This window comes from Rhinichthys klamathensis, unplaced genomic scaffold (assembly GCF_029890125.1).
Source record: "Rhinichthys klamathensis goyatoka isolate OS25496 unplaced genomic scaffold, OSU_Roscu_1.1 h1tg000011l_1, whole genome shotgun sequence".
NCBI lineage: Eukaryota > Metazoa > Chordata > Actinopteri > Cypriniformes > Leuciscidae > Rhinichthys > Rhinichthys klamathensis.
Window position 1 is genome coordinate 4179539 of NW_026606564.1, and position 72089 is coordinate 4251627.

General features: G+C 40.1%; 1 protein-coding gene and 1 pseudogene across 1 annotated transcript; one reads left to right on the plus strand and one right to left on the minus strand.

The window, feature by feature from the left end:
* The first annotated feature begins 4521 nt into the window (after positions 1–4521).
* Positions 4522–7098, plus strand: LOC130101534 (uncharacterized protein K02A2.6-like; annotated as a pseudogene).
* Positions 7099–20033: 12935 nt separating this feature from the next.
* Positions 20034–49643, minus strand: LOC130097444 (epidermal growth factor receptor-like). Its single transcript, XM_056264293.1, has 15 exons — positions 49467–49643; positions 34682–34833; positions 34280–34460; positions 33404–33538; positions 33237–33305; positions 30655–30773; positions 29328–29469; positions 28868–28981; positions 27852–27978; positions 27350–27423; positions 27155–27245; positions 24304–24503; positions 23199–23331; positions 20430–20520; positions 20034–20208 (listed from the first exon to the last, which is right to left on the minus strand). Exons 1-15 carry the CDS (start codon positions 49543–49545, stop codon positions 20047–20049), a joined length of 1869 nt encoding a protein of 622 aa, XP_056120268.1. The 5' UTR covers positions 49546–49643; the 3' UTR covers positions 20034–20046.
* Between the last annotated feature and the right edge of the window lie 22446 nt (positions 49644–72089).

Consider the following 72089-nt stretch of genomic DNA (forward strand, 5'->3'; position numbering starts at 1 on the left):
GTGTAGGGACGCTTGTACTTAGGGAAACCTTAAAAAGTAAGTAAAAACACACATAAACTATATATTGTCCAATCGTGTGTTTATTGTCTTCACGTTTCATCAATCAAAACATTTCTGCTTTTTATTCAGCTGCTGCTACAGCAAAGGAATCGCTGGATGATTTCCTGGAACATCATAAGTTATTACTTCTACGAATCTGTTTTGGACTTTCTGTGAGAGAGTGCACTCCGGCTTCGAGTACGAATGAAGAGCTCCATAACGTTCAGATCGCATCGTTTTGCATAAGATTAAAGCAACAGCTCACGCATAGACTATCGTGTCTCTTTGAATTTAAATCTAGATTTATTCACATTGGCCTTTATGTGAAAACAGTTGACCGAAAAAAGTGTAGGGGACATGTCCCATCCCATGGAGTTTACCCTGGGTATCACCAGCCGGATCTCCTTGTCGAGTCCGATCCAAAACCCCTCAATGAGCGTGATGCCATTGCAGACGGTGCCGATAAACTCCTCCACATGCTCCTCTGGTCCTTCCTCCTTGGAAAATACAAATCATGACCCCCATGGGACTGTTAAACCTCCCCATCCGAGGTATGTTGATGTACGCAATCTCTATAATAACTTGTTTGGGGTCTGGTATTCTGTAACCTTTAGGTCCAGATGATGAAGAAAAAGGTTCCAATGCAAAAGTATTTATTAAATAAAACAAACTCAAGTAATCCAACGGTAAGAAACAGGCAATGTACAGCACGTGACAACGACAATACCGGACCACTGAAGTGAGCACAAAAAAGGGAACTTAAATAGGTACACAGTGATGATCAGACAATGACAAACAGCTGTGATGATTAATAAGTGTCCATGACAACTAAAGACTGGCGGGAAACTAGGAACAAAGAAAATACAGGAAACAGCTGGCAACTGACGAAAACTAAAAGTCCATGAAGGTGAAACTAAACATATACAGTTTGTAAAAAAGTATATGTTCTACAGTCGTAATCGAAATTATTCAACCCCCATTGCAAATCAGGTTTATTGGCAAAATGTACAGACTTTTCAGCTTTTTGCAATGAACAAATCAAACAAAATAATTGAAAAAGCTCAACAAAACAAATGCTTCAAGTGGTTTCCCCAAATTCAACTGAAAATGCAATTTGTAATGACTTCTGCCGTCTCAAAATTATTCAACCCCCTCAGATTCAACCCCCTTCAGATAAAACATCAGCTTTATTTGTGTGTACAGTATGACACTCTCAACCTTCTATATATTAGTATTTACTTCAACTTGTGGAAAAGCTTGCGATGAACTTTGATTCATCGTGTGGTTTTCTCTACCCTCTTTGTTATTATGGAGGTTGTCAGTATATGTTAAAAGCACTTATTGCACGGCTCTGTGGAATACTTAATTCTATTTGGTCAATCGTGCCATCCAGCGGTAAATCAATAACAACCGGTAAAAACACAAGCTCATCCGGGATACTGTCACTGAAGTCTGCGCTTTACACATGCTAGGAATGTTTTTTTCTTGTGGAAGTTTTCCAATTGGTGAGATAAAAAAATATTAAAACTCAAATCAATGTTTTGTGTACAGTTATTTAATTATGTCACCCGGTATCACGGACTCGCTCTCTTGTTTCATACAAACGCAGCTGCTGCCATTTTGCGACGATTGTCTTGTATGCTGTAATGCTATACAGCCGCTCTGGAGTAAACCGCGATGTCATTGTCCAGCTCAGTTCAGTTCTTGTGTAATAGTGTCAATACAGGCAGATCAATGTTATTGTTGACTATTAAATTGAATGTTACATTTAATGTCCCCAACTAAGCAAGCCAAGCCAATGGCAACACAGGTGGAAAAAGGCGATATGGACAAAACCTGTAACAAATAACTGATCCGGCTCAACAGGGACCCGGTCCACAATGGCCCGTCTGCCACGCAAACAACACAATCACTGTTCTAAAAGCAACCCAGACTTCAGAGCGCTTTTTATTCAATCTGTCTCACAAAGCCGTAGGGAGCGAGTGAAGGCTTTTAGCTCTTAGAAAAATGTCCAACATCAGTACATCTCTTTCCTACCCGCAGGTAACATAAGACCAAGTGTCAGCAAAGTTTTTGCAGTGTGTCCCATGAATCATTCATGGTGTCCCATGAGTTCAGAAAGGTTAAGATTGTTGCCCTCTATCAGGTCGTGTGCTTTCAGACAGGTTGCTGTGTAAGCTGTCAGTAACTCCACAATAATCGTTCTCACACGTTCATTTCATCTGAATGATGGACTTACTTAAGGAAGACCAGGGGTGACTGTAACAGAGGACAGTTGCACAAGGGATGACCCTTTTTCTGAGAAGACATTTTGTATAAAACATTGTTCAATACTTTGCTTCTGCTGTCTAAAATGAATATGCTTTCGAATTTAAAGTTACTGTCGGATCCAGTAGCCTCAGCATTGAATCCTCTTTTATTTTCAGTCTCTCTAAAAAGCGAATGTCGAACTTAAAGTTGTTTAAAAAAAAAACAAAGCAAACAAATGAACAGAGTCTTACTGACACAATCTGGTTTTAACGAACTTTCTTAAAAATAAAGTTCATCCATACTTTCTTAATATTAGGATCAGAAGGAAGGCAAAGGCAAAGACTTGGCACTTTAAGACCACGTGTAATCCTCAGAGGCATCTCTATTGTTGTGTCTGGAGTAATCCTGTGTTTGCACATCTCTCTCGTATTTACTCACCTCCTGCTACATGCGTGAATCAGTGGGTGGGGCTAAAGAGGCAATGATGTAGAAGTGGGCGTTGATCTTCTGCAGAGGCGGTCTTTCGTTGCACTATGACGTCACACTGAGACAAAATCCAAAATTAGTTGTTTTCAATAAAAGCTGTTTTTAGGCTCACAAGGAAGTTTTGAGTTCTGAAACAGGATATTTTTTAATGACCTCTTATATGTCAAAAGATCAAGGAAAATTTGATTTCTCAGTTCATCACCTCTTTAATCTGTCAAGGGCAACTGTAACACCAGTTGTGAAAATAAAATTAGGTAACACTTTATTTTACAGTGTCTTTGCTACACACTTTACTTGTAGTTACTATAGTAATTGCTATTAATTGTGCTTAATTACATGCAACTAACCTAAACCACACCGTAACCTTAACCCTATAGTAAGTGCCTCAACCAAATCCTAATCCTACCCTAACTCTATAGTAAGTGCATGTAGTTAATTATTAATATTACTCAGTACTTAAATGTATAATTACATTGTAACATGGACACCGTAAATTTTAAGGTGTCATTGTTATAATGTAATTATACATTTAAGTACTGAGGAACAACATGTACTTACTGTTATGATAATGAGTTATGGTACCTTTAAGGAAGGTTCTAGTTTATGTTATGCTGTCACTTTAAGAGAGTCTCTTGTGTATTGCGGGAAGTGAGAAGTGACTGTATGCGGTCGCGTGTGTTATGCCAACGAGAATACAGAGTAAAGTCACAGTTCTGTTTAAGCACGGTCTGGCCTCCATTTATTACATATTTGGCGACGAGAATAAACATCGCACTTCTGCTAACGAATCGTAGGGGTTGGCACGAGTGAGGAAGCCCTGCTGGAACGGATTATATTGACAAAATGGCGATGTTCGGGACAGTGGGGGAATTTGTAGAAGAAAATGGTGACTGGCTCGAGTATACAGAGCGTCTGGAGCATTTCTTCGCCGCGAACGAGATCACGGAGGAAGATAAGAAACGCTCTATCTTGTTAAGTGTGTGCGGAGCAAAGACGTATAAGCTCATGAGGAACTTGGCAACACCGCGAAAACCGGGAGAGTTGGCTTACAAAGATTTGATTGACCTGGTCCAGAATCACCACAGCCCTAGACCTTCAGTGATTGTGCAACGTTTTAAGTTCCACAGCCATTTTCGTAAGACTGGAGAATCTATTTCAAAGTTTGTGGCTGAGCTGCGTCAGCTGTCTGAACATTGTGAGTTTGGTGCTGTACTGGAGGATATGCTGCGTGATCGCCTTGTGTGCGGAATTAATGATGACGTGATTCAGCGCAGGCTGCTGGGGGAAGCGACACTTTCGTTTGCAAAAGCAATGGAAATCGCACAAGGTATGGAGTCGGCAGCACTACATGCGAAAGATATTCAGAAGGCAAGTGGCAGTGCTCAGAGTGATATTTTTCAGGTGTCTAAGGCTGTCAAAGTGAAATCAGTGGAATGTTACAGATGTGGGGGAGCTCACTTTGCAAATGTTTGTAAATTCAAAGACACTGTGTGCCATAATTGTGGCAAGAAGGGTCATTTGGCAAAGAAATGCAGAGGTAACAAATCTACAGGGAAAAACTCAAAGGGTGGATGGAAACCTCACTTAAAGACACATCACATAGTGGAGACTGAACAAGAGGAGACATGTTCCTATTCAATGTTTAACTTGAGTGAAACGAGCCTGCTGGGGCGTGATTGGCTCAGTAAAATTCAGTTAAACTGGGGAGAGATAAGACTCATAAAAGGGCTTTGTGCTGGGGATGTGGTTGCGAGGTATCCAGATGTGTTTAAGGATGAGCTGGGCACCCTAAGGGGTACCACGGTGAAACTTTTCGTGGAGCCCAATGCTACACCTCACTTCTTTAAACCCCGGTCTGTCCCATATGCAATGAAGCATAAAGTGGAAAAAGAGCTTGAGAGGCTTCAGCAGCTCGGTATCATTGAGCCAATTAAATTTTCAAACTGGGCAGCCCCAATCGTTCCCGTGCTAAAAGGGGATGGTACAGTCCGCATTTGTGGAGACTATAAGCTGACAATCAATCAAGCAGCGAAGTTGGAGACATACCCTATTCCAAGAGTGGAAGATTTGTTCTCAATGCTGGCGGGAGGAAAAACCTTCACTAAGCTTGACATGAGTCATGCCTATCAACAGTTGTTGCTGGATGAGGAGTCAAAACAATACGTCACGATCAACACTCACAAAAGGCTGTTCAAATATAAAAGACTGGTGTTTGGAGTGGCGTCTAGCCCGGCCATTTTTCAAAGAACAATGGAAAACCTGTTGCAAGGAATTCCAAACGTGGCAGTATACCTCGATGACATTCTGGTCACTGGGAAGACAGAAGAGGAGCATCTCAGTAACCTCGAACAGGTGCTCAAGAGGATGTCGGAGGCAGGGCTGCGGCTAAAACAATGCAAATGTACATTCCAGGCAGAGAGTGTAACCTACCTGGGTCATCAAATATCAGCCCATGGCCTCTTTCCAGTGGCAGAAAAAGTCAGGGCCATCAAGGAGGCCCGCAAGCCGGGAAATGTGTCGGAGCTTAAGTCATTCCTGGGGATGGTAACTTATTACGGGAAGTTCTTGCCGGAGCTATCAACTGTGCTGGCCCCGTTGTACAGGCTGTTACATCATGATTGCCAGTGGAAGTGGGGAGGGGAGCAGGAGGCTGCTTTCACCAAAGTCAAAAATCTGCTGCAGTCAGCCAGTGTATTAGTCCATTTTGACCCTGAGAAGGAGCTTACAGTGTCGTGTGATGCCTCTCCATATGGCATTGGGGCCGTTCTGTCGCACATAATGGAGGAGGGCTCAGAGAAACCCATTGCATTTGCATCCAGGACGCTTACAAAAGCAGAGAAGGGTTATTCTCAACTAGACAAAGAGGGCTTGGCAGTGGTATTTGCTGTGAAGCGTTTTCACCAATATCTCTATGGCCGTTCCTTCACAGTTTTCACGGACCATAAGCCGTTGATGAGCCTGTTCAGTGAGCATAAGAGTGTTCCTTCCATGGCATCAGCTCGTATCCAGAGGTGGGCACTGACATTGTCTGCCTATCAATATCGTATAGTGTACAGAGCGGGAAAGGAGAATGCCAATGCGGATGCATTGAGCCGATTGCCACTTCCAGACACCCCTGTGTCCACTCCTCTGCCTCCTGAAACTGTTTTCCTGCTGGAAAAGTTGAGTGACTCACCAGTGAGCGCGAAGCAGATCAAAGCTTGGACAGAAAGGGACAAGCTCTTGTCAAAAGTCAAAAGATTCGTGCTACAGGGTTGGCCATCCATTGATGCAGATGCGGAGTTGAAACCTTTTGAGAAAAGGAAAAATGAGCTCTCAGTTCAGGATGGTTGCATCTTATGGGGTTCAAGAGTGGTGGTGCCTCTGCCAGGGCGAGCCAGAGTCTTACAGGAGGTGCACATAGCCCATCCTGGGGTTTCACGCATGAAGAGTTTAGCGAGGGCCTATGTCTAGTGGCCAAATATGGATCAGGATATCGAAAACAAGGTCCAACACTGCAGGGAGTGCCAGGAAAACCAGAAAATGCCCCCACCCGTTTCTCTTCAGCCCTGGGAGTGGCCTAACAGGCCTTGGTCCAGGCTGCACTTGGATTTTGCGGGTCCTTTCATGGGGCGTATGTTTTTGGTCATGGTGGATGCTCGCACAAAATGGCTGGAAGCACACATTTTGAAAAACATTACAGCTGGCGTGACAATTGACGCACTGCGCCAAGTGTTTTCAATACACGGACTGCCGGATGTGGTGGTAACTGATAATGGACCGACCTTTACAGGAGAGCTGTTTCAAGAATTTGTCAAGAGGAATGGAATTAGACATATTCGTACAGCACCTTTCCATCCGGCATCGAACGGGCTGGCCGAGAGAGCGGTGCAGACGTTGAAAACCGGTTTAAAGAAGATGTCAGGGGAAAATGTTGAAACTAACCTCTCTCGTTTTCTGTTCCAATATCGGATTACACCGCAGACTACTACAGGCCTGGCGCCTGCAGAGATGTTGCTGGGTCGGAAACCGAAATCTCACCTGGATTTGCTGCATCCTGATGTTGGGGAGAAAGTGAGAATCCAGCAAGAAAAGCAGAAAGCGCGGCATGACAAGCATGCAAGAGAACGGTGCTTCGGGGAAGTTGAGACCGTCTTTGTCAGGAATTTTGCCAGAGGTCAGCGCTGGTTGCCGGGAGCCGTTTTGGAAAAAAGTGGTCATCGCTCATGTGTAGTGAGGCTGTCAGATGGACGTGATGTCCGTCGCCATCAGGATCATGTGAGGAGCCGTCATGTGGAGGAGCAGCAGGAGTGTGAGGATCAAGTGGAAAGGGCTGAAAAATGAGAGAACTCTGACATAACAGCTGTCTCGGTGCCACAGGGGGCACTGGTGCCTCCAGGAAGTGTACCAACCGTCCCTGAGGAAACTTCAGAGACTTTAAGGAGATCAGGACGCCAAAAGAAAGCACCTAATAGGCTTAATCTTTAGGTTATAGTAGGGTTAATTGTTAAATAGTTTGTATGGGGATACTGAAGAAGAAAAAAAGAAAAAGAGACGTTCTGATTGGGCTGTTAAGGGTTGGTAACGTTGATTCTTAGGGGGGAGAGATGTTATGATAATGAGTTATGGTACCTTTAAGGAAGGTTCTAGTTTATGTTATGCTGTCACTTTAAGAGAGTCTCTTGTGTATTGCGGGAAGTGAGAAGTGACTGTATGCGGTCGCGTGTGTTATGCCAACGAGAATACAGAGTAAAGTCACAGTTCTGTTTAAGCACGGTCTGGCCTCCATTTATTACACTTACTATTCACCTTATTTTTCACACAAGAGCGGGCGCCGCCACTTTATAAATATAATGTGTTAGATTTCCGGTAAGCCACATCTGCTAATCGTAGTTGTATTGTGAACCCGTAGTTTTGCGTCGACTGTGTAGATTTGACTGGCTAGCTACTTTTTAATGTGGACTACAGACAGACCGGCGTCCTTTGCACAGTTAGGGTGTGCTATAACAGCTTGTTCAAGTGTAAAAAATACATGCAAGATATTTGTTTTGACCATAATCCACGCACCAGAACTGAATGTGGACGTGGGGCACCCTATGATCTGCCCTGCAAGAAGCTCGTCATCTTTGGTCAAAAGCATTATTGTAATGTGTGAACACGCTGGAAATGCGAGTTGGCAGACCCACGGAAGATCATCCCTTTAATATTTGGTCACTTCTTTTCGACAGAAATGTTACAGCCTCTGTAATTTCTTGAACAATAACATGTGGAAATCAAAACACGCACACTCATGAGGGTTTAAACTTTTATTTTTAAATTATGCATAATTGACTGTTATTTTTACTATGGTAAGTACATGTAACATATGTAACAAGGACACTGGAAAATAAAGTGTTACTGTAACACCTTAAAATTGTAACTAGACTTAAACACAAACTAGACTTTAATGATGAACACAGAAATAACACAACACCCGATAGAGTACAAAACGTACTCGGTTACTAACGTAACCTCGGTTCTCTCTAGAGAGGGAACGAGTACTGCATAATATCTTACGCTATGGGGAAAACCTCTTTTCCACGAGATATTGAAGCCAAAAATTATCCTTAATTTTGATTTAATGTAAAACGCTGTGCAGCAGCATGCAGACATAGGCAAGACGGCTCGCGCGCCTATTGGCTGCCCTGCGGCAACAGCAGCAGCCTATCGAGAGAGGCCCTGCGGGACGTGATAACCAATGGGGGCGCTTCACGCCCATTTCGTCATGTCCCGCCAGAATAGGCGTGGCCTTGGCCTATAAATACACTCGACAGGCTGATACAAACTGGTTTTCATCGCTGAAGCGAACCAGCGCTGTTGTATGCACGGCAAGATACGCAGTACTCGTTCCCTCTCTAGAGAGAACCGAGGGTACGTTAGTAACCGAGTACGTTCTCTTACGAGAGTATCTCTCGTACTGCGTAATATCTTACGCTATGGGGAACACAATGCAACACGCCGTGCGTACTGGGATCCGACACCAAAGTCCCAAGGGCAGTAGCCCGGGGCTCATATAGTGCATAATCACCGTAGACTCACAGAGAGTCGGAGAAGAGAGGCTACAAGCATCATTCCCCATGAAATAGCATTCCACAGGAGCTAGTTATGTTAACAGGGTTTCACGCAGACAGGGTGAATGTGTTCAGCCTGAACTGGGTATAAGTACGGGTTATTCAACACCCATGGAACTGTTCTATCGATCAGTGAGCGATGCCCAAGCAAAACTCAGCATTCTGCGCCGGCGCAACGGGGCAGATAGTACTGAATTCTAGACCGACAGCAGCTTGGCCTGTAAGGCGGGAACCTCTAGGTTATAAAACCTTATAAATGTAGACGGCGAAGCCCAGCCTGCCGCCATACAGATATCTTGCAAGGAAATCCCGCTAGACCACGCCCACGACGAGGCCACGCCTCTCGTGGAGTGCGCTCTGACACCCAAAGGACACTGCAGGCCCTTAGAAGTGTAAGCCAGCGCTATGGCATCAACTATCCATCTGGATAGGCTCTGTTTTGATGCGGCCAGTCCCTTGGAGAGCCCGCCAAACAAAACAAAGAGCTGCTCGGTCTGTCTGAAGACAGACGAGCGGGACACATAAGCTCTCAACGCCCTGACGGGGCAGAGGAGATTAGCATCCTCCTCCTCATTATTCACCGGGAGGGCGCACAGGAAAATAACCTGGGCCCTGAACGGTGTGCTGAGGGATTTTGGCACGTACCCGTGCCTTGGTTTGAGTATGACTTTAGAGTCATTAGGCCCAAACTCCATACATGACGCGCTTACTGAAAGCGCTTGTAAGTCCCCTACGCGCTTCACTGAAGCAAGAGCCACAAGAAATACCGTTTTGAAAGACAGGTGTTTCATGTCTGACAAATGGATCGGCTCGAATGGGGCACCTTTCATGGCTTCCAGAACTGTAGAAAGGTCCCACACAGGGACTGAGGGGGGTCTGGGAGGATTCAGCCTCCGAGCTCCCCTGAGGAATTGTACGACCAGGTCGTTTTTCCCCAGTGACTGGCCAGACGTTGGTTTTGCAAACGCTGCTATGGCCGCCACGTATACTTTGAGCGTGGACGGGGTTCTACCCTTATCCAGCAGCTCCTGAAGGAAGGAGAGCACTTCCGTAACCCTGCAGTCTACGGGTGAAAAGCCCTGAGCTTGACACCAGGTAGAGAACACCGACCATTTCGAGGTGTAGAGCCGTCTAGTAGACGGGGCTTTAGCCTGCGTGATCGTGTTTTGTACTCCCTCCGGGAGGTTAGCGGGTACCCGTTGACGGCCCATGCGTGTAGGGACCATAAATCCGGGCGAGGATGCCAAATTGAGCCCTTTGGCTGAGAGAGGAGGTCTCTCCTCACCGGTATAGGCCATGGGGCAGTGCTGGTCAGCTGCATCAGGACTGGGAACCAAATCTGGTTCGTCCAGAGCAGAGCCACGAGCATCACTGGGCATCCGTTTTCCCTGATTCGTCCCAGCACTTGAGGCAGGAGCGAGACGGGGGAAAAGCATAGAGGGGGCAGCGGGGCCATACGTGGGCCAGCGCATCCCTGCTCTTGGAGAAAAAGTCCGGACAGTGAGCGTTTTCCTGGGACGCGAACAGGTCCACCTGCGCTCTGCCGAATGTCTCCCACAGCAGTTGGATCGTCTGCGGGTGCAGCGACCATTCCACTGCTGGGACATTGTCTCTGGACAGTCTGTCTGGTCCCAGATTCAGGTGACCAGGCACATGTTTCGAGACCTGACGCCACCCTGGCAATTTATGTATGCCACCACTGACATGTTGTCCGACCGGACTAGGACGTGGTGGCCTTTTATCTGGGGACAAAAACGCCGTAGCGCGTTGTTGACTGCCAGCATTTCCAGACAGTTTATGTGTAGAAGCTTTTCCCGTTCCGACCACTGGCCAAAGAACGGTCTGCCCTCGAGCAGCGCTCCCCATCCCGAGGTGGAGGCGTCCATAGACACCACCGTCACACTCGAGGGAGTCCCCAGACTCACGCCTGACTGATACCAATCGGCTATTTTCCACGGTTCCAGAGCCGAAACGCATTTCATGTCGGCCCTGAGGCGAAACAGACCAGGGGTCCACGCCCGGGGTGGAACTCGCGCTTTCAGCCATAACTGCAGTGGGCGCATGGGAAGCAGGCCCAGCTGAAGTATGGAAGATGCTGAGGCCATGAGACCCAGCATTTTCTGAAACCTTTTGAGCGGGACTATAGAGCCGCGCTGAATGTCCAGTCCGTGCTCCGGTGACAGACGTGCTGTCATAGACAGCGAGTCCAGCACTGTTCCCAGAAAATAAATTTTCTGGCTGGGAAACAGCGAACTCTTCGCCCAATTGACTGTAAGACCCAGCCGCTCGAGATGCTCGAGTAATGTGGTCCTGTGTTCTATGAGCTCTGAGTGTGATCGAGCTAGAATCAGCCAATCGTCCAAGTAGTTCAAAACTCGCATGCGCTGAAGTCTCAGGGGTGCGAGAGCCGCGTCCATGCACTTCGTAAATGTACGGGGTGCTAGGGACAGGCCGAACGGTAGGACTGTGTATTGATATGCCTGGCCCTCGAGGGCGAATCCCAAGAATCGCCTGTGACGTGACGCAATCTGTATTTGGAAATAGGTGTCTTTCAGATCTATTGACATGAACCAGTCTCCCTGGCGAACTTGCGCGAGGATTTTCCTGGTTGTCAGCATTTTGAACTGGCGCTTTGAAAGTGCTCTGTTCAATTGCCGCAGATCTAGAATGGGTCTGAGACCCCCGTCTTTTTTGGGTACCAGAAAATATCTGCTGTATAGCCCCCCTTCGCTCTGAGCCTGAGATTAAAGGTTCTACGGCCCCTTTGCTCAGCAGTTTCGCTATTTCGGCTCGAAGTAGATGAGATACTTCTTTGTTTACCGTGGTTTCGACACGCGCCGTGTAACGGCGGGGATGTTGAGCGAACTGTAGCGAATAGCCTCTCTTTATAGTGTTCAACACCCATTCTGATACCCCGGGAAGCTTTGCCCACGGATTTGCGTGAATAGCTAGAGGTAGAATGCGATCTGGGCTCTGGCCGCGGCACACCGGCGGCTGCAGAGCTTCGGTGTGCTGAGACATAAACACTGTGTTTAAAGTGTGCGAGGCGGAGGGCGTGTGCGATCACGGCGGGCAGCCTGGTCGCGCTCGGTTTCTCTATGACAGATTGTGGAGAGAGAGCGAGCGGGACAAAACCCGTGGGTTTTAGCGTGTCTGTGAGAGAATGTGGGCGCGGGACAGCGGGCACATTTACTGCACTGAAAACACCGTTGGCTTGCGCTGACTGAATGTGTGTTGGTTTCGTTTTTACAGAAACCGTGGGACACGCATTGTGTAGTGTTTGTGGGCACTGTGTCGTGGGGGCATTCACTACGTTTGCACAATCGACATGAGTCGATTTTATTTGTGCTAGCCCTGAACTGTGGCGGGCTGTGTCTGTGTGTGGGAATGGGCACTGAGACTTGGGCATTCTTACAACACTCATAACACCATCGGCTTTGGCCAGGACACCAGAAAATACACTCTTTATTGGATTTATCTGGGTAGCCGTGAAAACGGCTTTTGTGTGCAGGCAAGCGGGCAAATGAACCGGCTTGTTGACTGCTAAATACGCTGGAAAAGTCACATTGCATGGAACTGGACGAGAGAAGGGTTTCGGTGAAAATCCGGCCGCAGCGAGATTTGAACACCGTCGCTTTCCTAGGATAGCTAGGAAGGCTTTGAGACCTCGGGCTTGATCTCGATCCTCGGCCGGGGCCCGCGCTGAGGGGGGCGGCGTCCAGCAGAGCGAGAGCGCGGTCTCTGTTCTCGGGCCTGGCGGCGCTGAGAAGCGGCGGCGGGTGGTGCGGGCTGTGGCTGTGAGCTCCGGGCAGACGGCTGTTTCGAGCGACCTGCTGCGGAGCTAGAGCGCTTCGGGAGGGAGTGCTTCATAGCCTGCGATGTCTTTTGAACCTCCTGGAATCTGTCCGCGAAACCTTTGACGGCAGATCCGAAGAGGCCCGCTGACGAAATGGGCGCGTCGAGAAACACAGAGCGCTCCGAGTCCGTCATCTCAGACAGCGTTAACCACAAATGTCTCTCAGCCACGATGAGAGAGGCCATGTTCCGCCCAACGGCCTGTGCAGCAGATTTGGCGGCGCGTAGAGCCAGGTCTGTAGCGCTCCTTAAATCCGCAACGCTGATCGATCCCGCGCCTTCCTCGTCCATTTTTCGGAGAAGGTCGGCCTGGAAGATCTGCAGGATGGCCATTGTGTGTAGCGCCGACACCGTCTGTGCTTGCCGTCCAGCAGAGGGCGGGCAGAGATGTGTTGCTACCGCTGCTTCCACAGGAGGAAGAGAAAGGTATCCTCTATCTTTCGCACCATCCACAGTGGAGAATGCAGCAGAGACAGAGGTACGCATCCTGGCCGAGAAGGGGGCGTTCCAGGACCTCGCGACTTCTTCGTGAAGCTCAGGAAGAAAAGGCGCGAGTCTGGACTGTGATGGGGCGTGGTCCTTCTTGAGGAAGCATCCATCCAGTCGGTTGTGCGGGGGCTGCGCGGGCGCCTCCCAGTTGAGGCCGAGGTTTTCGACGGCTTGAGAGAGCAACTCAATGCCAGCCCTTCTTCCAGAAGGCTCGTGAACAGCGGAGGGCGATGGTTCCACAGAGCTCGTCCAATCCTCACTGTCCGACGCCAGGATAGAACAGGCCTCGGCTATTTCGTCTATCTCAATGGCGGAAGCAGTGGCAGACGGCGGCCGCTGTCCGTCGGTGAGCGACTCGAGCGATGCCGGCGAAGCTGGCGGGCGAACCGGCGAGCTTTGGCGGGCAGGAGAAGGCTCGGGAGCGCGCTGAGCACGGCGCTTTTTACGGCGCGGCGTAACAGCGGGCTGAAGTGCAGGCTCTGAGAAGGATGCCAGGCGAGTCCTCAGAGTCACCATAGGCAGCAGCTCACAGTGAGGGCATCCGCCGTCGACGAGAGCGAGAGCCGAATGATCCTCACCCAGGCAGGAAACGCAGATGACATGGCGGTCCCCGTCGCACGAGCCGCAGGAGTTTAGCATCTTTAAAAAGACGCTAGCTCTTTTAGAATTAATAGAGAGAGTGTGAGTCGCAGCGGCGAACACACACTAGCAGTGAAAAAGGATATCAACGCCGGAAAGCGTAGCAGGTACGGCGGCTGAAGGCGGCGAGGTGAAGGCCAGTGGCTTCAGACTCGAAGGCACGTCCCGCTGTAGGCTTGCACTCAGGCGCATGTGACGTGAACAGTCTCTCGCTGGGCAGACGGGCATTTCCTCCTCCTTCGTCCGTGACGGCGAGAAGTAGGTCCTGAGCTGTCCCTACAGATGGACGAAAATTGGGTTGACCCAAATGTGGCGATGGTGTAGTCCGGGCAATCCAAGTAATCGTCGTCCATATAATTATCATCAAGATTCACCCAGTCAAACTCCTCGTCCTCCATGCTGCTGAGTCCACAAGTGGTCGGATCTTTCTGTCACGATACGATTTACAAAAAGTGGAGAAGAGGACTCAAGTGCAGTAAAAGGATATTTTTTAACAAATGAAAACAAAAACACAAAGCAAAAACCCACAAGGGGGAAAACATAATCAATGAAACATAAAACAGAACTGAACTAGAATGACAAACACTGACCAAGAACACGAAGACCATCACAAGGAACAGGGGTAACATAAGACAAAGATCTGACCAAGACAGCAAACAAGAAGAGACTTAAATAGGGAACAAATCAAGAGGGAACAGGTGGAAGAACTCAAACACTAATCAGGTAACGAGGGGGAGGGATCAAACAATGACGAGAGCACATGGCTCAACATAACAAACATCCATGTGCAACACAAGACCGGACAGACATGTGACATACTGTATGTATGAATGTCTTTACAAAACAAAAAATGTAATTATCAAAAGTTTGGGATCTGCAAAATTTTATTGTAAGGAATTAAATAATTAAATATGTTGAGCCAGTATGAAACTTTTATTCAGCAACAAAATATTTCTATTTTAAATAAATGCTGTTCTCATAAACTTTCATGAACTTTCTATTCATCAAAGAATCCTGAACAAAATGCACAGTTTCCACAAAAAAAACATTAAGCAGTGCAACTGTATTCAAAAATGATAATGATAATAAATGTTTCGTGACTCGTGAGCATCAAATCAACATATCAGAATGATTTCTGAAGGATCCTGTGATACTGAAGACTGGAGAAATGATGCTGAAAATTCAGCTTTGACATCATTGCAATAAATAATTTACAGGTTAAATAAGTTTTACCTAGTAATAATATTTTTGATCAAATAAATACAGCCTTGCTGAGCATAAGAGACTTCTTTTATAAATTATTTTTTATCAAGCCCAAATCTTTGAACGATAGTGTAAACACACAGACACTGCAATGGTTTATCGTTTTTATGTCTTTTATTTAGTTTTAATTACATATTTTTAAATGAGATTAAAATACAGACTAATGTGTTTGTCAAAGTAGAAAAAAAGAGGAAAAAAAACAGACAAACGATCTTTCCTCTTAAAGACAACATCTTGTTACAGAACCTGACCAGCAGTCTCAGCCGTACCTTTTGGACACAGGCCATCACACTTCTTACATTTCCGAACTCCACCCTCATCCACCTCATAGGTGCCAGGGCTGCATGTTCTCACACATGCCCCATCTGTCACGACATAGTTATCTGAGAAAAACATCAAACCATCAGAGTCATTAACCACAACCAACCAGCAACACAATCCTAATGCGTCAAATCATTCTGTCATGCTTATCCTGCTTTCTGAGATGTTATTCAGAAACCAGACTTTGAGTTGCAGGCTCACGATCCACACCAGAGTGATTCTCTTTACCTGGATTGTGTTGTTTATATTTTAACCCTGAACACCTAAAACATTAATCTCCAGAATGCAGACCTAACAGCTTTGAATTTGATGCTTTGAGCATCAAACTCTGCCAACTCTCTTCTTTCTGTGAGTGTTTGGATGTTCAACAGTAGATATTCAGAATATTTATATCCTGGTTGTCTTGCGGTCTGACCTCTCTTTCTTGCAGGAGTCGTCGCAGGGTTCTCTTCCTTCTGATGTGGCGTCTGCGGAAAAGAACAGCCACTCCTAGAGCCAGGATTACAAACGCCAGCAGACCTCCAACCACACCAGCGGCAATCCTGGGCAAACCCGAGCTACAGACCAAAGGAACATGATTGAGTAACAAACCTTTTGCATGTAGTTGAAGATGGTCCCCTCACCGATAATTACTCTCCTGGCCAAAGATACTGAATCTTAACACATTTATTGAGTGGTTGTGCTCTTATTAATGATGAACTTTCTTTAGAACATCAGCATTTGTGAGATTTATTCCATTTGAGCAGTTTTGAGTTTAAAATATATATTTTTTTGTCATTGGATAAAATGTATGAAAATGAGTGAAAACAGTTTTTATTTGAAATAATGAATGATAAGTTAGACCCTTGGCGTAAAATTTGTTTTCAGTTTAATATGTAACATTTTTTAAATGTAATTAACGCAGAATCCCTTTTTTTCTGTATCATTTTCTAAAAATATGTTCTAATTCACAGCCTCATTATTTTTCAACAAACTATTTCGATGGTGCACTTAAGACATTCTACTGACTATTAACTTTGCAACTAACCTCATCAGCGTATTAATAGACCGTAATAGACTGTTTACGGTCAACAGAGGGTTCGGGTTAGTAGAAAAAGTTGACACGTAGTTGAAAAGTTACGTATAGTCAGTAGAATGTCTAACGTTATAATTAAAATAAAGTGTTTGCAGATATTACTAATGCGTTATTAACTGGTAGTTGACATGTAGTTGCAAATTAATGAGTGTTATGCCTGGTTCACACGGCAGGATGATTAGGCCGATTTTAGCCCCGATTTACCCCTTCCGACAATCTTAAGGATGCTCCGATTATCGTAAAATAATCTGATCAGATATTCCTGCCATGTGTGGTGTGTTAAGACTGCTCTCGTCTGCTCGGGACCGCTCAGATCTCAAATCAAGGATATCCAACATGTTGGATTTTTTTGGCCCGATTTCTCCTCGTGTGTTGTGTCCCCCGGGGACAAACGAGCACGCAGACTGTGGCGTGTAGCCAATCAGAAAGCGAGGTGACGAGGCGCAGAGGAAGCACCGGGAAACAAAATCAAAACAGCAAGCGGCATGGCGCACCAGAAAGTCCGGTGGACGTCGGAGATTCTTTGACCATCGCCTTTTCTTTTGATAACGTTTTTTTTCCGATTAAAAACAAACTACAAACTATCGCCACTGCATCCTCTTCGTCCGCCATGATTGTTTAACTCGAGGGGTTTTGCAAGATTTTCCGTCTGACCTTAGCCTGGTTAAAACCAGACCATTCTCAGTTGTAACTGAGTTATGGTCTGGCAAAGCATCATAGACAATTCATTTCCAGAGGGGCGTCACCTACGGACGTCGCGGATAGACCTAAAACCAATCAGAGCGATGAAGGAGATGACGTATGCAGAGCGGCAGAGAAACATCTCCGAGTGTTGTTCTTTGCTCGGTTTTTAACAAAAAGGAAACGTTCTAATCGCTTAAAACAGACGCGATAGCTGATTCGAACGAGTGATGTTCGACGGCGGCATCCATCTTTGTAATGTAGGCTACAAAATCAGCTTCAAAATCCCAGCGCTGTCGGCATCGTGTAAAGCCCGCCCCAACGTTTCTAATTGGTGCCTCGATTTCGACCAATTGGAAATGGGCTTGAATGAGGTCTTTGCCAGACTAACTTTCAGAGCAAATCTAAATTTGTCGGAAGTTGTCTGGGTTTTCCCAGGCTAGTCTGACCTGGGAATGCTCAGGAGTCAAATCGGTTCGTGTGTGATGTGTTGATTTTGCCGTGTGGCAGCGCACCACACACTGTACGACCAAAACTGTTAGACCCGTGATTTTTTAATCGCCGTGTGTGGGGTCTCTCAGGTTTGGAAAATCATCCGACAATTTTAAAATCGTCCCGTGTGAACCAGGCTTTAGTTGATAAGTAGTTGCAAAGTTACTTATAGTAAGTTGAATGTCTGTTGGGGCAGATATAAAGCAGTCTACTCTACAAACTTTAAGTAACTTTGCAACTATACATGTCAACTAAAGCTGGCTACACACAGCAAGATATTTGGAGTGATTTTGGGCCCAATTCTCCCTTTCCGACAATCCTAGGTAAAGTCCCGATAATCTTGACGGTGATACAGATTATCTTATCAGATTTTCCTGTGGTGTGAGATGTGTTAAGGGTGACTGAATCTCCTCTGAAGAACGCCGGAGCTACACCAATCTCAAATCGTAAACGTGTTGAACATTAACGATCAGAAACAAACAAACGCGCACGCACTCGGTAGATTCGCCTTATTCACCTGGCGGCCATTTTGAAAACAAAACTCCAGTGTGGACCACCAATCAAGACCTAGCCCTCACAAATATGTGTGATGGGCTCCTATTAACTGTCGATTAAAGACATGTGAAGTGTTAAATAAAATCTAACATAGTACACAGTCAACAACTCCATATCACAGCTTACTACCCCTAGCTGCTACAAGCTAGCAGAAACTGAGGTAAATCGGCGTCCATTCATACCTTCAATGTCGTGGATAAAACCTTCGATCCAGTTACTGTATCCCTTAATTAACACAGCCAGGATGTTGCAATCAGTACTGGCTCACTGCTTCACATTTTGCATCGTTAATTTGGGCAGACAGGAAAGATTGGTGGTCCACACTGGAGTTTCCATTGCTGGCGCTGCTGCGTCAGAGTCAAACTTCCGGGTTTGTGTACCCCTCAACGGCGTTCGCGTTTTCAAAATGGCCGCCAGGTGAATAAGGCGAATTGTCACGTGAAACAAACCGATACCCAATCAGAAAGCGATCTCACCTCCAGCTCGCGCTGTAACATATAAAGTCCATGTTAACGCCATCTCCATGACTTCATCCAAACCTTTTTCTTTTTTTCCGCAAATTTTCTATAAAAAACAGTCCAGACACTATTATCGCCATTTCTTCTTGCCCATCATCTGCCATGTTTGCTTCCTCTAAAGTCAAGTTTGGTCACGAGAATTTTTGCCAGATTTCCTGTGTTCACAGTCGGGACTCTGGTTGTTTGTGAATGGAATCTGTTAGGGTGTGATATGATGTCTTAGTCACATCGTGGCACTCCACACACAAGGGGCACTATTTTAACGATCTAAGCACATGGTCTAAAGCGCAGGGCGCAAGTGCACTTAGGTTGTGTCCGAATCCACTTTTGATAGTTTATCGACCCGGCGCATGGTCTAAAAAGGTTGTCCCTATTCTCTTAATGAGTAATGGGTGTGTTTTGGGCGTAACGTGCAATAAACCAATCAGAGTCTCATCTCCCATTCCCTTTAAAAGCCAGTTGCGCTCGAGCCATGGCGGATTTGCTATTTACATGGCGGAATTTGCAAGCAAAAAAACTGAACGCTTCTCCAGGGAGGAAACGGATCAGCTCGTGCGTGAGGTTAAAGAGCAGACCATATATACGGGACAATGTGTACGCGCGTTGTGCACCCGCCTACAGTATAGGCGCACATTACTAACGCGCTCTTTAAATAACCAAAAAAATATTGCAGTTGCCTCAAAATAGCAACTCGCCTGAACACACCTCGTTTTCAGACCAGCGGACCATGGGCACAAATGGATTTGCTATTTAAACAACGTGTCGCAGGATGTGAAAATGATAACTGCGTCGGGCTGAAACTAGCCAAAAACACTTGCGTCGCTCCTGCCGCTGCATTGCGACGGGTGTATGATAGGGTCCTAGAGGAACAAAGCTGTTAAATCTAGGATTTTTTTGTTGTCTCTCACATTTTGAAAATCTGGTAAGATTTAAAAAATCTTTTAGTGTGGGCCAGTCTTAAGTTAGTTGACATTTAGTTGCAAAGTTACTTATAGTTAGTAGAATGTCTAAAGTGGACCATTGAAATAATGTGTTACCGGATTAACGCTGTTGTATACATTACATTTCTGGAATATCCCAAGAATCACAAAGCATTATAGGACGGATTTACATCTCACCTTTTGAAATATTTGCAGTCTTTAAGATCAGGCCCAGTACATCTGCAATGCAAAACATAAAATCCAACAAATCACAACTAGTACATGTTGCGGTCCCTAATGAACCTGGCTGAATTACACAAATGATCGTTTCATGTCATTACATTCAAATGGAAGCATTGTATATGAAGCCTCTCTCACCCCTGGGTGCAGTTCTCATGACAGGACTGGCACACGCGCATCTCGTCAGCATATTTCCAAATGAGTATGTCTTTCTCTCCCGGTACGCCTTGCGGGCAGCGTGGCACACAGTGCGGCCCATCTTTGTAGTTAGCACAGACTGTACATTTGTCGGGTCCCTGGACAAAAGTTGGAAATTAGATGGCAACAAGCAACTTTTCCACAGTCTTCTAGTGATGTGGATTTAATGATGTGTCTCAATGACACTACTGGGCCAGAAAACATTGGTTTGAGAGACTGGTGTGCTGCCATCAGCTATTTCAAATATAAGAATAAACACTGTTTACTGGCATCTACTGTAGCAGAACATGCGGTGCTGTAGGTTTGGTTTGATACTTACAGGGCCGGTGCAGGTCAGAGTTGCACTCATGAGCAGACATTCAGGGTCACAATCCACACATGTTTTGTTGACCTCATATTCACGTGGCTCACTATATAGACAAAAATGTGTTCAGTTTAAATCATCATTGAAATAACCAAATCACTTAACACCAAAAGTTAAAATACACTAAATAGTTTTTCAGATATTCCCCCTCTTACTCTCCCAACATTTCCTGTCCTATTTATCTCAATAATAGACCAAAAAAAGAAAGCTAATCCATCCATCCATCCATCCATCCATCCATCAATCAATCACTCCATCAATCCATCCATCCATCCATCCAATCAATCAATCAATCACTCCAGCCATCCATCCATCAATCAATCACTCCAATACATCAGTCCATCCATCCATCCATCCATCCATCCATCAATCACTCCATCAATCCATCCATCCACTCATCCATCAATCACTCCCTCCATCAATCAATCAATCACTCCCTCCATCAATCCATCCATCCATCCATCCATCCATCCATCTATCCATCAATCAATCACTCCCTCCATCAATCAATCAATCACTCCCTACATCAATCAATCACTCCCTACATCAATCCATCAATCAATCCATCCATCCATCCATCAATCACTCCATCAATCACTCCATCCATCCATCCATCCATCCATCAATCAATCACTCCATTAATCCATCCATCCATCAATCAATCACGCCATCAATCCATCCATCCATCCATCCAATCAATCAATCACTCCAGCCATCCATCCATCAATCAATCACGCCATCAATCCATCCATCCATCCATCCATCAATCAATCACTCCATCAATACATCAGTCCATCCATCCATCCATCAATCACTCCCTCCATCAATCCATCCATCCACCCATCCATCAATCAATCACTCCCTCCATCAATCAATCAATCCCTCCCTCCATCAATCCATCCATCCATCCATCCATCCATCCATCCATCCATCCATCCATCCATCCATCCATCCATCCATCCATCCATCCATCCATCCATCCATCTATCCATCAATCAATCACTTCCTCCAATCAATCAATCACTCCCTACATCAATCCATATATCCATCCATCCATCCATCAATCACTCCATCCATCCATCAATCAATCACTCCATCAATACGTCAGTCCATCCATCCATCAATCAATCAATCAATCAATTTTCTTATTTTCTCCTTAAAACTGCAGTGAAAAAAAAAGACGTTTTGGAAATCGCGGTTTGAAATCGCTGTTTTTTTCTGACGTCACAAACTAGCTTGTAACCAATCAGGTCAACGTGTGATCATCAACGAGTGGATCTCTGAGCTGGGGCACGTTCAAGTTCAAAACGGTGCGCAACGTTTTGCTACGGTTTCCGGGTTGAACGTCATGTTTCCTGGAAACGGCTTGCACCGGTGTGCAACGGGGTTTGAGATGCGTTTTCTCTTGTTTAGTGGGTGTGTCAGAACTGCAGTCCAATCAGCAGCAACATGTATATAAAGCACACTGTATTAAAGTGAACTCGCACAATGGGTTCAAGGAAAGTAATTTACAAATGTGTTCGATGCAGCTCGGTATACGCAACAACTGAGGATATTAGAAGACATGTTTGTCGTAAGTTTTATTGTAAAAATTAGGGCTGTCAAATGATTAATCGTGATTAATCACATCCAAAATAAAAGTTTTTTTTACATAATATATGTGGGTGCACGGTGTATAATTATTTTATATATATATATAAATACACACACGTTTGTATATATTTAAGAAATATTTTCATGTATATACTGTATATAGATTTATATATAATTTATATAATTTATATTATATATAAATATAAATATTTTATATATAAATAATATTTTTTTCTTAAATATACATGCATGTGTGTGTATTTATATATATACAAAATAATTAATTGCACCCACATATATTATGTAAAAAAAACTTTTATTTTGGATGTGATTAATCACGATTAATCATTTGACAGCCCTAGTAAAAATATAGGATATCAACAACATAATGATGTAGTTGTTTATATTTTTAGCTTCATTGCAATTGCAAATTTGGTATGGAAATAAACAATGGTAATTAAGTGCTTTTCCTAAAAATGAGAAAGAAAATACAGGGTATTAAAACAGTATGAACTACAAATAAAGTCAGTATGTGAGGCTGAATAGATGTGTTTTAGTCTGAATTAGGTAAGATGTGATTCCATTTCAGTTTCCACAAATCCCTTCACTCGACTGGGATGCTCTCTTGTGTTCTGGGCGGCAAGTGCAGTAACTGTAACATCGGGCATATTTTGTAGTATTAAACACATATTTATACCGACTTCATCAGGCTCCGAAAATTATTCACAAAGAATGGCCTTCTCAGCTGCCATTGTTCAACTCTTAAATCCATAAATCAACTCTTGCGTCATCAGAACAGTGTGTTCAACGCATCACCATTTCTGTTTAAAAAACGTTGTGCAACGTTTTGTCGGGGCTGAACGCAGCCCTGGTGTGAGTGAGTGGAGGCGGGGTTAATTTTCATATTCATAGAACCGCGTATACTAAATGAGGCAAGGGTGTAGAGTTACTTTCAAGTTATTTTAAGGCATGAAGATATTTTTTTTTAATATTAATTTTGGTGATCAAAGATGAGTTTGAAGGGATTCAATTATTGACTACAGGAGGACTTTAAGAGACTTGGCCACTTGTAGAGTTGTTATTTCAAGTTTGAACATGGATCAACTGAGAAGGCATAAGAGTCTCACTCACCCAGCCAGTAGGTTACAGGAAGCCACACAGTGTTTTCTACGGCTGTAATGCTTACAGATGAAGCACATAGTGGGACCAGGACCCCAGCAGCCATCAGTCGTGCACATCTCATCACACGTGCTGCTCTGATTCGCTGTAACACACACATTCAGATAAGATATCAACCCAAAGATATACCGAGCACATTTTTTTAAATCAACCTTAAAGGTCTGTAAAAAATAAAATAAAAATAAACTTTCCATTAAAAATGGATGCTTGAATTTGAAGGAATAGCTCACCCAAAAGAGAGAATTCTGGTATTATTTACTCTTTGCTAACCCATATGTTTTCTTATTTTTTTCTGCTGAATGTAGGAGACATTTTGAAGAATCTTCACACAGCTATTTTCCATGCAAACAATCACCGTAAAAGTAGTCCAAACAACTTCATTCCTTTATTTCAAATGCTTTATTCAGGAGATGCAAGAACCAAATAACTTTGATATCACAGATGTCTAATCTGTGGGCATATTAGATGTCAAGTTATTAAAATGAACAATTCTTAGTTTTTTTATTGAATGTTAATGTTTGTGCAATGATATAAAATGTACCTTAATTTGACATTATTACAAAGTGCACGTTTTAAAATTGTCCTTAAGTGTGAAGAACCAGTAATGAAAGTGTACTCAATTTGCAAGTACTTTTTAATATTTATATATATATATATATATATATATATATATTTGAAGTACACTACAAGTGCACATTTAATAGAATTAAGCACACTTCTTTTTCACAAGGGTTTGGTTAATATGAATGCAACATTTTCTATTCAGCTATTTCCATGTCATTTATTTATTGTTGGGTCTTTGAAATTCATGGCAATATTAATCAATAGCATAATTAATGATTTTAAGCACATTTTTGTTCCTTCTGTACAAAGCTTGACTGATCAGTATGAACAGCATTTGGAAAAGGACTGTGTGAAGATTCTTTAAAAATTCTCTTTTTGTGCTTCATGGAGCATGGAGTGACACAAGGGTGAGCAAACGTTCAACAGAATCGCATTTTTTTGGTTGAACTAAACTGAAATTCTTTGACAAGTGTTATTGTGATAATTAATTTACCACAGGTGGCAGCATCAGCATTTGCTGACATTTTGACAATCTGATCTTTAGATTTGAAGAGGCGTTTCCAGTGTTCAGGGCTGGTGTAGCAGAGATTCTTGTTCGTATGGATGCTCACGTCACCATCACTGATCTCCCTCAGGGACCGCAGGCCGAAATGTGTGATTTCAGTTTTGGTGACAGCAAAGCTGTATGTACCTCTGTGGGAGCAGGAGAGAAAGATGGATGTTCTGTATATGCAAAACAGACTCAACAAAGTGATTCATTTAGGGGCAGCTGGCTAATTTGGAATTTGTCGCAATCCGTCAACATTCTCTGAGAATGCCAACATATTTAAGGGCTTTCGCACCGGAGGAACCTTTTAATAGTTCCTAAAACTATGGCGGAAGTACCCGTGTTCGCACCGCAGGAACTGGGAACGATTTTAGTTCTAGGAGTAGGGTCTAAACCAGCACTAAAGGAACTACCAGTGACGTAAGTTTACGCTGATTGGCTGAACGCATGCGAAACAACAGCACCCGCCATAAAAAAAAAAAAGAAAGCAATGTACACACACAGTTTATAGCCTACATATTTACTCCAGAAACTAACTTTACGAACATGGAAAACAGTGAGATATGGACCTCTCAACCTTTACCCTAAGGAGAAAATCCAACGCAACTTTGAGAGGACCAAGTGAAACATGATTATGTATTTTTACTCAGCTAGCGACATCAACCACACGGCAAACGCTATAATACGTTTTCATATACGGTCTACTTGTTTCAGTTCCATCTAATGACGTATTAGACATGACTGTTAACCCTCTGGGGACCAAGAACGCACCAGTGCGTTTTGGCAGATTTTTTTCACATAGCAGAAAAATAGACTTAAACTACTCCATCATTTCTGGTCATACAGAGTTATGAAACATATAAAAAAAAAACTGTTAAATGTCTACTTTTTTATGTGCCCACCTACAATCGAAATAAAATATTGTGCTTTTGTAAAATAAAGAAAATAAACAGGGTGTGTGTTCTGCCTCTCCGTGTCCGTGAACTTTTTTTCTGGAGCACGTCTCTAAACTTAAACAAAACTCAGCGAATACTATTCACCCAGACATAAGAAATATATGTTTATGATCATTTAAGTTTGTACTTTTAAATTATCTAATTTAAAACTAAAATAAATATTCCCTGTTTATGTAATCTATATAAAAAGAGAGATGTGTCAGCCGTTCTCATTATCGTTCTCGCATCTCATTATTCTCATTAACACGCCCATGGAGAGCGCGCGCTATTCAAACGATCTGAAGCAACACATTGAGACGTGTAAACGCCATATAAACTCTGTAAACACACTATATTTAGTCAGATTAGTGTACTGTCGTCTTGCGCGGCTGTGAGGAATAATCCTGGGACATTTACCTACCTCAGAACAAGTGCTGGTTTATTTTCACTTCGAGGAGCGAGCTGAACTGTAAGTGTTTTATTCTTGTGGTTTGTTCTAATCGCGATATATAATAACGTTTAATGTCTGTAAACGCAAAAATAGCCTACTGTTTAAATTTGAATCATGTTTCTGTGTGTGTGTGTGTGTGTGTGTGTGTGTGTGTGACTAGTTTAGGATAGATTATAAAGTTTTAACTCTAAAATAGACATCAAATAAGCTTTTGTTAGAAGTTTCTGCTCATATGTTAAATATATAGTATGTTTTGTCAAAAATAAACTTATCAACTGTTATAGTGTTTGTTCCAGCTAGGCTATATCAAAATAATGAATCCTTAACTTTGAAATATGTATACTAAAATGTATTTGCATACTTTAAAAAATAATACTTTATAAGAGATTTATGGAAAAAGACTATTTTCTTTTCAAGATGTTTCCAACTCTAACTTTGGACCAATTCTATTGAATGGCCCATATAACCTATTTGAACAGGATTTGTTTCCAGGTATGACTAAAAATGTGCTTTTGACTTTCATTTATATTTTGATTATTTTGATATTTTGATATTTTGATATATATATATATATATATATATATGTCTGTGTGTGTGTATATATGTATATATATTTTCCTTGCATTCTTTCTTGTGACACACCTGAATGAAATGAATGCATCTTTGTCTTCTCAGGTGAGAATCACCTAATTATACATGAGGGGGTTGGGCCGTTCACGCCCATTCGCATATTGCCTTTCAAACAAAAAAATGTTTTTCACAATTTAAAGCAATCTATGGTTTTATGTGAATGGTTAGGAAGGATGATTTTCAGATCATTTTGAAGCAAATACTCTAGGCCACAACATCCATTAGTTAAAAGTCTTGTGGACACATATTTAGTATGTGTTTTGTGGCCTTATTTCAGAAACTTTAATTTTTAGTTTTATCAATAAACATTCATAAACAATATTCTCTCAAAAATACAAACATGTACATACATGTTGCTCACATATTATGGTAGCCCTGTTTGTGCTAAATAGAGTGTAATTTCACCTGTGCCATTAATATGTTTATAAGCAACTGAAAAAAGCACAAATGTCAGGGCATGTCAGAACATCTCAAGGACCCCAAAAACACCTTGGTCCCCAGAGGGTTAAACAGATAGTAAACTAATGAACATGGGGAATGGGAGCGCTGTGTGCTCAGGCTGGCGTTCTCAGCGTGGTCAAAATAAAAGTCACAACAACAAGTGCGGATTACTTCACTTCAGAGTTCCTACTGGCGGTGCGTATGCAAACTGGAAAATGGCCCTAGTAGAAACTTTTACTTCTCGGGGAACCACCCTGGTGGCTAGTTCCAACAACTAACTTTCTAGAACTACCCAGTGCGAAAGCCCCTTTTGAAACTACTGTATTTTTTATTGACTTACTGCTTTTTTGTCCGTCCAAGGATGACCTCAAGGTTTTCAAAGGCGCTGAGGGATAACATGTTTGTCGGCCACTGCTTAATTATCAGGAAGCCTTTGAGTTGGGAGAAGAGGAAGTTTATGAACACTAAATGTCCCCTTCATGATACACCATTTTAACCATCATAAATGTCCAGTATTAAACCACTGCATTCTTACCAGTGATTTCTTTTACAGTTCTGAACACGTTGAGCTTGACTGGGTCCAGTTCTGGAGTTTTAGTATGCAGGTCACTGCAATAAAAAAAAAATTCATAAAATGATTTTCTTTCTGGTAATCAAAAACAAGATGATTGTCAAATCCTAACGGCACCATAGGAAGATTGATATCAAAGAGTTTGTGGAAAATTTGCCTCAATCACACAATCTAATCAAATTGCAAAAAAAATATGGTCACAATATTTCAATTTCCACTTTAGACATTCTACTTAATAAAACGTTGCAACTACATGTCAACTAAATCTCATTAGAATATTAGTAGACTGTCTGATGGTCCTCAGAGTATAAGTAGTGTTGGGTATCGAGAACCGGTACCAAGTTTCCAAGAACCGGGAATATTTGAAAAATATTTGAAGGATAATTGTCTTTAAACAACATAGAATGGCACTTAGCATTGTGCAGTCCATTCTTTGCTATCAGAGAGTGTAAAATATCATTCTCACCCCTTGAATGTTGTGGTGAGGATTGAAACACCTCCGTTGATTTTTGTGCAGTTCTCAAAGGAGTCGATGTTGCTGGCATTGATTGACAGGACATCGGTCAAAGGCCCCATTCCAAGCCCATTGCAAACTAAGGGGTTGTTAGCACACACATTAGAAAATTAACTGCAACTCCTTTCTTAGGTGAAGAGCTAGCCCTGATTTCAGTACTTATGCTACCAGTAAAAACTTGACTGAATATACGCTTTGAATTATCTTAAAAATCTTTGAATCAGAAGGACTTCAATTATGCTTACTGTATGTATGAATGTCTTTACAAAACAAAAAATGTAATTATCAAAAGTTTTAAGTGTTTGGGATCTGCAAAATTTTATTTTAAGGAATTAAATAATTAAATATGTTGAGCCAGTATGAAACTTTTATTCAGCAACAAAATATTTCTATTTTAAATAAATGCAGTTCTCATAAACTTTCATGAACTTTCTATTCATCAAAGAATCCTGAACAAAATGCACAGTTTCCACAAAAAAAAACATTAAGCAGTGCAACTGTATTCAAAAATGATAATGATAATAAATGTTTCGTGACTCGTGAGCATCAAATCATCATATCAGAAGGATTTCTGAAGGATCCTGTGATACTGAAGACTGGAGAAATGATGCTGAAAATTCAGCTTTGACATCATTGCAATAAATAATTTACAGGTTAAATAAGTTTTACCTTGTAATAATATTTTTGATCAAATAAATACAGCCTTGCTGAGCATAAGAGACTTCTTTCATAAATTATTTTTTATCAAGCCCAAATCTTTGAACGATAGTGTAAACACACAGACACTGCAATAGTTTATCGTTTTTATGTCTTTTATTTAGTTTTAATTACATATTTTTAAATGAGATTAAAATACAGACTAATGTGTTTGTCAAAGTAGAAAAAAAGAGGAAAAAAAACAGACAAACGATCTTTCCTCTTAAAGACAACATCTTGTTACAGATCCTGACCAGCAGTCTCAGCCGTACCTTTTGGACACAGGCCATCACACTTCTTACATTTCCGAACTCCACCCTCATCCACCTCATAGGTGCCAGGGCTGCATGTTCTCACACATGCCCCATCTGTCACGACATAGTTATCTGAGAAAAACATCAAACCATCAGAGTCATTAACCACAACCAACCAGCAACACAATCCTAATGCGTCAAATCATTCTGTCATGGTTATCCTGCTTTCTGAGATGTTATTCAGAAACCAGACTTTGAGTTGCAGGCTCACGATCCACACCAGAGTGATTCTCTTTACCTGGATTGTGTTGTTTATATTTTAACCCTGAACACCTAAAACATTAATCTCCAGAATGCAGACCTAACAGCTTTGAATTCGCATGAAAGATATAATTAGAATCTGGCCGTGTGTTCAAGGAAAAATAAAAAAAACAGAGTGTAAGATTCGTGTCTCATTCTGACTTTAGCCTGGCCTTACGTGGACATGTCTTGATACACGTTGCCCCAAAGCTGTACTTCCCGTCGGGGTTGGGAGCGAGCTGGTGGGTGCTGGGGTCGTAGAGCATGAGCCGTGGACATGCGTCCTTACATGTCCCTTCATCCTGGATGTCCTTACAGGCCTGCAGAACACAAACAGCATTTCCCATGAGCGCACTAGTCCCAAATCATCTTTATTGCCCTGGGGTTACATTTACTGCAGCTGTGCACTTCATTGGTAATGAATGTTTCACTCTAACAAATGTTTCCAGCCGCTAAATAACTTGTTTCTTGTATTTTTTCAAAGGCTTATATATAGTAGTACACTATAGTTCAAAGTTTTTAACAAAATAAATTAATACTTTTATTCAGCAAGGATGCTTAAAATATATCCAAAGTGACAGTAACAAGATTTATAATAATGTTACAAAATATTTGGTTACACTTTATTTCACAGTGCGTGTGTACATTAGGGGTGTTAACGATACCGCTGACGCTTGCCGTGTGAAACGGCGGTTACAGGTCAAATTAAAGAATTTATCCTCAACTAGTTTTGTGGTGTAGGTCTATGTATTTTATAATGTTAACTTCAAATAATACTAATAGTAATTTCTGCCTTCTCACAGCGCGACAGGTTCGTGGATCTGAGTGTCGCAATTTCGGTTTCATATCGCATATCATCACAGCCCTAGTGTACTTGCAGTGTAATTGCTCAAGAAAGTACTGGTAATATAAGGTAACTACATGGGTTAAGGTTAGGTTTAGGGGTAGGTTCAGGGTTAGTACCTTGTTATGACCTAGTTATAGTAATTGCTATAATAAGTATGTACATGAGAAAAGGGACTGTATACCAAATATGTCTATTTAAAAAAAATGCTGTTACTTTAAAATTTCTATTCATCAAGTGGTTTCTACAAAAATATTAATCAGCACAACTGTTTTCAACATTGATAATAACAAGAAATGTTTCTTGAACAGCAAAACAGCATATTATAATGATTTCTGAAGGATCATGTGACACTGAAGACTGGAGTAATGATGCTGAAAATTCAGCTTTGATCCCATTTGAATATATATTCAAATAAAAAACTGTTATTTTAGTTTTTATTAACACATTCAAGCGGATGTGAATTTCTCAAATCTTGAGTCATACTGCTATCATTATTCACACTAGTTCAGTTCATAATTATCTAAACATTATGTCTACACCTAATTCACTAACTATATTTACGCTAAATATAGCATACAGTACGTACTAAATGATAAATGAGCAAAGAAGTGAATGGTTGGGAAATGAATGAACACATCTGCACACGTGTGTTTCTCACCAGGCAGTCGGTTGGTTTGGGTCCAGTGCAGCCAGCAGCACAATGTTCATTACAGCAGTCTATAGGGTTGAGTCCTTTACACCTGCCCGAGCACTGCTCCGCACAGATCACCTTAGTCACTAGATTCAGAGAGAGAAGGAACTTTAGAGATGCTAACAGACCTATCAGTGTTCGCTACATCGCTACAGCTGAGCACAGCAACAACAATTCAATATTCAAAACAGTCCTTCGGGGGTCCAGTAGTGTTCTTCGGCAGTCGTGAAATATAAGTCAAGGATCAACTAAACAATCTAAAGAGGAGCATTTAAAAAAACTACTCAAAAAGCAGAAATCCTTACAGAAATCCCAAAACTGTCAATTCACTGCATTTTGCAGAGGTATTGTGCATTACTAACCAGTACAGCATGAAACAAGATAACCCAGGTTTAAGATAACAAAGGGTTACATATCGTGCAGGATTAGCAGTTTAAAGTCTAAGAACCACAAAGTGTTTCTATTTGACTAAATAACTTCTAAAAGCTTCCTGTTTTTGATTTTTTTTGTATTTTTTAAAATGCTTCTATATAGTACACTACCATGAATGTGTGGGTAATTGTGTGTCCAATATACACACAGGGAGAAAAAAACAGGGAGTATAAAAACTCATATATATATATATATATATGAGTTTTTATACTCCTATATATATATATATATGAGTTTTTATACTCCCTGTTTTTTTCAGTTACTTGTCCAATCTCGTTTACTTAAATGTTGAAGCTAAGCGTTTGTGGATTTATCATTAAAGGTGCCCTAGAATGTTTTTTTTATTTTTTTTATAATGTTTCCTGGGTTACCCTTATAATGTTAGTATGTTTTTTAGATAAAAAATAATCATAATTTAGAAATAAATGGTATTTTTCCTAGCCTGCTTTTAGCCTCTGATTTGAACACTCTGTTTGAAGGGGCGTGTCTGCTGTGGGATTCAGTGTAACCGCGGCCACTGCTGTGATTGGCTGCTGTGGGATTCAGTGTAACCGCGGCCACTGCTGTGATTGGCTGACATGCTTGCATATGAAATAGCAACGCATTACATGTGAAACTCTCTCCCGAATACTTTTACTACTGCTTTTATACGTTTTTACTATAACAGCTATCGAGATGAACGAATCGTGAGATGTTTTTAAAGTATTTAGATCTATTTCCATCACATAAAATGTTGCCGTGATGAGCATTGAGCAGATGACAGTCTGTTGATCGCGAGAATGAAGATCTTATCATTGCAAAGCAGTTTCTGCACTCTCTCTGCTTTCACCAATGCAAACACGATGATGTAAATACAGTAAGAGCTTCGTTGTACAGTAACGTGCGTCATTGATTTCATAACGAGTTTGGCAAGTGTCCAGATAAACTCGCGCTGTGTGGAAAGATTGTTCTTTGATCGCTTTCTGTATATAATTTGTTCACAAATTAAATTCGATTATTTTCATCCTACTAAAAGAAACGGTGTGAAGCTGATATTTTAGTCACTGGCTTGACTTACTGATGCATAAACAGTATTGAACGATTTTGAGAGAAAGATTACCTGTCTGAACTTGAACAATTACTCATCAGAAAGTGTTGCTTGGTAGCTCGATCCGAGGCCAGCTCTGTATTGGCCCAAGTTGAGGAAACAGTTGGTTAAATGTTTGGAAATTTCCAGAGAAAATAAAATTAACCCATTGTTTCTTCAGAGGCTCAGATGAAGGAACTAAAAAATACTTTTGTGTTCATGTGTACATCCACACTGAGCAACTGCCATGCTTCGGCTGCGCAGTTCCGCCTGGCATTGACGGCTGGCATTATGCAAATATTTGGAGGCGTACATATTAATGATCCCGACTATTGCGTCACAGTCGGTATTGTGTGGAGAACCGACCGTTTTTCAGGGGTGTTTTTCATAAACGTGAATTAAATGAGAACGCGAAAACAGTCCAGTTTGAGATTCACTCTATGTCATGTCCATGCACTGAACTCTTGTTATTTGACTATACCAAAGTAAATTCAATTTTGAATTATAGGTCACCTTTAAAGTCTGTTCCCTGTTCTAATCTCCTTTGTCATTTGTGTTCCTTGCAATAACCCAGGGTGACAACAGTAAAAGGTCTGCAAAGTTTTAAAGAGCACAGTGCACGACAAATTAAGTTATTGTCTCCTAAAAAACAACAATCGATTTTGAACTGCTAAAACAATTCCTGTCTCACTTCCTGTTACATACCTACATAACAATGTAGCAAATTTGACCAATCATAACAGACTGGGCCATCTGACCAATCAGAGCATAGTAGACCAATCACAACAGACTAAGCCATCTGACCAATCAGAGCAGAGTAGGCTATCAGAAAGCCGAGTTTAGAGAGATCTTCAAATTCTGGTTTTCAGAAACAAACTTTTGAATAGTGGTGTGAAGTGTCTGTGTTTCCAGTCGCTAGCTTTTAAAAGGTTTCTGTGTTCTTGTTTTTTTAAACACTTCTACATAGTATGTTTTCACTAATTTAGTAAAAAAGCCTGAAAGTAGGAAAAACATTCAGATTCAGTCATTAGAGTAGTTTAGGACCACTTACTTGTTTGGCAGTTTTGAGGGCCAGGGCCCCAACAGGAACCATTGTGACAGCTTGGGTCACACTTCTCACCTGCGGGAGGTAGAGTAGAACATTCTTAATCAACGTGCAAAATTAATTAATACCATTTAATATGTGTGTATATATTTAAATAATCTTGAGGGACTTACAGAATCTTGCCAAGTTTGTTTCCGGCTTTATAATTTTAGGATGGCTCTTCATGTTCAGAATATCAGTCCACTGGATGGTCTCCACATTACACAAATGACTGTTACTGATAAATTTTATTCCACCCTTCAGTATTTCTAGGAGGGAAAATGACAGTGTTTGAACAATGCATTAATGTACTGTATGACAAACTTCACCATATGTGACGATGACCGGCTGGATTGCCCTCGAGAGGGCGCTCCACTTCTGCACTTCCTTTCCCTGGACTGTTCACGCACACACCCTGGACAGATTACTAACCCTAACCCTAAACCTACACCTGTTTCCATTGATCACTCTCACACCTGCATCTAGTTCCACACGCAGCTCCACACTCATTTATACCCCACTCTCACTATTACCCTTTGCGAAGTCTTGTTTCACTGTTGTGTACATCTCCGAGCGTTTCCTAGTTTTCCAAGTCTGTTATCCTAGTCTAGTCTGTTCCTGTCTGTGTATTTGACCCATTGCCTGTTTCCCGGATTCCGCCTGCCTCTGTCATCTCGGCTGGTTTCTGATCCCGAGTATTGCCTTGTCTCCTATGCTGTGTCTGCTGTCAGTGACCATTGCCTGTCTGACCATTCTGTTAAATAAACCCACGCTGCGTATGGATCTACCTGTCTCTGGTTGTTCATGACACCAAGAGTGACAGTGGAAATTTAGGTCTATTATTGTTTTCCAAATATAACTTTCAGCACCAGGCATGGAGATTAATGAATGTTATTCCCTCTACAAAACAAATGTGCGAAAGACATACAGGTCAGTTAGAAGCATGTGTTATTCTCATTTGGAAGAAAAACAAAAATTAGGACAAAGATCACTTTTATATAAGCACATACCAGTTAAGCTAGTTAGTGGTAACTGATTCAATCCCATGCTGTTCTTGGAGTTTAGTAGGACGGCCAAGGCAAAACTGTCATTATAAAGGGAGTGGCCACGAATGATGCGCAGATTCTCAAGGGGGATGCTGGGAGCCGAGTTGACCCCAATAAGAACATACCCACCAACTTCTTGGATGCTCTAAAAATCAGAAACATTAAACATAAAACTCACTAACATCCAACACTAATACTAAATAAAGACTTGTTATACAGCATAATTTAAATATTGTTGAGGCATCTGTCACGAAATACAAAATAATAAAACATTGGTATATAGATGACTTACAATAACCAAACAGTAAGACAACAGTAAAATAGCACTGAACGTAGTGTTTGTAAACATATATATATATATCATACCCTGAGAAAAGACAAGTCATGGTTTTCTGTCATATATGTGATTTCCAGGTTTTCCAGAACCACGGTGCAGTTGCTGTACATTTTTACCAGGATCTGATAATGGTCATCCACTGTTCCCAGGAGGGCCAGTTTGATGTTCGTTCCCTGACACACTTAAACACACAGAGAGAAAGAAAGAACAATTAAATCCACTGAGGCCTTCATGGAAAAAAAGCATAATAAAACTCACATTCCAATAGAAGCAAACATGTTTTTGGTTTCTTTTTGCAATTTGTTTATCCATTAAACCTCCCAACCAAATTATTTTTCAACAAACTTTCAAACACATTGGAATCAGTTTTATTCATTCAATAATACAGTAAGACATGGGGTCAGTAAGATATTTTAAATTAAATTAAAATAATTTTATTCCGCAAAGATGCATTAAATTGATCAAAAGTGACTTTTATTAGGCTATGTTACAAAATATTTCTATTTCAAAATAAATGCAGTTTTTTGTAACTTTCTATTTATCAAAGAATTCTTTAAAAAAATCTATTACAGTTTCCTCAATTAAAGTTTTTAATGTTGTTTATATGTCTATGTGACGTTTTTAATATGATTCAAGTCAAACCATGTGAAAATTCATAAGTCAACATCATTGCTGAGTATTTTCTCCTTAAAACTGCAGTGAACCAAAGACAATCTCAAAAACGAGGTTTGAAATCTCCAGTGTTTCTTATGTCGCAAACTACCTTATAATAATAATAACTTTATTTTTATATAGCGCCTTTAAAGCAGCTTCTCAAGGCACATAACATAATAGAACAAGCAAATAAAAATACAACACAAGGAATTTTAAAATAAAAACAACAGACTATAATATAAAAGTTAGGCCGAGCAAGGAAAAGCCAACCTAAAAAAAATGATTTTTTTTAAAATAATATTTAAAAATATTTAGATTCTGTGCATCTCTAATATGAGGAGGGAGTGCATTCCAAAGCCTATGAGCATAGAAGATAAAAAAACCCTGTCCCCTACAGAACGCAACCGTGTCTGCCAATACACCAGCTTGTGAGGAGTGTAAATGACGTTTGGGAGTGTATAAAGTTAAAATTGCAGACAGATACTCAGTGGCCAGTCCATGCAGTGCCTCATATGTGAGCATAAGGATTTTAAAATCAACTCAGAACCTGACCGGGAGCCAGTCCAGAGACTTTAGGATTGGTGTAATGTGCTCATTTCTCCTGACTCCAATCAGGATCCTTGCAGCTGAATTTTGCACATATTGCAGTTTGTTAAGCATGTTTTTAGGAACCGCAGCAAGAAGTGCATTGCAATAGTCATAAAACAAAGAACAAAGGCAGACATCCCAAGTCTCCCGGAAGTTCCGGGAGTCTCCCGCATATTGCTAGCGTCTCCCTGATGCCCGCAAATTAGTTCAAATCTCCCGGAATCTAGAGCGAGATAGAACATACTGCACGCAGAGCCGTTGAAAAACTCATATTTAACGGCTCTGACTGCGCGCATAGTCGCGCATGACATCTCCGTGCGCAGAGAGCGAGAGACCTTGCGAGTGTGCCTAACCCTAACCTAGTCAACCCGACACCACCCCCCCCCCCCCCCCCCCCCCCCGGTCAACAATTGGGTCGACTGCCCCCCCGCCGCCAGTCACCAAGATAAACCTCCCTGAAATGACTTCTTGCAGGTTGGGAAGTCTGCAAAGGTATTAATAAGCTTTTCAGTCACAGAGAGGGATAACACAGAGCAGAGTCTAGCAATATTTCTGAGATGAAAAAAGGAGTTCTTAATAGTGTACTGCACATGAGAGACGAAAGACAAACTTGAATCAAATATAACTTTTACATTTTTTTTTTATTTAGCTTGTGAATCCAAAACTGAGCTATCTATGTTTAAAATTAGTGAGCCAGCTTTACGAAGCTGATGAGAGGAGCCAATGAGTAAGACCTCAGTCTTTTCACTATTGAGACAAACATTTTGGGACATCCATATTTTTATGCCAGAAATACAATGTATTAAAAAAGGAACATCCACATTTTGACCAGGCTTATAAATCTGAGTGTCATCTGCATAAAAGTGATAATTAAGCCCAAGTGATCTTAGGAGCAGTCTGAGTGGAAATATGTAAATCCCAAAATTGAACCTTGAGGAACACCCGTACAGACAGAGCCAACCTCAGACCAGAAACCACTCATGCAGACAAACTGTTGACGATCAGAGAGATAAGATCTAAACCAGATTAAAACAGTCTCAGAAACAATAAAGACCTTGTAACCAATCACATCAACGTACAGGGCGAGCTTTAGCATATCATTAACTATGACCGCTCTGAAGCAGAGGAGTCTCAAGAGAAGCCATACTGGTATATTTGTCTGTTGATATAAAACAATATGGTACATTTAGCAATATAGCGGGTAAATTGTGTATATGATGCATATTCCTGAGCACCAAATCGGCATATTAAAATTATTTCTGAAGGATGATCAGCTTTGCCATCAAAGGAATTAAGTATATGTATATATTTTTAAAAACATTAAACTGTCAAAAACAGTTATTTTATTTGTAATAATATTTCACAATATTACTTTTTTTCCTATATGTTTTATCAAATACATGCAGTCTTGGTGAGCACAAAAAGCTTTATACACAGTCCTTTAACAACAATCACAGTCTTGAGCCTTCTTGCTTATTTCACATTTGTGGAATTTTAGCCCATTTTGCAATGCAAATGTGTCCCAATTACACAAATTAGATGAACTTGTTTGCAGGTCAAACCACAGGTTTTCATTTGAATTTAGGTCTATTCATGAGGCAAAAGTGAAAGTGATGTCGAAGTGTGGCGAAATAAGAGGCGAGGGTCTCAACGAAATCTGAACATCATTGATACGATCATTAATCGTCATTGATAATACGAGGTATAATGGTAATGTGTTTTGGCCGGCCACTTGTGATCGGATAATCGAAAATGAGTCATAATACAATAATAAATCATACTAAAATCATCAAAATTACGTATCATAATACGACGTAATAAAAAAAATGTTACAGGGCGTCTCGCTCGATTTCTGGGATATTGTATATAATTTGCGGGCGTCAGGGAGCCGCTATCATTATGCGGTAGACTCCCGACTCATCAGCTCTAAGCCCTAAGCAACTTACACACACATACATTTTACACTACAATACATTTTACCATTAGGAAAGAAGGTTACGAGAGCTGAGAGAAAACGAGTGGGCAACATGGGCAAAATTGTGGTCACTTTCCCATTTTCCCCAAGCCCTACTCTGCAATAAAAGAGTCTACTACACCATTTGCTGGATAACCCACACATTTCACACATCATTCCAGCTGGAAAGAGGCAGCTGCATTTCGGGAATCCCCTGTTGCCCTGAACCTTTTCCACAAACTACAGAGCAGCACACAATGAATCTGAGAGGTGACAGCTAACCACCAACTACAGATGTATCTTTAGGACGAAAACACGAAACAACGCTCTTATCGAGCATATTTAAGAACATCAATATGTATTTGTATGAATATGTTTATTCCGCTGCCCTAACGACCTAGATTTTTGTATCATTATAACAGATGTTCAGGCATACAGAACAAGATGTGATGTTTTTGATTAGGAGTATGTGAGTGACCGAGGGGACTCTGATTTAAAGAGTGAGAGTGCATTGGAGAGCACAGGGATGAGCTTCCTGTGTGCTGCTCCCAACCGTTACTCATCATTTACTCACTGTAGCTTTCTGCATTTCACATTATGGCACACGTGGTTTTGTTCATGCAGATTAAGAATGACTCTCTTCAAGAGACTGACGTAAAGATTCCCGAGGTACACACTATGTTTCGCAATAGCAAAAAGGGTCTTAGTGTATTTTTGGCAAAGCCTCTGAACTGTGACCAATCAGTTTTTTTCGCTCAGAAATCCAAAGGGGTTTGGATGACACATTAAGGAGTCATGTTTAAAATGCAGATTATGTGCCAAAAACTGTGATCGACAAAGAAAGAAAGAAAGAAAGAAAGAAAGAAAGAAAGAAAGAAAGAAAGAAAGAAAGAAAGAAAGAAAGAAAGAAAGAAAGAAAGAAAGAAAGAAAGAAAGAAAGAAAGAAAGAAAGAAAGAAAGAAAGAAAGAAAGACTGTCACAGGTAATCACAGCGTTTATCTCTAAATAGATTCTGGCCATTTCAAGCTCAGTCGCTGTCATCGCAATCAGCGTACAATCAAACTGTCAGAGCCGCCACACGACTGTGAACGACAAAGGAGCTCAAAAACATGACACTTCTGTCACACAGCTCTTTCCTTTATAGCAGTCGCATGGAGAAACATTCAAAAACTGCTTGAAGAAAACCCTCATTGTTCTCTGCCAAAGAGAGAGAGTCACTCCAGCAAAATGAGGCACTGACTTCTTCGCCAGTTTTAGGAAACTGCTCAACAGTTTATCAAAGCAGGAGGTCTGCTTTTTTCCCGACAAACTCGTTTGACTTTCTCCGCAGCTCTTGAAACTCCAACCGCTTCAGCAGATGTGATTCTAGGAAAAGCCAATCACCGGGGAGAGGCATCAAGACCCAGAAACAACCAGCCTTCACATGCTGAAGGCCCCTTAGTAACGGACACTTTTTCACAATCGCCCTCGTGAAAAGTCCGCTCCTGTGTTGAAATGAGAGGGAGGAGGAGAGGGAGTGAGGGGGGAGAGGATTTTTCACGAGAGATGATATTACTGCGCCGAGTCGAAGTGCTCCCAAGCACTTGCTATGGTATTCCGCCATACAATATAGTTATCCATTTTACACGCTTAGAAAAGCGCAACGTTTTATTTTGTGTCACCGTTCTTGGTCGAGTTACACTACTCGTGTAACTGTATTTAAATAGAGAAAACGTGGAGGTGTTTGGTCGCTTCTCTTCTTGGCACGTATTGAATGAACAGGGCTGAGATATGATCTAACAAAGTTTCGCCGCAAGACAGCGATTTAGTGCACGCACTGAGATGAGAGAGGTATGCATCAACTCGTCTTAATTAAGGGAATAACATAGTTTAATGTGAAAAACCAGTAGAGTAACCCTTTAAGCGTTTTAGAATGTCCCATTTGTAGGCTACAGCAGGCGCCGAGGGCCCAAACAAAGTGCGCAATTCTGATTCTGACTACAGTTGAGCAGAAGGCGACACATTCGATTTAAATTAATTAGCCAATTGATCTAATAATAGTGGGCGAAGCAAGCGCATTTCGCAAAATGCTAGTGTACGCACAAATGACTTCCTTTTACACTGAAATGACTTCCTTTTAAACTGAAATGCCTTCCGTTTGCACTGAAAAGTTCACGCTCATCCACATATGAAATCACTCGCATATATACATAGGCCTACAACTAAAGCATGCATCCACGTTTTATTTTGTATGCGCGAGTGTTCTATGGATGTGTATGCGCGCATCGGGTTTATATGTAGGCCTATGTGCGAGTGTTTATAGGTGTATGGAAGTTTATATGTATATGTGAGTGTTTATGTCTGCGTGCAGCGAGTGTATATATTAAAGGTTCTCTAAGAGATCCTGGGTGACGTCACTTCTTGTTGACGTTCGAACTATTGTCAAACAAAACGACGGCTAGCTAGACCCTCCCTCCTCCTCATCCGCGCACTAACCCCCCAAACCCTTCTTGTCGGTCATTGGCTGGAACAGTTTGTTATGTTTCGGGGAGCGGGTCGCCGCAGTTTGTTTTTGTTGCTGTTTGTGGAGCCTGGGCTGTCTACAGAGATCGCGTTTCTTTAAAGTGTGTTCAGGGGACAGGCAGCCAGCGGATAGTGAGGAGATGTTTACTGTATGTGAAAAAAAATGTTTTGGCCTAAAAAACGCGTGACATCGCTTAGAGCACCTTTAAGGATGGCTCGATACCACAATTTTGGCTTCGGTACGATACCAGAACCTAATACCTCGGTATCGATACTAATCGATACCACAGTCGAAAAAAATAAATAAAAAAAGTCTCAATTTAAGTGAATTGAAATTGAAATTAAAAAAAAAACACTGCTTGAAACTCTCCACTACCAAATGTGCAAAGAAAAAGTATCAAAATGTAATAAATAAATAAATTCAGTCAAGGAACATACAGTAGGCAAACTTTTGATTTTGATAATACAATTAAAATAGGTTAATATCTATAATAATAATAATAATAGAATAATGAAATGACATGTTAAACCAGTAGCTGTCATGCATCAACAGAGAATTATCAACATTTATAGCAGCATTTATTCATCTTGGTATGGTTACTGTTTGGTTTGTGTTTGGGATTCATATTATGCATATAATGCACTGCATAAAGTAATGTTAACATGCTAAACATGTATTAGTATATTAAATTATTTAGGTGATTTTATTACTGATTGATCTAGATTAATAAATGCTATAATATTGTTAGGTCAGGTTACCTAATGAATGTTGACATAATTATGTAGCTTAATTGTAATATTAGTAACATTCGTATTACTAGGCTACTCTCTCTCTCGGCTTATTCCTCTATGGGTTGCCACAGCGGCAGTAATATGCCATTCATTTTACTATCACTTTTATAATTTATTCATTCAAATTAAATTAATATGTGTGTTTGAAAGTGCAAAAATTATGAGACCTAAACTGAATTGGTTCTTGTCACGCAAGAAGATTTGAGCTTTCGTGTTTACCGTTTCATATTTAATTGTTAAGCTCTAATGTATGTGCGCTGTTCAGTGTTCAATAAAAGTCTAAATTAAATCAGTTGAATGAATGATGAACTCACCTGTCAATATCTGAACTCTTTGAACAAGTCAGGATGAGCAACTGACAAGTGCTTAGGCAGATTTATGTGTTGCCTCCCATGGCAACACATTATTTAAAGCAACGTTTGCAGAGTGGTGCATTGAGGTCTGTTTCTTTACTTTTCTCATTACTTTTGTAGGCAAAGTAATGCTTTATTTCACTCATACTGCTCTCTCTATTTATTGATTTCGGGCGTGTAGAAATTCGAATGAGCTTCGTTTGATCGATCGTGTTCCTCTGTTGTCACCGTTTGCCGGTGTTACGGATCAACTGGGGATCATGTTAACTGGGGACGCGCGCGTGCACGCAGACAGTTTTACCTGGATTTCCAGCACGTAAGTTTAAAATATTCTAACTGACCCCCCAGCTTGAGTTTTTCAAGGCGACCGTTATTTAGAACCTGTCACTTTAATGTTTCCATGGTGACGCGTCATTTCTTGTCACGTGACACAGCGCAATCACAACACAGAGCTGAATGAGTGATGATCTGCTTTTATGTCTTTTTTCCTTTTCTATTCAAAATATTCACAAATGTATTAGCTACAGCATGAAACACTGATATTCCGATTGTCAAATATGTGCAAGTGGATGTGTTTTGTTGTTTAAACATATTTATAACGATCGCGTTAGTTGAGCTGTATGCACGATGGGCGGCGCCATGTTAGTTTGTTTCACAGTTCAGAGAATCGGACCTGTTGTTTCTCACGAAATACATGAAAGTGGCCGGTGAACTAGGAGAAGAATAGGGTAAAATGTAAAGCTACTTACACAATGTGTATCTGATATGAATAAAACGTTTTGTCTTATTATAATGGAAATGATTATTGTTGCCGTTTCCATAGACATCAGTGTCTATTTTACTAATTCAAAATCACTGTTTTGCTAGTACTTATGTGTATTTAAATGTCTGAAACCTAAAATAAACATTATGTGGTTTAAAATACTCAATAGTTGTGATATATGACAGCATTGAGTGCGTCTGTCTCTGGCTCAGCGCCAGCCAACGCGCGAAAGCACGTTTGAATTTAGCAGTTGATCACGTGATGCACTGACCGTTCTAATCACACCGGTGTGATCGTACGCTCCAGGGACCAGCCAAGACTGATCACACCGGTGTGATCGTACGCTCCAGGGACCAGCCAAGACTGATCACACCGGTGTGATCGTACGCGTCAAAGGGTTAACAGCGACAGATTCATGCCATATTTTACGGATCACCGATTAAAAACGAATATTTTACCAGTTGTATACACGGTATGCGAATAAAGTGCTTTGTTTTTGCAGTGTATGATATTCCTTCGTATTTGACGCATTTTCAAAGAAGTTTAACATACTTTAGTGTCAAGCTCAGAAACCACGCCCATGTTAACAAGGGTCATTCGGTTTCATTGGATGAACAGACTTGTCAGTGCACTTGTGTTGTCATGAGTTCTAATCACAAATAACAACAGATGTAAATTGCAAAGTCATTTACATTTTTTTCAACAAGTTGCATTTATCGATCTGCATAGGGCTTATATAGCCTAATTTTATAATGTAGGCCTATCTATTATTTTTATATAAAAACACTTATCAGCTTATTTTACTCTGATATGATATTTAGATCTCTTTTTTGAACAACCAGCTGTGACGCGTCCGTAGCATTTTACCTGGATATAAAGCAGCAATGCATATAGGGTCATGAAGTTAATTATCTCATGAACTTGTAACATTTTCAAAAAGATTAATTTCTTTGTTTCTTTCAGAACAATTTTGTATTCACTACTGCATCTTCTTAGAAGCATATAATCATTTGATGAACCAAGTGATCAAACCACTCTATCAAGCATTCTTGTAGCTCAAACAGTAGAGTGTTGTGCTTGCAACGCAAAAGCCATGGGTTCGATTCCCAGGGAAAGCAAGAACTGATAAGACTTTAAAATGTGTACCTTGAAATGCAATTTAAGTTGCTCAAACATTGTACATCATGCTCAGTAGCATGAACTTGAATGTTGTGTATCTAATGTCTTGTATTGGACATTTTAGAGAACACTTTGTCTTTAGTGATTTAAGTCCTGTGAAAAACACAAAGTGGCAAGTGCAACCACAAATTGTATTACTGAAATAAGCAGAACATATAGTGATGATGAATTATTACAAATATATAGGCCTACTGATATTCTCTATGGCTAATTTTCACCTACATCACTAACCTCTTAATCATTTGTCACCTCACATGAATAGCATGACCTCGTCCCTCTCTAAAACAATAGGAAATGCTTTATTGTTTACTTTTTTGCTGACCTCTTTAAACAAAAGAAATATGACACAATGGTCTATGAGTTTTATAAATAAAATCTAATGGGTTTGGGCCTCTTTTTATGTAATATATAAATTATGCCAGTTCCCTTAATTTGACTGGTACCATGAAACTCATTAAAGGATTAGTTCACTTTCAAACAATTTTTTGCTGATAATTTACTCACTCAGGAATGTTTTCCTCAAAAACCTTAATTTCTTTTCGACTGAAGAAAGAAAGACATGGATATATTGGATGACATGGGGGTGAGTAAATTATAAGCAAAAATGTTTTTTGAAAGTGAACTAATCCTTGAACATATTCTCTTTACTTGTTATTCATCACATCATGTGCCTTCATTGCTGTCATCTGCTATCTGTTAGGAACAGATTCAAAAAAGGTCTATAAATCAAGTGTCATTATTGTTACTGGTGTCATTGTTGTTAGGCCATAGACTACCACAGCAAATTGATGCAATTAAAGTTAGACAAATCAAAAACGTTGTAGGATAACCAATATCCTGACAGCTGCTCAAGAAAGAAACACTAATATATAAAGAGGAGATGTGAAAATTTCACAATGAAGGGTAATTGTGTGTTAAATTGGTCTTACTATAAACAGGTAATACAACTGTGACATTTATTTTCTAATATAACATGAATATATTAGATGGAGAGCAGTATGAAGGCCAAACTGGCCAATGGGTAAGAAAAATGTATACATATACATTGCAAAACCAGTAACTGTTCTTCATTAGCATGTAACTTATATTCTAACTTATTCTATAGTTTGTTCTTCCTTCCTTAGATTGAATGTTCAAAAGGTGAGACTGTGTGGTCAGACCTCCACAGTTGGCAAATACAGCTGCCCTGCATGCATGCACATTTGCCTATTTTTGTTTTTCTTTTGTTGGTTTCATACCTGTTAGCTAATGAATATGTTAGTTGAACATTCCCCTATATAAATGCTGTGGGTAAATCACTGGATCGGATCCATAAGCTATGGCTTATTAATTTTCACCACTCTTAATGAACATTTATGGAGTGTACTGTATGCTTTATGCTTTAACTCATTCCTCAGCAACATTGAAATACATAAATAATAAATAAATAAATGCTTGACATGTCCCTTTAACCACAGCAGTATTGCTGCTCAATTTAAATTAAGCCACAAATTGGCATCATAACAATAATCTGCGAATACACACGCACTGCAAAGACACAATGTCAATAGCATAATTTATTTAATATATTTACAGTTGTCATCAGATACAAATTTCATTGAAACGAATGTAACAAAATAATGTGGGCGTGGTCTATGGAGCCAGATCAGACTCATTAATAATTCACGCAAAAAATACGATTCACACATGCGTAGACAATTTCACATGCGTGAAACCTAATTCACGTACACACACAAAAAAATTCACGTGCGTGAAAAAAAAATATATTCACAAAAAGCAATTCACATGCGCAAAATAAAATTATATATTCATAAAATAAATTTCACAAATGCAAAACACAATTCGTAGATATACAACTGTGCACAAAAACCTTTGAATCTTTAAAATGTACGAGTGTGTCCTTGAATTTGAATGTGCAAATCGTCATTCACATACGAATCGCCTTGGATGTGTGTGTGTGTATTTTTGAGACTTTCCTGGCAGCGCTTACTCGTAAAACAGAGCAGTCGTACTCTTCAGCCAATCAGATTTAAGCTCATCAATCGACCAATCAGTATCACGTGAGGGCGGGCCTATCTGTATGTTACGTCATCAGCTTTCGACCAGTTCATGGCTGAGCAGAGGTAAGTGCAGTTACTCGTTCATTTCTGTGTTAACTGAAGTTAAAGAAGCTTGAGATCAGTTGATGCAATAGTTTATTAACTGCTGTTCAGTCCACATGTGAACATAAACATTATTTTTAGTATTGATGGATTTTCATGTCCTGTCCACCACACATTCAACTGATGATAATGTATGTAATGACGTGCATATATAGGAGACATGTTTTGTTTTAAGCATCATATATTATGTAGTTTTATTGTTTCAGATTTCCGAGACAGATGATGTATGAAGTTGCAGACAACCAGAACTGTGATCTTACCATTCCTACTGTAAATCTTTGAAAACAGTCATGTTGCAAGCCAACCATTTTGACAGTTGTTTCAACAAGAGGTTGAAAGTGATGCATTGTTACTGTATTCATTTGTCTCCTGCGGACTATATGTACACGCTCTAGGAATACAGCCTTGCTATGCATGCATTATTAAATGTTCTTGTCAGAATGAAAAGATTCAAAGACATAGTTCAATTTGATGTACACGTTTTATTAATTTTAACGTTTCCGAAATTCTTTGGGAATAAAATATATATAAAATGACTTCATCATGATTAATGTTCCTGTTACATATGAAGATCATGAACATTCAGTACAGAGAAATATACATCTCTTCCAGAGTTGTGAGATCCAGTCAGAGTCTACTTTGCTTTTAAAGTATATAAATATAAGTGCAATACATCAAGTGAAAAGTGAACAAATGAATTGTGTTTAATCCAGTCATCAGTAGACCTCTCTGTTAGGACATATCAGATTTTGTCCTGATATTTAAAATAGTAACAACCTATAGTACGAGAGGTGCAGACAGAGGACGTGGGAAATTAAGTGATGGTATTTGAATAGAGTTTACTGAGTAATCTTAGTCGCATAATCTTAATTGCCTCTCTATGATAAGTACCTTTGTCTTATCAGCACAAAATCAGATTTGCCTATTTTACTAAGCAAAGTAAAATTAAAGCTTCACAATATTGTCCTGTGAGACCTTAAGATGACAATAAAAAACCTTATTTAAAAACCAAGATGACAATACAGCACAAAACATAAGGAAATGCATGTTGAATATTGGTAACACTACAATATGGTACAATAACATTACTTAATGTATATTAACTAACCATGAGCAATACATTTGTTGCGGTGTTTGATAATCTTTGTTAACATTAGTTAAAAATATAGCTTTTTATTGTTACTTTACAGTGCATTAACTAATGTTAACAAGATTTTAATTAAGTATTAGTAAATGCTGAAATTAACATTAACAAAAAATAATTAAAGGCTGTTTACGTGCAGTTCATTATTAGTTCATGTTAACTAATGAAACGTTATAGTAAAGTGTTACCAATTAAGACATAAAAACAAAAGTATAAAAGAGAATAAAGAAACAACATGGATTAAGATGTTTGTGACTGCTATCCAGATGTCACACCAAAGGTGAGTAATCCTGAAAAATGCAGGGAAACAAGTGTTAATAATAATTTAACAACATACACAAATAGCAAATAAACACTGGGTGCTCATTAAAAAGGTCTATTCACCATTATAAGAACAATCTGGATGAGGCCAGTGCTGAGAGAGCTAGGGTGGGTATTGACCACAGATGATTGTTTTGCAATCATTAGCGTGATGATTGTAGCTGAGAGCTGTCTAAAATACAACAAAACAAGCATCATCCTTCTTCATTTTTGACACGATATGGGACATCTGATTACAACAACACTTGCTTACATCAGTTAATAGTTCATAAACTATTGCTTCAACTGATCTCTAACTTCAGTTAACACCGAAATGAACGATTAACTGCACTTACCTCTGCTCAGCCATGAACTGGTCGAAAGCTGATGACGTAACATACAGATAGGCCCGCCCTCACGTGATACTGATTGGTCGATTGATGAGCTTAAATCTGATTGGCTGAAGAGTACGACTGCTCTGTTTTACGAGTAAGCGCTGCCAGGAAAGTCTCAAAAATACACACACACACATCCAAGGCGATTCGTACGTGAATGACGATTTGCACATTCAAATTCAAGGACACACTCGTACATTTTAAAGATTCAAAGGTTTTTGTGCACAGTTGTATATCTACGAATTGTGTTTTGCATTTGTGAAATGTATTTTATGAATATATAATTTTATTTTGTGCATGTGAATTGCTTTTTGTGAATATGTTTTTTTTTCACGCACGTGATTTTTTTTGTGTGTGTACGTGAATTAGGTTTCACGCATGTGAAATTGTCTACGCATGTGTGAATCGTATTTTTTGCGTGAATTATTAATGAGTCTGATCTGGCTCCATAGTGGTCTGTGTGTCGCGAAATTAAAGCACATTAAAACTTCCCTTAAAGGCGTCTGAAACACACAGCGGAGCAGCGCAGAGTAAACAACAGAGTCCTAATATGATACAAACATTTAACAATAACGTGGAAAGCTTTTAAATCTGCTAAGTGAAAAATTAGCTGTGACGAATCTGTCACCGTTTAACATCTGCTGGAAATCCAGGTAAAACTGTCTGCGTGCACGCGCACTTCCCCAGTTAACATGATCCCCAGTTGATCCGTAACCATACCTGTCAACACTCCCGTTTTTCCCGGGTTTCTCCCGTTTTTTAGCCCTATCTCCCGGACCCCTCCCGGTTTGTTATTTCTCCCGGGAAACTCCCGTAATTTGCATGGCCCAAACTCCTTTATAAATAATCGGACCAATATGTTTGTCTAATGTTGACCAGTTGCCAGATTGTATTAAATGCATTATATTCACACAATCCACAGACCATTTACAATTTCAACCCGTTTGTCACCTCAACCTGGCAACCTATAACACAGTTGCGCAGTCGCGGAAAGTTTAACCCGAAAGCGAGCCGATAGACATGATGGCAGGTGAAGGTGGTGTCCCCGCAATGAAACTGAAGTACAGTTTGTAACGCGTTGCTTCAGGAAGATTAGGGATAGCTCACAACTGAAGTTATTGCATGCAGAGGCCAGACAGACACACGGAGGCGATTGGCATCTCACAACTCGCACTTTATTCCCAAATCGAACTCGTGTAGCCTAACTGTCAGTCACACGTTCTACCGTCCACATCGTTACTTAATAAACAAAATAAGATAAAAATTAGCATCAAACAAAAATTACCCGCATACATGGGGTGTTCGCATAGACAGTAAAAGAGGTGTTCGAGGCCCATGGCACATACAATACTGCCGACAGTTCAACAGTGAGCGCACAGCTCTTAAAGGGGCCACACCTTATTTCCAGTCGTTACAAGTTGTACAGGTATGTCCGTAACACCTGTTTCCGCATGACCCGCGTCAGTTTAGGTAGCGCACTGCCGCCTAGCGGAGAACTTCGAAACAGCAGCGCATCAAATACCGAATTGAACAAAATTATCATATTGTACCGTTTGGTTTGAAATATATTATATACCGGTATTTTTGCAGTACCGGTATACCGCGCATCCCTATGTATGTGTGAGTGTTTATAGGTGTATATGCATGTAAGTTTATATGTATATGCGAGTATTTATAGGTGTAGGCCTATGCGTGCGTCAGGTTTAAGTTATTCACAAGTTTATATGCATTCATTACTAACATAATATGTATTGGTATGGATTTCATATTAGTGTGCACGTGTAGCCTATTTCATATAGGTATTTTGAACATCCAATAGTATGTATGTATATGCGAGTAATTTATAGGTGTATATATGCACGTGTGTTGTAAGTGAAGTTTGATTTAAATCCTACGTGGCGCCTCATATACGCACGCACATCTCTGAAGGTATGTGCGACGATCCCATCAAAATCTACCGGAGATCATTCAAAGATGAAGGTTTAATCTTACACAACAAGCCGTTTCATAATACTGAGTGTCTCCTACCTTTCTTTTCCGGCGTCGCACAGAAGCTCCCTGAGAGCAGTAAGGTAAAAATCAATCCGAGCTCAGTTGTTCCTGCCATTTCTTATGTTTCAAACCTCTCAGACTTCACTCCATAGTTTGAAGAGCTCTTCTTTCAGGGGGTTTCTAAATGTACAGAGATCTTGCCTTCTCGTTTTCTTGAGAAAACTAGCTCGACTTGGCTTGTAAACTTTGACAGCTCCTCCTCCGCGCACGCGAGCCTCGGCAGTGATAGAGTCGCGCGCTGCTGGACAGAGCCGCGCTCGCGCTCGTGACGTCAGCGGCGGGGAGGATCGTGCGCGTGCAGTTCAGACGGTGTGCTTCAGGTAGAGAGGCTACAGTAGCCTACTTATTTGATCTGAGAGTTTGTGACATTAATTTACACTACCCCTAATTTACTCAACCTCAAGCCATCCTAATATGTCAAGTCAAGTCAAGTCACATTTATTTATATAGCGCTTTTCACAATACAGATTGCATCAAAGCAGCTTCACAGTGATAACATGAAAGTAGTACAACACAGTTCAATAATATTGTTGAATATTAAATATCCCCAACTAAGCAAGCCAAAAGCAAGGCGACAGTGGCAAGGAACCAAAACTCCATCAGATTGGATGGAGAAAAAAACCTTGGGAGAACCCAGGCTAGTCAGGGGCCAGTTCTCCTCTGGCTAACAATCATAGGGTTTTAAAGAAGCTTTACAGTAAGTGCATATCAGAGAGTACCTGGAAAAAATACATTTAGTTAATCATGTAATATTTAGGGGATAACATATCGCCGGCGTTGAGTCGTCTCTTCGCAGGCGTTGAGTCGTCTCTTCACAGGCGTTGGTCTTCTCATCACAGGCGTTGAGGCATCCGAAATCCCCGTGAGAGGCAGGATACCAAACTGGAGCCTACGAAAAATGGCGTTCGTAGGCTCCAGTTTGGTATCCTGCCTCTCACGGGGATTTCGCTGGTGGGAATTTTCTTGACTCAAAGTTGACCTGAGGGCAGAAACGTTTGTGATTGGTTTAATCTGACGGAGCCTACGAACGCCATTTTTCTCGGGACAAGCGTCCCGAGATAACAGCAGAAGGCAGATGGGAAATAATTAGCATAGCTGATGTTCATAATGATTTCCATTACACGGGAGTAGGTGTTAGAAAACCATAATCTCACAACTCTCCGCAACCCAAACTCGCTGGTGGGAATTTTCTTGACTCAAAGTTGACCTGAGGGCAGAAACGTTTGTGATTGGTTTAATCTGACAACCAATCGCAAGAGAGGAGAGAATTGCAGAGGCGGGGCCAGCGCGGGGCCACCATTTCCAATCTCAACCGTCAAAATCACAACGCTGTGCAGGCAAGAGGAATCTCATCATTTCAAAGTAAGTTTTTTTAAAAACAAAAACCTAATATTCTCGAAAATGGAACATTATATATGCACCTATGTGTGATTTTTTTCCCCCTAAAATGTTGCAATGGCTGTTGAAAGCAGTTCTTATGACAAAAATTTAGAAGAACAAGATAACTCAGAAAAACGTCATCTTTTCAGTGTGTGCACATACATGTAAACCTTAAGCGTTAGCTAAGCTAGCTAGTCAAGCTAATCAGGTGAGCTAGAAAACTTGTTTAAGTACATTGCAATTAAAGCTTTACTGTACTCATATTGAAATAATAAATGACTATTTAGGGTGTTGTAGTCTAATTTATAGATTTGGCTTTCCTTCATGACTGTTTAGTCTCATCTGGTCCCAGGGCAGAGACTGTTTCCCGCAATTTTGTCCCAGGGCAGGTGAATTCCTCCTGGTCTCAGAGCAGTAGTTGTATTGTAGGATTTTCCTCATGACTGTTAAGTCTCATCTGGTCCCAGGGCAAAGATGGAATTTTCCTATGGAATGCCAAAGCTGACTTTATTATAAATAAATAAATACATAAATTAATATACGAATACATGTAAAAAAAAAGCCTAAATACATAAATAAATATACAAAGAAATGTAAAAAAGTGCAAATAAATTAGTATTTATACTTTTATTTCCGTATAATATTCCTTATTCCTATGTATAATTGCATTTTTCACACATTTATTTATTTATTTATAAAAGGTGTCACTGTGGCCTCAAAACTTCAGCACGGCTACTCTGAGCTCGATTGCTGATGTCTGAGGTAAAACACGCCCCCCCCATTAGCATAGGGACAAATAAATGTATAAATAAACAAATGTAGAAATAAATTAATGTATAAATAAATAAGAGTATGACAAAATACAATTATACATAAATAAGGAAATAAAAGTATAAATCTATATAAAAAAAATACATTTCTTTATTTATGTATTTTTGCTTTTTTACATTTCTTCATATATTTATTATGTATTGATTTATTTATAATAAAATCAGCTTTGGCATTCCATATGGTTTCCCACAATTTTGTCCCAGGGCAGAGAGTATCTTTCTTACAATTTTGTCCCAGGGCAGGTGAATCCTTCCTGGTCTCAGGGCAGAAGTTGTTTTGTAGGATTTTCTTCATGACTGTTTAGTCTCATCTGGTCCCAGGGCAGAGACCATTATTTTCCACATTTTTGTCCCAGGGCAGGTGAATCCCTCCTGGTCTCAGGGCAGAAGTCCGTCTAATTTATAAATTTGGCTTTTCTTCATGACTGTTTAGTCTCATCTGGTCCCAGGGCAGAGACTGGTTCCCACAATTTTGTCCCAGGGCAGGTGAATCCCTCCTGGTCTCAGGGCAGAAGTCATATTTTTTCTCTTCTCAGGGCAACGTAGTTGGACAAAAGGGAGTCAGCTGTCTTCTCTGGTCTCAGGGCAGAAGTTGTATGAGGGCAGGTGAATCCCTCCTGGTCTCAGGGCAGACAGATATTTCTAGATTTTGGCTTTTCTTTATGACTGTTTAGTCTCATCTGGTCCCAGGGCAGAGACTGGTTCCCACAATTTTGTCCCAGGGCAGGTGAATCCCTCCTGGTCTCAGGGCAGAAGTCATATTTTTCTCTTCTCAGGGCAACGTAGTTGGACAAAAGGGAGTCAGTTGTCTTCTCTGGTCTCAGGTGAGAAGTTGTTTGAGGGCAGGTGAATCCCTCCTGGTCTCAGGCCAGAGGTCCGTCTAAATTATAAATTTGGCTTTCCTTCATGACTGTTTAGTCTCATCTCTTCCCAGGGCAGAGACTGTTTCCCGCAATTTTGTCCCAGGGCAGGTGAATCCCTCCTGGTCTCAGGGCAGAAGTCGTATTTTTCTCTTCTCAGGGCAACGTAGTTGGATAAGGGAGTCAGCTTGGCTTCTCTGGTCTCAGGGCAGACATTGTCTGCTTATGTATCTCTTATAAGTTATCATATCACGTCAAACCGTGCAAATTATACTTTGTTCTCAAATTGTTAATGTTAACAGCGTCAGCATTCCGTGACTACATGTAATGTCCTTTCGATATGTATCCTTCCTTGTTTTCGCGTGTCTGGGTGCTGTTTCCTCTTTTTTTTTTTTTTTTTTTTTTTTGACACTCCGAAGTCCGAACGAAGTCTTTTGCATTTTACAGTGGGCGAATCTGTTGTCACTGGTGATTGTCGTTTGAACCTTTCTGGCTCTGCCATTAAATTGATAAGTTTAATTTTATCAAGTACTGTGAGAAAAGGCTTTAAATCTCCGCCTCCAACATCCTGACACACAATATAGCCGAGAGTCTTCTTTATGTGTATCTTCTTCCAAATGTGTGTGTACAGATGTGTGTGTGTAGATGTGGGTGAGCAGATGTGTGTGTACAGATGAGACGTAATGGCGCAAAGACATGCTCGAATCTCCCGTGGAAATCCACCATTAATTAAACCATTAATCCAGAATCAAAAACATTATTACAAGCTTACCACTTTGAATCGAGCTACGGCAAGCAGATAGTTTTGACCACTGGCTGGTTATGTATTTTCTCAAATATCTATTTTGGATCATTTTTAACTCCAAAAAAGCTACCGACTGCAGCTTTAAGTTTCGCCTCAGGTATGTAAGTATCATAGTCATAGGTTCTCATAAGTATCCAATTTAATGCTTCAGGAGAAATACATGTTTTTAATTTTTGTCTTTTGTCTTTGCCTTTAAAGGGAAACTTAACCAAGCCAAATGAATGGTAAGTTATTCAATACTATTTTTTTCCTAATATATGTTAGTCATTTGCGTCATCTGCATAAATAATGATATAATTTGCATATTTACATCCGACCAGGTAGAGCACATTCCGGTACTTTTTTTAAATGGTGTTTTTAGGACGATTATGCACATGGGCAACACAAGGTCTGGGCACTTGCAAGATTGTTTTTATGTAATAGGGCCACAATGAGGCTGTAGCCTACCATTAGTGAAATAATGAGAAGTGCTGGCGCTACTGTAACATAAAACACCATTGGTATGGCATTCAACACAATTTGGCTATTTAGAAATTGTATAATATTTGGCCCCAACTTGCCTCAACATAGTGCATGTGTCTAAAACTTTTGCACATATGCTATAGCTGCCTCTTTCAGCCTAGTGTGACATAACTAACTCACAGACAAGCACTTGAAACAGAGCGCTGTTAGACTGTGTATTTTGATGGTTATCACCAAAACAACGTGTGAAACCAACACATTCAGAAGTCGGCAAAAAAGTCGCTAGTCGATAAATGTGAATTTTAGTCACCAGAGATCATAAAAATCAGGAAAAAAAAAAACTAATTTGCTGAATTGCCAACACTACTTTAAAGTAGGTTTGTATATGCTACATGTAGCCTAATAGTTGATTGGTTTACATTTGTGCCTGTTAGCCTAAGTAAGGTTACCTATTTTGGGACTTTTATTTTCTTCACAAATGCAGACTTAGAAACACTGAAGTCCCAAGGACTTCATGGTGACGATGTCATTGGGACAGTTGGGCCCTTCAAAATCTTTCTGAGCAGTTTGGAGGCCCTTTTAGGCCAATTTAAACTTCCAGATGAGGTAATTCTCTATTTCTTTCAAAAAAAAAAAAAATTATCCTCTTTCCCTTCACCTTGACTCTATTGTGATTGATTGCAGTTTATATATATATATATATATATATATATATATATAATTTATTTTTTTAACGTATTACTTCACCAGGTAATGGATGCCTTATTTTACATCATGAGCAGGGTAAGTCATACCTTTTAATAAAACTCACTCACTCACTCACTCACTCACTCACATACATACATACAAATCAAATATAGATCTAACATGATTTAATGACTTAAACCATTTCTCTCCCTCGCTTAGAGCCAGCCTGGGACAGAGGCAATTAATAGTCAGGCTATGCGCCTGATTTTGGAGGGCAGCTCCAGGGCCAGGAGTACTTATTTCTTAAAAGTAAGAGTTATATAAATGTTTAAGGTTATTGTTCAGTGCTGCTGAACTCATTAGGTGTCAAGTTTATTTATGTTTGTTCATGAATGTTTTCTTCTTTTCCTGTCAGAAAAACATTCTTAAAGGAGCCACTGTCATCTTCGGGCCCTACTTGCTGGGAGAGTGCCACTGGACCCTCTTTGTAGGTTGCTGTGAGGTTATGCAGAGACTATTATTCGCTAAATGGCATAACACTAGTCATTATTGTTGCTGTTGTGTCATTCTCATTTGTGTTGTTTGAGCTGTCACATTTTAAAAGAATTTAAATAATTTTCAACACAGATTGGTTGAAATTCACCTTAAAACCTTTCTCATGTTTTCCCATCTTTTGCATAGCATTGCAACTTGAAAGAGGCAACAATTTCCTTCATTGACTCCTTGGGGGAGCAACCACAGCATTGCTTCCAAATAATTGAAAATTGGAGGTGCAAGATTTTTGTATTGCTCTATAAAATGAGATAATGAAAATTCAGCAGAGATCACCTACACAATTATTTTCTCTAATCTTTCAGCTTATTTGCTGCTAGCAGAGGCTGCCAAGGGCCCTGGAAGATGATGAAGAGGGATCATGACTTACAAAACGACTCTTTGTCATGTGGAGTGTTTTCAATAATGGTACAGTTTGGTTGTTTTCTGCATAATGTTTCCGTTTTCTTTTGAAAATATAAATGTTTTTAGTTTTCACTTTAGAGCAATTATTGAATATATTTTTTTATTTACAATATTTTGAATGAAAGTTTCAGATCAAATGTGAATGGATTTTGGACATGGACACAGTACTGCCTTCAGCACACAATACAGGAGTCATGATCATATAATTATTAAATGAGCACCAACATAGTAATATACTCTTGTAACTCTTGTAATATAGTCCATTTTTTTTAAACAATTTGTTGTTCACATTTATTATAAGTCGCATTATTTCATTAAAATATACTTTGTGTTGCTCTTTTAGTTTGCAGAAATGGTCCTCCAGGGACAACAAGGGCACCTCCAATGCCTCCCCATCGCTCAAGAGCGTGAGAGACTTGGGACTTTGTTGTTTAACTCCCTTGGTAAGTAGTAGATATTTGTCCAGTAAGGGTGCTCCTTATTGAGCTCTGCTGGCTACCTGTAGTTGCCTGCATTAAGTTTAACTTACTGATGATTTGGAGTGGTATCTTTAACTTGTACATTCGGAGGATGTCATACTTTGGAGTACATTGTTACTACATCATTTCAAGCATAAAATATGACATTAAGGTTACGTTCAAAATCAGATGCTATTTATTTACGATCTTCTTAGAAGGATGAGGTGAATACACTGTCTTGGTTTTACGGACATTGAAATACGCATGCAGAATGAATCATTATTTTCACGATTATTTTTTGGTTTTTGAAACATTATAATAACATTAAAATGACATTAAGAAACATCTTCATTTCTTTTAGATACAAAGACTCTAAGAAGAAAAAAGGCAAGTGTTAATGATCAAAATATACATACTGTTTCTCAACACATTGTATACCTCAATGTTTTTTTTTTTTTCTCTTTTCTAGGGGAAAATCGCAAAGTCTAAAAATACAGGTAAGAACAGCCCCAGACTGGGACTAATTTTAGGTGTATTGAGATTGTCTGTTTGGTAAGTAGGGCTGATGTATGTAGACAAGCCACAACCAAACTTAGTTTAATTGTTTACATACATACAGTGGGAGGAATGGAAGTAAATTTGTACCTATGTTGTTCAAAGACTGGTTCTGCCCTTGATTAGCTTAGGCACACACGCACACACACGCACACACACACGCACACACACACACACACACACACACACACACACACACACACACACACACACACACACACACACACACACACACACACACACAGTCTTAACTACAGTAGATGGTGATCAGCATTCGAGTCACTCAATCACAACATACATATAGGGATCTTTTCAGTAAGCAATTGTGTCTTTGGTGTCTTAACTTTGCTGTTAGGAAAGTACAGAGCTCTTTCTTTTGAAACCGTTTGTTCCCTGAATGCTGTTCTCTGATTGGTTTTAAATACAGTAGATGGTGGCCTTGAAATAGAATCTGAGTCCACAGAGGTTGAACAAGGTAGGAAGATACTGTATTTATGGTCAGCATTCGAGTCACTCACTCACAACATACATATAGGGATCTTTTCAGTAAGCAATTGTGTCTTTGGTGTCTTAACTTTGCTGTTAGGAAAGTACAGAGCTCTTTCTTTTGAAACCGTTTGTTCCCTGAATGCTGTTCTCTGATTGGTTTTAAATACAGTAGATGGTGGCCTTGAAATGGAATCTGAGTCCACAGAGGTTGAACAAGGTAGGAAGATACTGTATTTATGGTCAGCATTCGAGTCACTCACTCACAACATACATATAGGGATCTTTTCAGTAAGCAATTGTGTCTTTGGTGTCTTAACTTTGCTGTTAGGAAAGTACAGAGATCTTTCTTTTGAAACTGTTTGTTCCCTGAATGCTGTTCTCTGATTGGTTTTAAATACAGTAGATGGTGGCCTTGAAATGGAATCTGAGTCCACAGAGGTTGAACAAGGTAGGAAGATACTGTATTTATGGTCAGCATTCGAGTCACTCACTCACAACATACATATAGGGATCTTTTCCCACTGGTTCCCAATCCTGGTCCTGGGGACCCACAGCTCTGCACATTTTATATGTCTCCTTTATTTGACACACCCAGTTCAGTTCAGAGTTCTTTCTTAGCGAGATGATGATCTGAATCAGGTGTGTTAAATGAGGGAGATGTACAAACTGTGCAGAGCTGTTGGGTCCCCAGGACCAGGAACCACTGCAGTAAGCAATTGGCTTTATGCACAGCTGCACTACTTCCTAAACTTAAGCCAGCTCCTTGTTTCCTGTCTGCCATTATTGGCCAAGCTTGATTAATTCAGGTGTGTCTGATTATTGTTGCCGTGACTACTGAGGTCAGGCACACCTGAACTAATCAATTTGTCCAATAATGGCAGACAGGAAACAAGGAGCTGGCTTAAGTTCAGGAAGTAGTGCAGCTGTGCATAAAGCCAATTGTGTCTTAACTTTGCTGTTAGGAAAGTACAGAGCTCTTTCTTTTGAAACAGTTTGTTCCCTGATTGCTGTTCCCTGATTGTTTTTAAATACAGTAGATGGTGGCCTTGAACTGGAATCTGAGTCCACAGAGGTTGAACAAGGTAGGAAGATACTGTATTTATGGTCAGCATTCGAGTCACTCACTCACAACATACATATAGGGATCTTTTCAGTAAGCAATTGTGTCTTTGGTGTCTTAACTTTGCTGTTAGGAAAGTACAGAGATGTTTCTTTTGAAACCATTTGTTCCGTGATTGCTGTTCTCTGATTGGTTTTAAATACAGTAGATGGTGGCCTTGAACTGGAATCTGAGTCCACAGAGGTTGAACAAGGTAGGAAGATACTGTATTTATGGTCAGCATTCGAGTCACTCACTCACAACATACATATAGGGATCTTTTCCCACTGGTTCCCAATCCTGGTCCTGGGGACCCACAGCTCTGCACATTTTATATGTCTCCTTTATTTGACACACCCAGTTCAGTTCAGAGCTCTTTCTTAACGAGATGATCTGAATCAGGTGTGTTAGGCTATGTCTACATTAATCCGGATACATTTGAAAACGGAGTTTTCGTTTAAAAACGCTCTCCGTCCACACTAGCGTTTTCAGACGTTTCAGTGTGGATGAGAAACTTATAAATTCACCTTACTGCGCATGCGTGAAACCTGACAAAAGCTCACTACAGATGGAAAAATAAATAATAAAGGTATCGCGCAATTCTTCTAACATGATAATTTTATTTAGCAAAATATCTCACCATTCACTGATGCGTCCAGGTCGCACTCAGTCACCATATGTTTGGTCTAAAACGCGACTGCTCTCCTGTATTGCCGCAGGACAGCAAATGTGAGTACATTTTCTGTCATCTTTGCAGTAGGCTACTGTGATATGAAGAGTGTGCAAAGTAACATATTTTAGCAACAGTGTAAAAGTGAATCGCACATAATTAACAGGCACAATACCGGCAAACATGAATATCTATTGGTACAACATGGATCACATGACTAAACTTACGTCATCGTTTTCAAATACCTCCGGCTTCACAGTCCACACTACAACGCGAAAACGGCGTTTTCAAATGTATCCACTTTGGAGAGCGTTTTCCAAACGCTACGTTTTCGTTGACTTAAAACGCCGTCTCAGTGTGGACGGAAGGCCAAAACGGAGAGAAAAGTATACGTTTTCAAACGAAAACGTATTAGTGTGGACATGGCCTTTAATGAGGGAGATGTACAAACTGTGCAGAGCTGTTGGGTCCCCAGGACCAAAACGGGGAACCACTGCAGTAAAAGCAATTGTGTCTTTGGTGTATTAACTTTGCTGTTAGGAAAGTACAGAGATCTTTCTTTTGAAACCATTTGTTCCCTGATTGCTGTTCTCTGATTGGTTTTAAATACAGTAGATGGTGGCCTTGTAATGGAATCTGAGTCCACAGAGGTTGAACAAGGTAGGAAGATACTGTATTTATGGTCAGCATTCGAGTCACTCACTCACAACATACATATAGGGATCTTTTCAGTAAGCAATTGTGTCTTTGGTGTCTTAACTTTGCTGTTAGGAAAGTACAGAGCTCTTTCTTTTGAAACCATTTGTTCCCTGAATGCTGTTCTCTGATTGTTTTTAAATACAGTAGATGGTGGCCTTGAAATAGAATCTGAGTCCACAGAGGTTGAACAAGGTAGGAAGATACTGTATTTATGGTCAGCACAGTTTTGGGCATTAAAAGACTTGACATTAAAATAAAAACTATGTTTTTTTTCACTTCTACAGTATTATTCGAAGTGGAGAGTGTTCTCCGGTTACCTGACGGGACCAAGGCCAAAAGGTAATTTTTTTTTTTTATGTCATTACCATCAATGTTTCATACATTTACATAATTCTTAATAAGGAATTAATTGCACCGAACAATAACTGTGCACAGATCTACACATAGCAAGATTATATTAGACTGGGTATAACCCTCGGTCTTGTGCACTATTATATTTAAATTTAAATTTGCTCTGCAGTTATGTCTGGCCCTGAGAAATTACCTTCTTGGGAGGTACTAACGAACGTAGACAATCTAAAAAATTGTCTGCGTCTGCGAAAGAGATTGGCTCAGTATGTTTTCAAAGTCCGGAACTGTGATTGCGCGGGGCCACAGTCACTGTATGAAATGTATCAGAAGTACACAGAAGGATTTTTTTAAGCAGAAATCTGTTTCTCTACAGACAATTACTGATCTCCCAAATTATGATTTAAGACATTTTTCCAGAAATGTAGATACATTTTTGCTGTAAGGACAGGTGCATAACATATTCCTAAGCCTTTACAAAAGCTCATAACAGCCTCTTACATGGCTCATCATGCTAACATGGCACAACATTTCTACTTGCAGCACCTTTTGCTGTGGAATACATCTTTAAAAGTCTCCAGCTTCCACCTAGACATACTGGGCCAAAGTCTGTAATACTGAGTCATGTCTTAAGAAGCTGTTAGGAATAAGTTATTTAAAACCCTTTTTAAGGTGTCATGTATGTGTTCTCCTGTACCTAAAATGTTACCTACCAACATTTCTACAAGGTAAAAGATTGTTTTAACACTATATGCCTGCTTAAAATCTCCACTGATATTGCAGATATAAAGTGACTAGGGAGGAACTGGTTAGAAGGTGTGGGCCACCAGAGGGCTATTCGTCCAATGCTCTGGTGGCCTACTTAAGGAAAGGCAAGAGCCAAAAAGAGGTGCTCATGGCCAAGTTGCACGACTCACAGGTGGAGCCAGGACCACGAATCAGGCTGTCAACAAGTGTCAGCAAGTTGTGTGAAGGTAACTAAGGTCTAGAGGTTAAGAACATGATGTGCGAGAGTTGAAGGGCAGTGAACCACTCATCACTTCACACAGCTGTTGTAAGAATCTATTCTAAAGTCTGGCTAGGCGTAAATCTTTGTTACCATTAAAATTTTGCACTATTTCGGCAGGATGTGAAGGCATTGAAATTGAAACAAATTGCCAGAAATAACTATTCTGCATGACATTGGGCAGTGACTTTATTTATTTATTCTTTTACCTCGAGTACCACCTCAGATATTAGGCTTATCCAATACCACCATATTAGACTTTACAGCAGTATGGCAAAAAATCGTATTGAAATTGCAACCTCACTGTGATAAGACAAATAGCAAAAATAAATTTGAATTTTCTAATCTTGTTTTACAAGTTTTATTATTTATTATGATTATTGAATCATTGACCTATTATTCACTTTTGCTACCAACACAAATGCACATAGATTATTAACTCTGATATATGTTTTTGTTTGCAGAAAACAATGAGACAGGAGGTTGGGTAAACCTATTTTGTTTATAGAAGCTATCTTGTTATTGTGTCTTATGTCTCTGTAAGATATTAGCCCACTTGCATGAAGATGAAAATTCTGAGATGTGTAGGCTCAGGAAGAATCCACCTTGCTTTTGTCTTACTGAGAAGTCTTGAATTAACAGGACTTTTCTCTTCCCCAAGTGAAATTAGGCTGTTATTATGAAATTTCCATAGATCTTATCAACTAGGCGGACTCATCAAATGGCATCATCAAGGCACTTTCACATGTTGATCAGAACTTTTTCGGAATGACTGAATCTCGTTTCTGTCCTTAACAGTCTATACTCCATTCACAAAATACTCAGAAAATATGCTTATTTTCTATTCTCTTGCACTGTGTATTTGTAGAAGAATGTCTGGCCCTCGCAGAAGATGTCAATTACATGGGTTTTAAATACCTACCAATTAAAAAAATTGGCCAGGCTTGCCTGGAGGAGGACCAACATTTTGAGGCCATCGTCAAGGCCCAACACTGCAGGTTCATTGATCTGTTGTTACCCTGCCAGTATGCACGATTAAAAAAGGCTTAGATGTACATATGCAGTATTGTATTACTACACTTCTACCACTGTTCTTTATGTCACTAACATCTGTTTTCAACACTTTTGCAGGCAGACACTAGCAAGGATGAAGACCGCGATGGAGGCCAACTGGTCGGAGTACAACCTTGCTACGCATGGCCTTGGACCAGAAATTTTGAAAGGTGCATTTTGTTTAATTGATGCTTGCCTGGTCGAGGCAGAGAACCTCCACTGCTCCCAGAAATAAACGAAGCATGTCAATTGTGAAAATGTGTAAAAGAAAAAAATTAACAATTTAAAATGTTGCAAAAACAAACTGTGAAAAAATGGCATTAAAAGTTGAAGAAAGTTTTTTTTTTTTTTTTTTTTCAAGGTTGATTGGAAGACAACACAAGGGTGAAAACATAATTGCAACATAATGTCAAATACATGTTAAGTTAAACCATAAGAATGTATGGAAAGCCTTGGTTTTGGACTCATAATGTATTAAAGCATCAAAGTTATAAAGCAATTTTCTTTATTTGTAATTGAGTACATAGATTTTTCTTGGGGATCAATACTTTAATTACAGGACCTGTGTACTTACATTTATACACTGCTGGTCTAATTTACATTTCATATTGGTAAAACACTACTTTTGCTTGTGCCATCAATGTAAGTAGTTGCATAGATTTTCCAAAACTCCATAAAACTTTAATTTGATTGTCAGTATTTTATTTACCTTATCAACTACCAAAAAAATTAAATCAAGACGGGCACTTTCACATGCAAACAATGGCACCTCCAGAATAACAGAGTTAAGTTCTTCTTGCTCTTCTTTTGTTTTTAAAGTTCTCACCTACTAATCTCTGCAGTCTAGCTTTTTTAATTTTTTTACGGTAAGCATGTAAAGGGGTAATTTTCCTTTTTCTGGACACAGCAGTGAATTTTCCAAAAGCCAGCTTGTGTGCTCTTTGGATGGTATTGTACAGTTCAGGGGTATGTTCAAATGCTTCGGACTTGCTCCACTCTAGTAGGTCTAATAACATGGACTGTATGGGAGGATTCCCATGGGAGGCTTCGGACACTTGTGCACTTTCTTTGGGGTCTGTGAGAATGTCTTGAGGCTTGAGGACATGTGTGACATGTATGCAAACACATCTTTCTCCAAAACTATTAGCAATGCATGTGCACAAAGTCGGAGTTTTCCTATTTACAATACTCATAGTCCCATCACTATTGAAGATGGTTATTTCATCTTCAGTCTGCTGATAGAGACGGAGGCTGATGATTTCTAGTGCTTTATTATTCCGCATTTTTTCAATGTCAATACCTCTCCTGCCTACCTCCATCTTCACCAAGAGAAGATGTTTGCATATGTTTCCCATTCGGAAATTGGTGCATTCACACGTGAAGTTCAACAAGTTAACTTCGTAGGCTGTGTTGGTTGACTGTGATGGCACAGAGCACTGCCCCGCTTTTATGTCCAAATCTTTGCCCATGCCATTTTTAAATAGCAGCGCAGCAGCCTGGTGAGCAGCAGACCTGGATAATGTCAGTCGTCCTGCTTCGCTGAGGCCATCCATGTAGCTGCAATAATGAAAACAGGACACAAATTTAGAATTACAGTAAAATAGTAGCCTTTGCCTCAGATAGAACAGTGGGGAGCGACAGGACACCAGTGTGTGAGTGTGCCCTGGTGCCATGGTGATTATTTTTTAATGCAACAGCTCCATAAAATTTTTAATTCACAGTTAAGACTGTGTGAGAGTGGCAAGCTTAATGAAAGTAATTGTCTCATTTTATTTTATTCTATAACAGGCTGAAATAGCCATTTGGCAACATCCACATTCCCTGTTAGAGAGAATACTAACCTGAAATACTTTTCTACATCTCCACATAGCAAGAGCAGAAGTTGGTCGACTCTTCGGTTAGCCTGGCCTCGCAGAAACTGGTATTTCAACGTAAGGAAGAATCTTTAAGACAGAAAGGCATGAAAAACGTGAACAGCTTTACAATTACAAATCTGACACCCACCATACCATCGGCTTCCAATTAAATTGGGAGAAAATAATTAAATAGCAATACAAAATAAACTATCAGTGTAAAACACTGATTCCTACATGTTTTGTCTGTCTGACTTTAGTGAAACCTCGCTCATTCAACCTAAAGAGCTGCATTAACTGCTGATTTGGGGAATATGGGTTTTTAAGCTTGTGGTAAACTTTGCCTCCCAATAGTCAGGCCACGAGGTGAGCCGACCAGTTCAGTGCATAGTCAGTCAGTGTTCAGTATGTGGTATTTAGTCGGCCCCTGCCATTTTGAGAACAGCTAGAGACTGGCACTGTGTTTGCATGCATAATTTTAGGAACATGATGTAAGCAGCACCTTGATGTTTTAAGTAAATCCTCTGACTCCCAATATGAAAATAAATTATTTGAAATATTATTGGCAAATGTAAGTAAAATACCTTTCAGCCTTGTTGTTTGTCTCACTGCTACAGTGATAGAACGTTCTTCCAAAGTTCACCCACAGCTCCGCGTAAGTAAACCAATTTGTCTTCAGATAAGTTGTTACATGGGGACTATCCAAAAAGGTGTCGATCTCACTGCATTTCTTGGCAGATACATTGAGAAACTCTTCCTCCTTAGGGGAAAACATATTTAATCTGAGATGCTTATATAAAAACATTAAAAAGCAAAAGCATAACTATTATGTAGACTACAGAATGCATAATTTGGTCAGGACCAATTAGTTGCACTGGGGTTATGAATGTTACAAAATATAAATATAGTACCGTCAGGCATGCTTTCATTGATGCCATGGCATGAATGACCACATTTCTTTGTTCAGGTGTCAGATGACCTCCATCTGTCTTCACAAGCCACCGGTTAACAGCCTATAACAGCATAAATTCCTTCAGATGAACATTAGGGTATATTATTTCACCCTGTCACGTGGCAATTAGTTTCCATTACTTGGCCAAAAGGAAGTTTATGTTATTGTACTGCAATGTAACTGTATATATCCCAAATTTTCAACATAAAGCTCAGGTATGTTTCATGTAAGTAGAATTCAAGATTTTAAATAGGCATATACTGTCAACTGTAAGAATTTATGTCACAACCACCTGGATTTACATTGCAGACCACTAGTTGATTGCCCCTACAGTGCAGTTAAAGATTAAACTTGTTTACACACCCACCACATTTTTAAAGAACACTGTCGAAAACAACACACTGTGCCAAAGATCCTTAGATAGTACTTTGTACCTGCTCAGTTGACCTTTCCTGTTAGTTTGTCAATGTCAACTGCACAACACCTTAGATTTAAATGTCACAAATAGTGATATTGTATATTCTTCGACTTACCTGAAGCACATGGAACCAACAAAGGAGAAGCTTTGCATTTGGGAAAACGCTTTTAATAGCATTAAGCACTCTCAGGTCACGGTCCATCATCACTGACCTGTAACATTGAAAAAGAAAGCAAAAAAAAAGGGAGGAAAAAGTTGCACCAAACCCAAAAACATACATTAGACAGAGTGTATTGTATACAGTGTAAACATTGTTTCAAGAAAATTTAGAATAGACAGTTAAGAACCTAGTGAGATCCAAAATTCAAAAGCTGTAGCTCAGTGCAGCAGTATTTTCAGATTCCAACATGCATATTTCCTGTAGTTCCAATTACAAAGAAAATAATAAATACAGCATAACATAAATTATGCAAACATTTAACTGACCTTGGATAGAAGCTTGGGTTACTCAATTGAAGCTTCTGTAGGCAGAGACTTACTGTTGCAGTAGTTTCCTTGCTCAAGATAAAATAGGCAAATGGCACACCTCTTCCAGTTTTGTTTATCAATAACAGTGCATAAAATGCATACCCGTAGGCTGTTATGCCTTTGTATGAAGCATCCATGAAAACCATTGGATGGGGGTTCTCTTCCAAAAGTTGTTTTTGAAATGGTGTTTGTACAACTAAAATGAATGGTTGTTCATTGTGAAGTGGCTGATAAAAACAGATGTTGTCTCTGAGTTCCATGGACACCAAATGGTCGACACTGACAGAATCACTGTCACCCACACCTCTGAGGTTTTTCTTTAAAAGCCGAATGTCATTAGGAGTCAAGTAAAACCGGCGGTCTTTTTTGTCCACATGCCCATTTTGTTGAGCCCAATCATAGCTTTTTATTAAGATCTCAGAAGTGGAACAACCCTGTTGAAGCCATAATTCGATGAGGGAATGTAGGTCTGGGTGGATGCGGTTTTTCTCTTTAGAATTAGTCTCGTCATGGCCAGTGTGCCGTAGCATCTTTTGGATTATGGCACCTGATATTCCGGCATCCGTGATGACTTTGAAAGAGATGTATGCCTTGCAAGAATTGGCCCGAGTTTGTGTGGGTTCTCCATTACTTTTGCCTGCAGCATGATTCCCACGGTCACAGCCATAGTAATAATAGTCCTGCCGGGGGCAGACTGGGGGTCTGAAGTAGCAATGCTCCTTCTCCTGCACTTCGTTGATGTAACCCTCCATGAACTCCTTGGAATCCCCCCTAATAATAACAACATCTTGGTGGACCCTGGAGTCACGTGGCTTCTTCAATCGTTTTTTAACACCATTCAACCAATGTGTTGCCATATTCTGAAATTAGAAAAGACACTATACTTGAACATATAGTTTTTTTGGAGAAACACAGGCTAAGCATCAAACAGATCGGTCCTGATAAATAGTTGGGATATTTAACTAATATGAACATAGTCGAATAATAATAATAAGAAGAAGAAGAAGAAGAAAATGAACAAGTCTTTTCATCTTGCGTTTTTCTATTTTACAAGTCTTGGCTGCATTTATCTCTACCCTGACCTCTTTTTCGCTTGATGGAAATTTGAGCCCTCAATAGAGTCTCTGCAAATTATACAAACTACTAATATACTAAAAAATACATAAAAAATATTCCTTTTCCCCTGAGACCAGAGAAGACAGCTGACTCCCTTTTGTCCAACTACGTCGCCCTGAGAAGAGAAAAATACGACTTCTGCCCTGAGACCAGGAGGGATTCACCTGCCCTGGGACAAAATTGTGGGAACCAGTCTCTGCCCTGGGACCAGATGAGACTAAACAGTCATGAAGAAAAGCCAAATTTATAAATTAGATTAGGCGGACTTCTGCCCTGAGACCAGGAGGGATTCACCTGCCCTGGGACAAAATTGTGGGAACCAGTCTCTGCCCTGGGACCAGATGAGACTAAACAGTCATGAAGAAAAGCCAAATTTATAAATTAGATTAGGCGGACTTCTGCCCTGAGACCAGGAGGGATTCACCTGCCCTGGGACAAAATTGCGGGAAAAAGTCTCTGCCCTGGGAACAGATGAGACTAAACAGTCATAAAGAAAAGCCAAATTTATAACTAAGACGGACTTCTGCCCTAAGACCAGGAGGGATTCACCTGCCCTGGGACAAAATTGTAGAAAACAGTCTCTGCCCTGGGAACAGATGAGACTAAACAGTCATGAAGAAAAGCCAAATTTATAAATTAGACGGACTTCTGCCCTGAGACCAGGAGGGATTCACCTGCCCTGGAACAAAATTGCGGGAAAAAGTCTCTGCCCTGGGAACAGATGAGACTAAAAAGTCATAAAGAAAAGCCAAATTTATAACTAAGACGGACTTCTGCCTTAAGACCAGGAGGGATTCACCTGCCCTGGGACAAAATTGTAGGAAACGATTGTCTCTGCCCTGGGATCAGATGAGAATAAACAGTCATGAAGAAAAGCCAAAATCTAGAAATATCTGTCTGCCCTGAGACCAGGAGGGATTCACCTGCCCTCAGACAACTTCTGCCCTGAGACCAGGAGGGATTCACCTGCCCTGGGACAAAAATGTGGAAAATAATGGTCTCTGCCCTGGGACCAGATGAGACTAAACAGTCATGAAGAAAATCCTACAAAACAACTTCTGCCCTGAGACCAGGAAGGATTCACCTGCCCTGGGACAAAATTGTAAGAAAGATACTCTCTGCCCTGGGACAAAATTGTGGGAAACCATATGGAATGCCAAAGCTGATTTTATTATAAATAAATCAATACATAATAAATATATGAAGAAATGTAAAAAAGCAAAAATACATAAATAAAGAAATGTATTTTTTTATATAGATTTATACTTTTATTTCCTTATTTATGTATAATTGTATTTTGTCATACTCTTATTTATTTATACATTAATTTATTTCTACATTTGTTTATTTATACATTTATTTGTCCCTATGCTAATGGGGGGGGCGTGTTTTACCTCAGACATCAGCAATCGAGCTCAGAGTAGCCGTGCTGAAGTTTTGAGGCCACAGTGACACCTTTTATAAATAAATAAATAAATGTGTGAAAAATGCAATTATACATAGGAATAAGGAATATTATACGGAAATAAAAGTATAAATACTAATTTATTTGCACTTTTTTACATTTCTTTGTATATTTATTTATGTATTTAGGCTTTTTTTTTTTACATGTATTCGTATATTAATTTATGTATTTATTTATTTATAATAAAGTCAGCTTTGGCATTCCATAGGAAAATTCCATCTTTGCCCTGGGACCAGATGAGACTTAACAGTCATGAGGAAAATCCTACAATACAACTACTGCTCTGAGACCAGGAGGAATTCACCTGCCCTGGGACAAAATTGCGGGAAACAGTCTCTGCCCTGGGACCAGATGAGACTAAACAGTCATGAAGGAAAGCCAAATCTATAAATTAGACTACAACACCCTAAATAGTCATTTATTATTTCAATATGAGTACAGTAAAGCTTTAATTGCAATGTACTTAAACAAGTTTTCTAGCTCACCTGATTAGCTTGACTAGCTAGCTTAGCTAACGCTTAAGGTTTACATGTATGTGCACACACTGAAAAGATGACGTTTTTCTTAGTTATCTTTTTCTTCTAAATTTTTGTCATAAGAACTGCTTTCAACAGCCATTGCAACATTTTAATGCTATTTACAACACTAGTTTGCTTGTTCTGAAACAGTAGGCTAGCCGAGCCTTAAGCTACAAGCTACAAGCAATACTATGAAAGCAGGGGGGAAAAAATCACACATAGGTGCATATATAATGTTCCATTTTCGAGAATATTAGGTTTTTGTTTAAAAAAAAAACTTACTTTGAAATGATGAGATTCCTCTTGCCTGCACAGCGTTGTGATTTTGACGGTTGAGATTGGAAATGGTGGCCCCGCGCTGGCCCCGCCTCTGCAATTCTCTCCTCTCTTGCGATTGGTTGTCAGATTAAACCAATCACAAACGTTTCTGCCCTCAGGACAACTTTGAGTCAAGAAAATTCCCACCTGCCCCAAGCTCTCCGCAACCCAACCGCAACCATACGGACCGACCCGTTTGTCTATAAGGCTGTCGAGCCCCACTGGTGCGTTAAGCAGTTTCAGTGGCAAACGGTTCCGTATGGCATAGCAGAGGACTAAAAGGTAAGCATTATGTGAATGCTTGACTAAAGAGACACGTCTTTAGTCTAGTTTTAAACTGTGTCAGCGATATGTATGACTTTCTTTCTTTCTTTCATTCTTTCTTTCATTCTTTCTTTCTTTCTTTCTTTCTTTGGACCAGCTGTAGTTTAAGCTAACACCTGGTATTAATAACTTTTGCAATTTAGTCACCTCAGTGATCATGTATGATATTGAGCTTTAAATGTTTGTTTAATGGCATCTTTTTATGAATGAAGGACAGTAGGCTACTAATACTGATGTCTCTATGAAATAGTTTTTTTTCTCAATTTTAGCCATTAATTATAGCCATTCATTACAGTATAATTGAAAGCTTTCGATGTTAAGTTTATTAAGCTTTAAATAATATAAAAACTTTTAATTTAAGTGAACTTGAAACAATCTTCACATAAACCCATTATAATAAATATGTACCTGTGCCCTTCAATATATCAGGGCTAACTTTATCCATATTTAATAAACAAAAAAAAAACGTTTTTGTCCATTCAAGCGCTGTCTAAAGCGGCTTTCTGTGTGCACGAGTTGTGTGTCACACAGAGAGGAAATTCACAGAGGATGCCTTCTCTTCTAAGGTGACCGGGAGGGGACATGTTCGGTTCACTTATTTTTGTCGTGGCCACAACATTTGGGGTGCTTCTCAATTCTTATTTTTTTTTTTTTTTTTTTTTTATTAAATCTTAACAATACAAACAGCAAGACACACAAATAAAGTCATTAATACAGAAAACACAATATTAGACAAGAACAGAGCCAGGGGAAGTTTCAAATAAATACATTAAAGATAGAGCATAACTGAATGGTTTTAGCAGCCTTCTTATTTTGTGAATCATAAATGGATTTGATGTACTGTTCCGCCTCCTTACCAAAAGCAATAAAGGAAGGTTTAGAATTACTAAATTTGGCTTTGTGAATATGATATTTTCCTAAAATGATCAATAGATTAATTAGGTATATTTCTTTCTGTTTTTTACCTTTGTCAACATGGAGACCAAACAGCACATCCCTCCATAACAAAGAAAAATCAGCGATAAGTTTAACAGTAATGTATCGGGACAGATCTTTCCAGAAACTGATGGTGTAGGGACATTGCCAGAACAGGTGTACCATTGTTTCTGGACATACTCCACATAAAGAACATTTAACACATATGTCAAGCTTAAACCTTAGGAGATATTGCTTAGCAGGATAATACCTATGTATCATTTTGAAAGAGATTTCTCTTACTTTATTCGTAAGGAGGTATTTATAAGGAAGGTTCCATATATTCCCCCAATTCAGGTTATCAACAAAGTTAGACCAATAGGGAACAACATTAGGGGTGCATGTGACATCTCTCTGGAATAAAGAGCGAATATTCCTATTATTATTCCTCATTGTGATTGCGAAACATACATTACCAACTGAGGTTAATTTAGGGTCCAAAGCTGGTAGGCAATCAGGTTTTCTAGTCCCTTTTAAGAGAATTAAAATACCAGATGGGATGGCATCCATAACAATTGCGAACTCTCTTGGGGTGATTGGAATGCCAAAAGTGTGAAGGAATTCAGAATAATTCAGCAATGATCCATTATCGTTTAATAGTTGGGATACTAGAAATATGTTATTATTGAACCAGGTTTTATAAAATAAGGATTTATTCTTGAATTTAATAAGCCGATTATTCCAGATGAAGCACCTATGTGGGGAGAAATTATGTTTGTAGATTAACGACCATGCTAAGAGCATTTGTTTATGGAATTTAGATAAAATTAAGGGAATTTTTTCTATTTTATAATCACATAAAAGTAAAAATTCTAGACCACCAACCTTAGAAAAAATATAGTTAGGTATAAAATTCCAGGTAGAGTTAGGATTTTTTAGAAAGTGCTTTATCCAATTTATTTTAAAAGTATTATTGAGGGTTGTAAAATCAAGAAAGTTAAGACCACCACGTTCAAATGTGTTCATTATAACAGATTTTTTCACATAATGAGTCTTGTTTTTCCAAATAAAATTGAAAAGAGACTTATCAATTGAATTACAGAGCTTTTTGTTGACAAACAAGGGGATAGCTGCATATGTAAGACGGGATAAACCTTCTGCCTTTGTCAACAAAACTCGTCCTTTCAAGGATAAATCCCTCTGCAGCCATTGATTTAACTTTTTCTTTGTCTTATCACTAATTAAATTAAAGTTTACAGAGCATCTCTCCTCCTCATTTTTCATTATAGTAATCCCTAGATAAGTGATCTTATCTTTGATCGGTATGCTACAGATCTGGGAGGTTAGGGCTGTGCGATATGACGATATATATCGGATGGACGATATAAAAAGCCTATCGTTTCATATTATGCCATATCGTTTATATCGTGGTGTCGCAAAAAAACATTGTTTACGGCAAAAATTTGGATGACTGCAATCTTTCACGCCACATGGGGATGCAGGCAGAAACGTGAATAACAGCATGAATGAAGGGGTGACAGAACCGGGTGTTTCCGAGCAGGAGAAGAACCAGCCAGAACAAACCGAGGAGCTCGTTCCTAAACGAGGGGCTAGATGGTTTGGTTAACTTTCTATTTGTTGTATTGACCATTTTAGGGTGCTTTGGATAAATAAACGCCAGTCTCAAATAGAGGCCTGGTCTGTTTTTTAGTTTCGGTTTGTATTTAATCTTCTAAAACCCGTCAGATCGTCTGTTTAAACCAGTTCTGTGGTGCAGATTGCGCGCATCTGGGCGGAGTTGTTAGCGCAAGCAGAGTTAGCGGAGGCCGGAGAG

What these genes read in the sequence shown, in the direction of transcription:
- LOC130097444 (XM_056264293.1), bottom strand. Translation starts at nt 49,545, where the DNA reads ATGGCAGGAACAACTGAGCTCGGATTGATTTTTACCTTACTGCTCTCA. An exon ending in ATGACTTGTCTTTTCTCAGG is followed by an intron (nt 34,461 to 34,681) that starts GTATGATATATA and finishes TCTGATTTTTAG; the next exon opens with AGCATCCAAGAAGTTGGTGG. An exon ending in CTTGGACGGACAAAAAAGCA is followed by an intron (nt 24,504 to 27,154) that starts GTAAGTCAATAA and finishes CTGCTCCCACAG; the next exon opens with AGGTACATACAGCTTTGCTG.